Source organism: Vigna radiata, chromosome 9 (genome assembly GCF_000741045.1).
Source record: "Vigna radiata var. radiata cultivar VC1973A chromosome 9, Vradiata_ver6, whole genome shotgun sequence".
In the NCBI taxonomy this organism is placed as follows: Eukaryota; Viridiplantae; Streptophyta; class Magnoliopsida; order Fabales; family Fabaceae; genus Vigna; species Vigna radiata.
This window is the reverse complement of record NC_028359.1, coordinates 2477229-2549317: the sequence shown is the minus strand read 5'-3', so window position 1 is coordinate 2549317 and position 72089 is coordinate 2477229. Positions and strand designations below refer to the sequence as shown.

Below are 72089 nucleotides of genomic sequence, written 5' to 3'. Positions count from 1 at the left end.
ACACATCTTATTACATAAAAAAGAAAAATTGTACATTCACGTTAATGACATAAAAAATGGAAATTAATTACGATCATTTTTTTAATATATAAGTGATTTGATAGGAAAAGATAGAATACACTCAAAATCTTGATTAAGATAATCTCTTAATAACCATTGGCTTTGATATCATTAATAAAATTTAATTCTTTCAATTTTATAAAATGAACTCAATAAGAGAGAAATTATTACTTAATTTTTTCTATAATTGATATAACATTTTTCAAATTATTTTTCTTAAATATATAAATAACTCAATTAAACTGATTCATTTGATTTTAATCAAGTTTATAAATATAAATATATATATATATATATATATATATATATATATATATATATATATATAATATGATGAATTTTTTTACCGATAATATAAAATAATTTAAAAAATAAATACTATTACAACAACAATCATAATATTATTCATTAGAGTAATAATAAACACATACCTTTATTTTATATACACTTGTTGAAAATTGATCTTTTTATCATATCATATATTTATAAATCTTTCACTTTTATTCGATATATATTTATATCAAATAATGATTACTATTTTTTTCATACATGAATTATTTTTCTATTATATGCTCCATTTTAATACAGTATAGAAGTTGTCCTTCATCTGCTCAGGTCGCACAGATCCCGAAACTGGTATTTCTATCTCTTTCACTATGCTATCTTCTAACCATTGATTAAATAACTTGCATAGCAGCAAAGATTTTAAACAGTGCATTCATACACCTTTATATGCATTTTTTAACCATACTACTGTTCTTTTGATAGTAAAGAAACTCTATATTATTATGTTACAGAAAAACATTAATCATTAACCTATTTTTTTCCCTATATCTCACCTTTTTTTCTTTTTTATTATACCATGTGGTATTTATCATATGTGTCTTCTTTTTTTCACCTCAATCAATCTACCAAATCTGGACATATAGCGTTTGTTTATGACACTGAAACTGTTATGCCATGACTAGAATGATTGCATTTCCGACATTCTTAGGGTGTACCTTCTTCATCATAATGAAACACTCAGTGCATTCGAGCCTGAACCATAGTACCTTTAGTCAGAAAGAATCTTAAACAACTTAGAACAAAATTTTGAAATGCTGTAAGTTTTTGTTTTAAAAATAAGTTAATAATGATATAATATAATTGAACACAGGAATCATTATTTAATGAATTATATATTAAATATTTAAAAAGTTATTTTTAAGATTAGAATGAAGAGGCTGCTGGTGCTACAGTGAGCAAGAAAGAAAAAAGCGAAGTTACAGAAAACGAGAGACAGCCGAGATATGTGTCAGTGATCAGAGAACTTGGTGACGTGAAATTCTGCTCTTCCAATGGTTGTCAAAATGATTGCGAAGTGAAATAACTTTTTAGAAAGATCGTCTATGCTTTATGCGGGAGGCAAAGGCACAGTACTAGTTTGGGTTAATTTCATTAATCTAACTCAATTAATTAATTAATTAAGGGTGTTTTTGAGATTGAAGATGAATTAGGAGAGTAAATTTAAGTGGAATTTAACACCCTGTTCGTTTGGAGGTGATTTCCTATTTACAGGAATTAGCGCGGATGGAATTGCGAGATGGACCCTGTTCGTTTCAGGTGATTTGCGTTGATTTGTAAGGATAAAAATGCGCTGATTTGCCCTGATTCTACTATTCAACCCATCTCTCCGTTTTGAAGAGATTTGCGATGAATTAATATGCAATGACTTATATACCCGTATCATTATTAAAAATTACAAGACAATGTCCAGCACTCCATAATATAAAATAAAAAGGATAATATTAACAAAAGAAGACAAACCAAAAAGTAGAAGAGATGTTGGTGTATCCGGATCCAGCAAACACGTATCCGGATACACGTTTTGCATTTTTTTGGAAGGAAGCGTATCCAGATACAGCGTTCTTGTATCAGGATCCAGCAGAGATTTTTGCTTCTCGGTTCTTTGCATGGCAGCTGTGTCTTCTCTCCTGTTGCCATTGGACGCCTTGATTCCTTGGTCCGTCGCAGCAAGTGGGTTACCAGAACTTTCTTAACCTTCGTGCATGGGTGATGTGGTCATCTTCCTCCTCGTGTCACTGTGAAACGTAGATCCCCATGGAAACAATGGTGGATTCGGGTTGAGGAGAATGGCAGCATAGAGAGCAGACATCATTGTGCAGTGGAGGAAGGAAGGAGAGAGATGTATTCCATGGAGAAGAAGATAAAGGTTTGTGCGGTGGAGGAGAGGTTAATGGGGATGGAGGTGGAGAGGACGACACGGTTGTGTGGAGGTTTTAGGCCAACCTCTTCCAATGTTTTTCACCGTAATTAATTTTAATTATTATTAATTAATTTCCTCTCTTTATTAACATTTATACATTTAAATATAACATTAAAAAATCACATTTTATATTACTTTAATGTCTAGGGGCATTTTGGTAATCTTAAATTTCTACCAATTAAACTAATTTTTTTAATCTGTCACATCAATCAAATCCTACACTAATTTTGACAATCTTTACCCTCAAATCCATTCTCAATTACTCACAAATCCACTAAAAAAACAACAACAAAATTACCCTCAAATTCACTCAAATCCATTCAAATCATCTCCCCCAAATCATCTCCCTCAAATCCATCCAAAAGAACACACTCTAAAAGAGAGAGAGAATAATGTAAAGTTTAGGTTATTTGAATTAAAGGAAAGATAGTGTGATTTGATTTAAGATGAAAAATTTATGAAAGTTTTTGTATAATATAATTAGAATGATATATTAACAAAATATTATAATGAATGATATTAGATGTTTACTAAATTATTCTTGAGAGAAATTGTACTATACCTGATGGACTAAGAAGAAACCGGAGCCAAAACAGACAACTCACTCATGGTCAGATAAACACCAATCAGGAAAGGTAAAAATCATTAATGTTTAATGATCATATTAAATGTGAATATACGCTATTTATGAGTGATGGACGGGTCATATATTACACAAGAATATGATATTAATGGACAAATAACAGGTATTATTGAATTTAATTGTCTGATTTAATGATTAATGAATGTGTTTCGCTGACACAAGTCTTATGAAATATATTATTCACAGGTCAAAAAAACCTTGAGCTATCCTAAATAAAATATAGATCTCTTTATACAACATATCTAACTTGAGCGCCAAAGTGTCTTTTACAGGTCAATCACCCATGGGAGGATTGTGTTCTAAAAAAGGTTTAAAACAATTGAAAGAGAGCAGAGAAGGAAGGTCAATCGACCTTCAGACCAATTCTACCGAAACTGAAATAATGTTATGAATTTAAAAGTAATGAGTGGAAATTTTGTTTAATGAAATTTAAATTTTTATTTAAAATTGAAAAAATATATTATTGGAAGAATAAAATTAAAGTTATAATACTATTATTGTTATTAGCCATTGCATGGAGTTGGTCGTACAGAAAATTGAGTGATGTTTTCAAGAGATAGCAACTACACATGTTTTGTCGTTATAACATTATTTTGGACTTACATCAACTGAAACCTAAATCAATTATAAGTAAGAACAATCCTCAACTTATAAGTTGGTCTTATAAGAATGAACTAAACGTAAATTATTGTAAATAAAAGCGTATGAGAAAACATGCAACCTACTGATGCTATATTGGAGCATAAGTTTGATTGTGTTCGCACATGAAGATTGATGGCATGGTAGCTATAAAGGGTTTATTGCACGAGAAGATGAACTCGTGGTGGTGCTAATGGCGGCATGGTGGTTCTATGGTGGCGCTTTACACATACGTTGTTAAGTCAATTGACTCACTATGTCACACAATCAATAACTGAATAGTTCATTCAGTATTGACCATCTTTATTTAGATTTAATATTAAAAATTGAATTCATATCTTTTTAAAAATGAGTAATGACATATTTTAACAATAATTATATATTACTTAAAGGTTAAGATACAAAATAATTTAAATATATATTTCTTCCTTATTTTTTTTAAATACCTTTCAAGAAAAAATGATGAAATTATAAATTTCAAAATAAACAACAATTAATTATAAAAACATTAAATATCGAGACTACTTGAGGTCAAAACAGCTCTCAAAATTGTTCCAAATATAATTGTGTTTTTTTTTCATTCTTAGAAAAATATTATAATAATTTTAAACATTCTATCTAGGTACGTATTTTTCTATCCCATTTTGCTATAGCAACTAACGAGGAAAAAAAATCAACAAAAGTTGGTGTAATGAGTGGAATAAACTTATATGTCATTTACACTGCCAAAAGCTAGAGAAAAAAAAATCATATATATCAACTTAAAAAAGGAGAATTTGTTGACCATAAAAAAATAAAAAAATGTGTAAGATCCAAAAATGGAGGACAGAGATTCATATTCATGTAGAAACTGAGAAAATGTAACAATCTGACAATTCACCAGAAGCTGTTATAACATAGCATATTAGCATCTCTTATTTTCTAAATAGATTTTAAAAGTATACTATTTACGGGTAAAATTAATCAATAAGTTTTAAAAATTTTAACAAGGCAGTTTAGTTTAAAATTATAACTATTTTCTTAGCACTGCGTTTCTTAAAGTGTTGATGGTTCAAACAAATGTCTCTAATTAATGCTTCCTTAAAAAGATTAAAAGCAAAATAAAAAGGAAGATTAAAAATAAATCAAATGAAAGATTGTTTAATTGAAAAATTATCATACACTTCAAAAAGCACCGCTTAACACTGTTTGTCACCGATACCACATGCACCGCACTGTTTTTGTTTTTGTTTTTATTTTGTTTCCTTTTTTTTTCTTTTTTCTCTTTATATAATTTTCTCTGTATTATACAATAACATTTATTCAAATAATACAAAAAGAGTTTTACTGTTCTCTTTCTATATTTTCTTCCTATACGTTTTTCTATATTCATCCTCTTCTCTTTCCATAATGCATTTGCTGGTATGTAGTTGCGATTCCATGCACTTTCACAATACACAGAGACTTCCGATGTTGTTCTTCTATAATGGTATCAGAGCTCTTCTTTGAAGAGCTCTGTTGTGCCGACCCTAATCTCTTTTTCTTTACTTTCTTTTGCTTTCTTTCATGGTTTCTTGCACAATGTCAGAAGATTATAACAGTTCTTCTAGTTTTCTTTATCTTCATCCTGGTGAAAGCTCAACCATTTCTCTTATGTCACCACTTCTTGAATCAAATAATTACCATGTTTGGAACAAATTCATGTTTAATGCCTTAAGTGCCAAGAAAAGGTCCAGTTTGTTGATGGGACTGCTCATGAATCGCACAAGGAGAACGTTACTCACAATGCTTGGAAGAGCTGCAACAATATGGCGGTTTCCTAGCTTGTCCACTCTGTTTCACTCGAAATACGACACAACATTCTTTGCATGGACAACGCTCAAGCCATATGGGAGATCTTCTACGTATTTCTGCCTTGCAAAATGAAGCAACTTACTTGCATCAAGGAGATAATATTGTCATGGAATTCTTCACTAAGCTTCGTATCATATGGGATGAACTAGAAACTTTTCATCCTAAACTAACCTTCTCATGTGAAACTTTTCATCAAGGCTAACACATTGTTTCCCCAACTAAGCTTCATCATCAAGCTGCTTTCAGAATCATGCGTTATATCAAACAAACACCAAGTCAGGATATTTTTCTAAATGCTACTAACACTCTCACTTTGAAAGCTTATATTATTTCAGATTGGGCTGGTTGCCGTAACTCGCGCAAATCCACCACGAGGTACATTGTTTACCTGGGTGATTCTCCAACATAATGGAAATCCAAGAAGGAATCAACCTATTTCGCACAACTCTTCTGAGACCGAATATCGTGCCCTTGCTCAAACTACCTGTGAAGTTCAATGGCTCACCAATCTTCTTACTGTTCTTTGCCTTCCTTTCTCTCAACCTGCTACCATTTTCTACGACAACCTCTCTGCAATCAAAATTGCTACTAACAAGGTCTTCCACAAAAGAACCAAACATATCGAAATAGATTGTCACCTCATTCATGAAAAAGTCTAACAAGGCACTATCAAGTTTCTCCCCATACATACCACTTTGCAGCTTGTTGATATCTTAACAGAGGCCTTTCCTCCTTCCATCTTCCATGCCATCAATTCCAGGCTTTGCACTCTCAACATCTACGCCAAGCTTGAGGGGGCTGTCAAAACACTTCAAAAAGCACCGCTTAACGCTGCTTCTCACTAATACCATGTGCACCATACTGCTTCTGTTTCTATTCCGTTTTTCTTTTTCCTTTCTGTTTTCCTTTTTTTGTTTATTCTTTCTCCCTATATAATCATTCTCTATATTGTACAATAACACTCATTCAAATAATACAAAAAGGGTTTTATTATTCTTTTTCTATATTTCCTTCCTGTATGTTTTTTGGATGGATTTTCTTCTCTTTGTACAATGCATTTGTTGATATGCAGATATGATTCCACGCACTTTCACAATACACATAAGCTTCCGATGCTATTCTTCTATGAAAAATTTTCATTATTATTTACTAATATCAATATTAGTTTTAAATTACTATTATTAAACGAAAAATATATGGATATGATTTAATTGAATATGAATGTTAAGAAAACCGTTATTTCAATATCATTTAGAACACCATAATAAATTATGTGTACATCCTAATAAATTATATTGCATTTTACTTTACAAATTTATTTAGATAAATATCTGCTCTTTTTTCACATATTTATACCACACATCCTTCTTTTTTGTGACGTATTCATCCTCATGATTTTTTCATTTTTAATCCACGCGAAACCCTAGAAGTTGTGAGACTGCAAAATTTTCTCACATCCGTAGTACGGTTCACTGTATTGTGATTGCGTAGCAGAACCAAGGTAGTTGGGGCTCCCGATTATGAGAGAAAGCAAGCAATTCACAAAATAAACAATTTAAAAATTAATTGTAGAGTATAATTAATTTTTAAATTGTTTATTTTTATACAAGTTGGTATTGTTGTTGGTATTGTTGTTTTTACCAACTATCTTAACTTATATTTAACCTTATTTTGTTATATTACTGAAAATGATTAATGATTATGTTTATTCAATAGTTTTATATTGATTAAAAAATGAAATTAATAATAATTTATATATATATATATATATATATATATATATATATATTTCTTTTAAACAAATATTTTTTAAATATAAAATTATGATAGAGTTCTAAATTTTTAAGAAAATCATACTTTATATATGATTATTAACTAATGATGTCTTTTTATATATATTTATTAGAAAAAGTATAATGAAAGCTAAATCTTAAAATTTATAGTCTATATATTAGTTACAGTATTAAATCATTAATTATGTTACATATAAATAATTATATATTAAAGATACTAAGTCCTTAACTTTTGTAAAATCAAAAGTTATCAAAACAATATTAACGTAGTTTGACACGAATAATAATATATTAGTATATTTTTACACTCATTTAACACGTAATATAAAAATAAAATAGCTATAAAAAAATAAATTTTTATACTTTTAAAAGAAAAAAGAATAAAAGATAAAAAAGAATAATATTAAATAAATATAAAAAATTTATGTGTTAATGTATAATTTTTCTTTTGACACTGAAAGCTTATAAGACTTTTAATTTATAATAATTAAAAACTGATTATATTTCGTAATGAGTAAATAAAAATATTAAAAAATAATTGATATCACATTTTATTCTTCTTAACATTTCATTCTTAACAAAATTATCAATGAAAAAAATTAAAAGATGGTTAAAGAGTTACATGTGTTGACTGGGAAGACTTCTACTATTTGTTATTATTATAAATTCAAGAATATATTCAAATTTATATAAAGGATAACTGAGGTTTAAGTATAGTTGTGACACAATAGAGAATGAAAAGAAATAAAAATGTCATTTTCAATTGTTTTAGTTAAAACATTTAAAAGTGAAAGTGGTAAAAGAGCAGTGATGTAAACATACTAAGCTTAATTATTAAATTCCTATTTGTTTTATAGATGATTAGGAGATCGAACTTAAAAGAGATTCTCCTTGCTTCTTCTTTTTCTTGCAGCAACCTATATTTTATAGGTAAAGATTAATTTTTTTATTAATAATCATATGATCATAATGTGTACTAGGTTGGAAAACTACCATTATAATACATGATTAGTGAGGTGGAGGAGAAAGGACAAGGGAGACATTCATTTTGTGTGTTTCTCATATAAATATGAGAAAAGAAAAATCCTAGATTAGTGTAATATGTTTTTTATATTTATATTTATTACTTTATTTTTCTTCTCACTTTTTTTTTATATTTCTATATTGTTAATTTTAATTTATTATTTTTTTAGATTGGATTTTTCTACACCTTCAAATATTTCTATTTGTATCTCTAATTTTTAAAAATAACTCGAGATTATGATTTTTTTCAACAAATTTTAAAATCTATTAAAATTGTAGAAAAAAATTCAATAGCTTTTAAAATATGTTAAAAGAAAAAAAATATGAGTGTAAAGGTCTTTTAATTGTAGAAGATAATTTTAGAATTTTAAAAAATTTGGAGGTGCAAAAAGAAGTGGTTGGAGGTACAAAGAGAAATGCCGTTTTTTTTTTATCGTTACTAAATCTTAAAAGCCCATTTTATAGCTATTGGGCTCTTTTTTCTCTGACATTCTATAAACTTTTTGGACAGCTCTCATTTTTTTCAGAGTACTTTTAAGTGTAAAAAATGTACATTTTGAAAAGATGATTCCAAAATGAGTGAGGTGACCTAACAAGTTTTATTGGGTGAAGAAAGAAATAGTTCTTAAAGTCCAAACCAAATACTACTATTTAGAAATTTGAATCCATTGTAGGCCCATTTAGTAGCTGAGAATCAATGCTATGTTACTTAAAAAGTTAATTATCATAATAGTGTCCATTTATATTATATTGATCTACTTAAAAAATAGTAATGCCCTTTTACGGAGAGAAAGGAAATACAAAAATTACAAAAGAGAAACGGGTAAGAAAAAAAATAGAAATATAATTATTTATATTAGAAAAACTGAAAATAAAAAGGTAAAGTTATTTAATTTAAAAGAAAAGAAGATATACATACATACAAACATATATATATATATATATATATATATATATATATATATATATATATATATATATATATATATATTAAGATTTCTCTCAATCAGTACTAAGATCCATTCTAATTTTAAAGATACAGCAGAATCACTTTACTGCAAAGAATTTTAACTCATAAGCACATTTGATATATCAATGGATATTGAAGAATTCATTAAAGTTTAACAATATGAATGACATATATTCAAACTGTGTTATATTCATGAAGTTATTTTTTAATGTGTCCATTCTTTTCATTTTTTATGTTTATTAACTTTTTATATCACCTTGAAATAAGCAAAGATATAAATTAAAACAAATCAATTGGTCATCATATCAAAATACATATAATTATGAAAATTTAAAGTTACATTAACTAAATTGTTTTATTAAAAATGTTAATGATTAGATTTTGCTAGTGAAAAAAAGTTAAACTTGTAATCTCTCTCACATTTTATATAAACCTTTCAAACCAATTTTATATCTTCATAATGTTAATAAAGAAGTTGAACGTATAATTTCTCTCAGTTTTCCTTCTAACTTTTACAACTAGATCGATTATCCAAAATAAAAAAATTGTTACATTATTAACTAATAATAATTTATAATTTTATATAATTATTTAGAATAATAATATTTACAAATTAATCATGTGAAACACTTTTTTAATAAAAAAGCTTAACTTATAAATTTTGAATTGTAAATAACATTTGACTATTTAAACAATTTGACAAAAAAAACACTTTGAATTGTACAATTTTCACTAAAGGTGCATAATAGCTAAACCATGATATAATATTTGATTTGAAGTAGGTTTGAACAATGAATTTTTAAATTTTCACCATAGGTCATATTCATCAAAGAAATAATAGAGTTGAAGACATAATTAAAAAACTTTAAGACTTGTCGAGGAGACAAAAGATTGATAAAGACATGATTTACGTCTAAGACCATGTGTTTCATTTTATTATATTGTTGTTATTTATATTTTTAGGAACTTTTTTACTTGGGTGATTATAGTACACATAATTATTTTTTAAAGGCAGTTAAACTTTTTGCATGTAGATTAATTATATACTTTAGTGTTGTCAAAATGGGTTATAATCCGTGGACTAATCTGGCTCATCACGGATTTGAGTACGGTTGGGTTTGAAAAAAATGTAATGTTTTTTATACGATTAGTTTTCAACTCGGCTCATTTAAAACCCAGGTTGAATCTGTGGTGAGTCAGGTTGGCTCACCAACCCACCTAATTTAATTTAATTATTTATTATTTTATGTTTTAATATTATTAATTAACATTTTTGCCTTATATTTAGACGATGATAAAGAAGATGTTTCAAGAAAGAAAAATATTATAAATTTATCTATTCAAGACTCTAATATTATAAATGTACAAATGATACAAAAATTATCAATATTAAAAACTTATTTGTTGACATTTTATACATTTTTTGGATTAAATGATACTTTTTTTTTATTTTGAATTGTCTTTGGAGTTTAACATTATTTTAGTGTGACATATATTTATATTTGAATTAAAATAATTGTAATTTTTTTATTTAAAACTTATAATTAAATGAGACAGTGAGTCAACCCTCACAAATCCCGTAGTAGTGGGTCGAGTTAGGTTTGAATTTTTTCAGCTCACTAATAAGTGAGCTGGGTTGGGTTGACTTACTAAGTGACCAACCCGTAATGGATCGGGTTATCCGGGGTTGACTTACTAAGTGACAAACCCGTAATGGACCGGGTTACTCGTTTTGAAAGCTCTGATATACTTACATTTTGTTGTATATATATATATATATATATATATATATATATATATATATATATATATTAGTACGTGGATTTATATTTTTTTTTCTTTCTAATGATTTTTAAGCGATATGTAAACACTACCTATAGATGGTTGTTCTTTTTAACTATATAACTCTCGATTTCCATCTCCATCAACTCATAATGATTTGTAAAAGGTGACATTGAATTTATTTATAGATGAACTCTGTATTGAAATAATTATATTGGTTGGTGAAAGAGTAATTAGGAGAGAAAGAAACGTTTCCTTATTGTAAGAGATTTATATGCAAATGGAATTGAATTCGAGAGGCACGTAGAATAGATCTATGGGAAAGTGAACTGCTATGGCATTACAGAACAAAAGAACTACTTAATTGCATAGGCAGTGGTAGGGACATTTTTTATTAATGACCACCACACACTATTAAAACTATCTTCTCTTTTAGATAAATTTCCTTTCACATACATTCTTACTAAGCTCACCCATCACACCACAAAATTACTTTGCTAGCGACCTGGTGCTGAAATGGAGGCTAAAATTCTGAACTCAGACTCTCATATCACTAATGATCAATCTTTCAAAACAAAATTATTTACTGAAACATTAACTCAATTCAGACATAAGAAATTGATATTATATAGGTAATTAACAACTACTTGTTCATTGAAAAACCAGAAATAATGATGATACTCAACAGGAGTCTTTGTTGTCACACTTGTTCAACTTTTTCATTTTAGGTACTTATATTCAGTTAGATTTCCGAGAATAGTTGGATTTCCAACTGATATTTCTGACTGGAATGCCACAATTTCTAAGAATATGAAACCTGCTACCAAGAAATATGTACATTCAAACTGTGGGATTCTTCAAGAAGGTTGGGAGAGAAGTGTGGCAAAGTGGTGCATGACTATGAAAATTGCTGAATTATGTGTTGCAGATAGAACTGAAGAATTGTTGGTAACAGGTTTTGCTTAACTATGGCACCATATTCACGTTCAGAATAGAACTTACTTACATATGCTTATGAAGTTGTGGATGCATGAGTTGATTGTCAAAGGCTCTCCATCATTGTTTGTAAAAGCTGTGAAAGCTAGATAACATCACATGGGCATATAAATATTTTTCTTCTTATCTAAAGCAACTTTTGGCGTGGTGCGTGACAGTGACACATCAAAGTTAAGCAAAAGTAATTTGTAAAAGGAAATTGTAGCAAAGAATCCAACATATTCTAAACAATAGATTGTACTGTCTAGTTGGAATAATGTTATTGATTTTGGAGGAACACAAGGGTTCGTACGTGAGTTCACAATCCAAGTAAGTAGAGGGGGAAAAGGAAAAGGAAAAGGAAAAGGAAAAGGAAAAGGAAAAAGAGAAGAAACCCTGGATTCGTGTGAAGATCTAGCTAGAGCTAGATGCTTAGTTAGGCGTTCCATATATAGATGGCATATTTATCTATAACACTTGATCTCTAAGTACTTGACCTTTTTCATCTCAGTGCAATAAATAAAATCCCTTGATCAATCATTTTCAAGTCCAAGAAAGGAAGCCATTCTCTTGAGTTCAACATCCAAGAGGGTCTCCAGAGGGTCAAATTTCTCTGCCAAGAGATGGTGACAATGATCAGAAGGTGATGATGAGCTAGGACTGTTGGTTAAGCCTACCTGTTTGTTGATGTGCTCTTCCTCCATTTGTGGGACCTTTGAGTTTGAATCATCACCAATCAACAACTGGCTTTGATCAATATCGATCAGGAAATCACTGAAAGAAGCTTCATCACTACTACCCTCCACTTTATTTGAGGGACTCGGAGTAGTACTACACCTATTATTTTCCACAATTTTACTGTATTCAACTGCACTGATTCTCCTAGGGCGTGGAGCTTCCGGTGCTACATGAACTTGCTTGATCTTCTCTTCTTCATGACGTTTGTTTTGAGGTGAAGAAACAGATAATGATGGTGTACCATGTTTCTGTAACTTCTTTGACAGATTGGTGTTCCAGTAGTTCTTGATTTCATTGTCTGTTCGTCCAGGTAGCCTCTTTGCTATCAATGCCCATCTGCATAAAGATAACAAACAACCACTATGGTTTACAACCAAGTAATGTACCAGTTTTCTTTCTTTACTTACACTTTCTTACAGTTTTATACTCTTATATTTTAATACTCAAGAAGAGATCTTTTGAAATAAATAAATAAAAAGCACCTGTTACCAAGAAGACGATGAAGTCTGATAATCATATCTTCTTCATCCACTGATATGTCACCTCTTTTTATACCAGGCTTGAGATAGTTCAGCCACCTTTGTCTGCAGCTTTTTCCACATCGCTTTAAACCTGCAGACATCACTGTAATTTGTATATACAACAAAATGCCAATGTCTAGAATAAACAAAAGTACGATTCTTCTCTGAGGTATCATGCAAAATAAACAAAACCAGCTTCCAACTAGAGATTTTTACAATGAATGTGTATGAGAATGTGGATACCTGCATTTTGGGCAACCTTCTGCCATTTTCCTTCTCCATGGATGGCAACATATTTGGAGAGGGTTTCATCTTCTTCTCGAGACCAAGCACCTTTGTTGATCTCTTTGGGACAGCATGGTCTTCTTCCCATCTTCTTCAACAATTCAACAATGCTCCTTCTCACTACACACACAACCTATACTTTGATATTGCACTCAGATTAACACCTGGCACGCATAAAACATCAGTCTTATTATTACAAATATGATTAGGTTATCTTAGGAAACATGTTGTACTTTCAATATTCCGTAGCTACTGAAATGCTAGTCTTGTCTCTTTTCTTTCCACAACTATCTATCGATACAATTCTATAAATTTAAAGTACTGCTAGTACTCACTATTAATATTGTTTTTTCCAATATTTTTGTTTATTGCTGCAATAACAATTTGTCATAACTATATCATTTGCTACTTTTAAAATATTTATTTATTACTTTAAAGCATAAGTATAACTTGTTTTTCAAAAATCATATTTGAAATATAGTGTCATAGGTATATGTAGAGAGAGAGAGAGATGTAAATGTACAACAATAGTTAATCATTGAATAATGATACACATACAGCTTTGTTTTGTCTATGTCTATTATATATTTGTTTTTTCTTTTATCTCTTTTCTTCTCATCACATCATACAACAAATGCATTTATTATTTTTGTTGTCTCTCTATGTGTACATAAATAATTTTCTTAGTCATTTATAGGCTTGAATAGTTTGGTTAAACACGAACAAAATCAATTATTACATTTTAAAATATACATAATAAAGAATGAGTGATTAATATTGAAGGGTGAGAGCATTGGTGGAGTACTTCAAAGGGGACCATTCAACAACTGATGGACCATTACCAACCATGAATTTCATGTATGCAATTTGGAGAAACCTTTTGGAGGTTGTGACCTGTGACACAATCAACTCTTCCATATGAAGAAACCTCATTAATGGGTACTTTAAACTAAGGACCAAACACACCCTCTTTTAAAGATATGTGAGAAATAAACTAAACAATCAAATTATTCTTTCTACCATAATTTTTTAAAAATTGAATTTGTATATTGGCTTTAGTATATGGATCTTATTCATATCAACTTTTTCACATTTCACATTTGAATATAAAAGAGTGGTGCTTTCTTTCTTTGACACTCGATTGAAGGTGGCATCCCTTTTATCATCTTATTGTATATGAATCAACTTAGGTTATTATCCATCCATTCATATAATTGACATCCTTATATCAAGTAAAGACATATAATATAGTCAATCTAGATAAACTCTAAAAGTAATGTTATCACATATAGTCATAATGACTCTTTTACCTTACATCTCCCATTATTTTACTTTGTACTTCCAATTTTTTTTTTTTTAATTTCAAAATTCTCTTTGCAATTTAAAAAACTTTACATTTCATTTTCTGCTTAATTCAATGAAGGATTTTCTTTTTTTGTCAGATTTCGAAATTAGATAAAGGACTTCCAAAACTTCATCAAATTTTAAAATTCAGTGAACATTTTTTTTCCATTAAATTTCAAAATTTGATGAAGAATTTTTCATTTTCTTCATTGAATTTTGAAATCCGTTGAGGTCTTGGAAAAACCCTTCATTTAGTTTCGAAATCTAACAAAGACAAAATCTTTCATCGAGTTTCGAAATTCAATGAAGAAAAAATCCTTTGATGAAGAAAAAATCCTTCATTGAATTTTAAAATTCGATGAAGAAAAATTAAACTTCTAAGACTATTTTTTGAAATTGGAAATTTAGAATGAAATGGTTGAAGTTACAAAGTAAAACAATCTACCATAATTTAGAGTTGTAAAAAATATATAATATAAACTCTTATCCACATAAACCAACAAAGTCCTTACGGATTCAGAAATATCCATGGGTCTTTAAGATATTAAAAATTTGACCTACTCTTTTTAGTATTAATCTTGAAGTCATTTAAAAATTATGGCGGCGTTTAAGATAATAAGTCAATACTAAATTTAAGATAAGTTAATTGAACTCTAGTTAAAAGTATTCTAATAATTAGAAGTATTTTTTTACTTAAGTCAGTAGAAGATATGATTAAACTGTGAATCAATAGTAAGAATGTGACACATTAATATAGTAAAAAATGTGTTAATTGAGATTAGATTGAGGTCAATTGTGAAAGAGTTTTAATTAAGTCTAATAACAATATGTCAAAATTAATAAATAATACCAAAGATTAACTAAAATTGAAATAATTAATACGATTGTCATAGTATTTTAAATAAGACCAAACAAAAATTATCTTAAAGATGAAGATAAAGATGCCTAAATCCAAACCAACTAAAACATATACTTAATCCAAATTGACTAAAAATAAATAATAATGGTTAAGCTGGCAATAGTTAAAAAGAAACTTTGACCAAGAACAACGTAAAATATGTTTCGTTTAAAGCTAATTGATTCTTTAGTTGAGTCAAACAAATATGAATTAAAATTACTGCTTAAAATTAAGTTAAAAATTCTTTCGATGAAGTCAAACTAAAATTACTTTATCATATAAATATGAGCTAAAATTATTACTTAAAATTGAGTTAAAAGATTTCCACGAAATCAAAATAAATTACTTTACCTGAAACCAAGTTCAAATTATTTTCATTTCTTGTTTTAAGTACCTAGAAATGTTATCTTTTATTTGTATTGTCTATAAAAATGTCGTTTTTATTTAATATTTTTGCACATGTATATATTTATATTTATTTTGAATCCATTTTATTTTATTTTATAGAAGTCACTTTTGACATCATCATTTGCTAATTTAATAACTTTGGTGAAATGACACATAATATCTATCTTATAATCTCGTTAATTTAAGTGTAATGGAAAAATTGAATAAAAGTACGAAGAGAAATAAAAATGAACAGGAATGAAAAGTATTCTTTAACATACAACAAAATCAGAAACCCAGATCCCAAAGCAAATGCTATAATTAGCACATATACTAGCGTTTCGTTTCCGTTTTATATTTGACTACATTAAAATTCAAAGCCCCGATTTGATGGTTTGCTTTACACTCGATCCAAAATTGAAAAGCTTTACACCAGTTTTGCCTACTTAATCATAAACAACATGTATCCTAGTATTTAAACTACAAAATGAACTCGGAAACAGGCATCAATGGACATTAGAAAACCACAATTAAGATCAAACAGTAAAACAAAAGGACTATTGAGGGTTGGGGCAATATCAAGAGTTACTGGGATCCTTTAACAACTATTTTTCATGTCTAAATACTAAGTAATTACAGTTCCCTTGTATACTAATCAGTTTCAGCAAGCAATCTCTTCCCAGACCTGCCTGACACCAAAATAATGCATAACACAATTAGAAAACTTACTATCTGCTCAAATATTGGTAGTTTAAAGTAGCAAAGAGACAAATTAAAGAAAAATAAGGACATTCACAATTTTGATTATCTACAGCATTACTACATTGTCGAATATCGGTAGCTAAACAGAGTTTAAGAAAACATAGGAGTTTGACAGAAATCCATATCCTTGTATACAGTTTCCACTGAGAAGTTTTCATACTATGTAGTGATTTCCTTTTAGTAAAATTAGGCACGGCCGATTAAGCTTGCCTTTTCACCTCAAAAGTATACCCTTTATTGGGTTGGCAATTATGAGACATGGCCCTGATAGAGCTAATAAAAAGGGCAGGGTATTTTAGCGAGGTCCAAATATAAGGTCATTCTTGGTTGGATGAGTCATTTTACAATATCTTAATATACTTTTGTTGGGTTCCTCTATGCCACATCACTTTAAAAGACATTTTTGCAACTTTTTCTCCGGTGTAAAGGTCTTGTAAGATCTACACTCGAAGTAATGTTTAATTTGATTGTTAGCATAAAGATATATTTCCAAGATTAAAAAATAAATATATATCGTCTTATTCTCGTGACCAAGAGTCTCAATTAAAATTCAGGGTCTTAAATTTTAGGTCGTGCTTGCATACTCCACTGGGAAAGTCTTATAAAATCCTGGGTCTTAAACTTATGACTCTTGCAATAAAGGTGTGAGTGCTACTGAAAATCAAGAAAAGATTTCTGATCGTGATGATTATATATTTTGGAACCAGATTGACTTGTCCGGGTGGTAAGCAAAATAAACAGACCATGACTTCAAAACAAAAGGAACGTGTTAAACAAACAAACAAAAAAAGAATACGAACTTACCAGGCACAGGCAGTCAAACCTAGCAGCACGAAGTCCAAAATCAAAAGTTCATTAAAACCTTGTCATCTGCTGTAGCATTTGAGAACCAGCTGCCTGAGAAACCAACTGCTCTGAACTCATGGGTCTTACTAGATGGTGAGCTCCCATAGGGGTAGGATTTGAAATGCCCTGTCTACTCAACTCTTTAGAACTATTAATATTTGACTCAGAGGCCGAAGATTCCATCATTGTGCGAATCTGATCATTGAAAAAGAAAAGTTAGAAAAAAAACATCAATTATATATTGTCCAACGGAAGAAATACAGATCAACCATATGCAAGAATCCTCCAAACGTACCATATCTAGGCGCCTCTTGTGAAGGTCATTTAATTGCTGCAAGTTTGAAAAATAGAATGTAAGATGATGAGATTGATTTCTTATTTTTGGGAAAGGGGAAAAGGAGGAAGAGAGAAAAACACTTTATTGCATACAGGTTTGCTTTGATACTTCTTCTCTTCACTTGAATATCCAGGAATTGTTAAATCCCAATTTTTCTCTGCATAACACGGCAAATACATAAATCAGCAAAGCTTTGATGCCAATTCTTGCAAACCATGATCATAATGTGCTATCAATCCAAGCATTCAATGTAAACCACATTCAAGATATCAGGAATATCCACGGTCTTTTATAGATCATAGAAGCCTCAAATAAGTCCACAGGACTATATTGAAAGTAAAATTCTAATATAGGGCTTGGTAAAAGTCAACACAACATACAACTTATCTAGTCCGTCAGTAACCCAAAGAATAGGATTCAAAGTTCAAATACATATATCAGAAAAAAAAAATGCACAAGAAAGAGACAGCAGTAGAATTTAGACTCAAGGCCTAAGTCAACCCTTGCACATGCTTTACAAGTTCTATTTCATAGTCGATATGAGAAGTTACTATCCTTTGTGGCAATTATTAAAGTAGCCCCTAAAGAGGCCATAACAAAAGCAGGTTAGGGGTAAATGCAATTAAGGTGGGTTCTCAACATACAGTAACTAACTCTCCTATCTCTTTGCATGAGTAAACAATATTCATATTAAGAGAGCATATTTAATCACTTAGACAAAAGCTGCATGAAGCTAATAAAGTAGCCAATAGTACTCCAGTGGTCAAATTTGTTTAACAAAATTTTAAACTAAATCACTTTCAAACACCCAACAGTTTCTTCTTCTTTTGAACAGGTGAGCTGAAAATAAGGTACACAAACAACATACCTAGGTGTAGCAATAAATCCTTGGACTCCAAAGTTGATGATTTTCTATGTTTTGCCAAAATGCAACCGTGTGTAGTTGTCTGCGTGCAACAAAATGATAAGTACATTTCTGAAAAACATAACAATCTTGGCCAAACACAAAATTATCAACAGTACATTTTCACATCAAAGCAAAGAAATAGAATACAATCCAGTTTCAAAATATTTATTTCCTCGGGAGACAATCCTGCATGACCATGACATGCACGAGTGCTGAGTACTACACTATGCACAGCAGTAAAATTTTAGCAAATTAACAATAAAGCTGGAAAATTGTCAATAGATTATTGTGTCAAAAAATCACTCAACCTAAAAGTTAATGTTGTAAAGTGATGTGGGGATACATTTAACACACAACATTAATAATATCAAGAATCCAGAGTTAAGACATTATTAATCTTTCAAATTGTAATCAACATGCATGCTTTATAAGTCCAATTATAATATATTTTGTAGATAATTCAATTAGTGTTGTATGTTAGTTAGGTAGTGGCTGTCAACAAACTGCTTATAATATTTCTATAAATAGTAATGATGTATTGTTTGTGATACATGTGTTTGAAATATAAAATTTCAGATTCAGTGTCCATATCCCTTGTTCTCTTTCCCTATTCTTCTCTGTTCTTGAGAGTGTATCTAGTTTGTTCTAACAATAAAATCAATCCACTCAACAACTTCACCAATAATAAATTCCTGTGTGGCAGGCAAGTTTATTTCACATGGTGTTCGCCCTGGATATCTAAAGTCAGGGCCTGCTGCTGGGTAACCATGAACTGTTTCGCATGCACTATATACGCATTCATCATGAAGTTGAAAAACAAAAAAAAAGATAAAACATCTTAGCATCCTTACAGAGTCAATGAAGTCATCAGCAAGCTCTAAAAGAAGATCTATAACTTCGGGGTCCAGTGTACCTTGTGGATCCACCTGTACAATAAAGTTATGATTCAAAACATAACCAATAAAAAAAATTATGAAAAGGACAAAAGTTCAAGGAGAACCTGTGCAACTAAATCCTGTATCTTTCTCTTCCCAAGAACTTGGTTTGTTGCTTCTGTTCCTTGGCTAGAACTACCACCTGGTGTAGTTGCACCAGATGCAGTAGCGTCTGGCTGTGATCCTGTTAGACTGAATGACTTTTGGCCTGCAGTTCCTGGCATCCTTGGAGACTGTTGCTGTTGATGGACAGAAGCCTGTGGATGAGACTGTTGTTGTGACTGCTGATGTAAGAGCTGTTGTTGCAGCTGTTGTTGAGGCTGCTGCTGCTGTTGCTGCTGATGCAGCTGAGACTGCCCCATCGACTTCTGTTGCTGAATCAGCTGGGACAATTGTTGCTGGTTCAGGCTCATAGAGTTTTGTTGCAATTGAGTAGAAGAAGCCAGCGACTGCCTCTGCTGCTGTTGAAGACGCAATGGTGAGGCAGGGCCAGACATTGCTGGCATTTGCTTAAGCCACTGTTGCTGTGTTAAGGAGTTATGAACCATCCCTGGTTGCCCATTCTGCGACAACCCAGACAACTGAGAGTTCATAAAAGCAAGGGATGATGACCTTGGTAAACCTTGAACCTGCAGTCAACAGCATTATCAATGCTTTAATTCATCTCAATTCCATTTTGAAAAGTTTCTATACATATTTACAAAAGTCAATTGAAGTAATTCTTGACATCTTGAGCACGAAGATGAACACATAAGTCCATTCCAACAGAAAATAATTATATATTATAATCATCTCAAAAGCCATTCTCTGAAAATTTATAATTATATATTATACAGTAAGCCCATTTGTAACCAAAAATTTGGCCCATTCAAAATCTTGTATTTATGAACAAAAAAAGTCCCATTCACAAAAGGCAAAAATACATCAGATAAACCTTATAAGCAAAAACATCAGAGAAACCTGGGTGGTGAGGATGGTGGTGGCAGTGGCGGCACAATCACAGTTTGCAATAATTTAGTTCACAAAACCAAGTTTGAAACAAAGTCTCAAAAAAATGGGACTGTGGTCCAGGGTGACACAGATTGGGGATGGCAGTTCAAAACAGTAAAGGTGTCACAAATGGGTGAGGAGATAAGGTTGCACAGAAAGAAAATGTTTAGGGTTTGTTCCCCCCACCCCCAAAGATTGCCAGGGAATCACATGCTTTTAAACAATAATCATACACTTTTATAATATTGTGATTCTACTATAATTGAATTGTGCAACTTATGAGTAAAATATCAATTTTAACAACGGACCCCTAGCTCGTTCCATGAGATTCAGTGAACTATTTCAAAATTCCAAATCAACTTCGTCAACATTCCTAATCATGTATGGTAATAATCCACCCATTGAGTGGGTATAAACAATGGACGCTACTATGTGGGACAAACGAGACCGCCAATGGGGTTAGGGCTAGTTTGAAGCAATTCAAAGAATAAGACAGGATAACTATTTGAAATGAATCAGAGAGTGAGCACAAAACATTTTGAAGATATTAGAATAGAGTATGATGAGAATTAAAAGCAAATTCAATTAATAAAAGAAAGTATGGATTAGTAGAGCCAAAAACATTTTAGTTTAAACTTTTTTAGAAATTTTATAAAATAATATATTTCTTGTTCAGTTATGATTATAAAAAGTATTTATTATTCTGAAAGTTGTGTAAAATGACAGTTTTTTCAAGAAGCTAATTAAAACAGATTCTAAACACAATAAAAAAAAATATTTTTTTTTTATATTTTCTTATAAGGCTTAGACAAAATACTAGAAAAAATTATAAGTAATTTTTCTTCAAATAAAAGTGGTTATTGTAAAAGAAAGTTCAAACAACTGAACAAGATAGATAAAATGGAAGGTGGCAGAACAATTGGTGGAATATAATTTCAGTCTTATGGGTCATTTTAATAAAATAGCAAGTATCAGAAACTTTTATGGCATGTGTTCCAGTGACAATGAAAACAAATTGCAAATCCTGCCATAGAAGACCAAATTAACAGTCTATGACAACTAATAAGAATTTCTAGCCTCTGGAGCTCCAGCCAACCCCAACTTATGAGATTAAATGAACAACCGAGGTAGTGACACTAGGATAAACATTCTACTCAGATACCACCTCTTAAAACAATGGTCTGCATAAAACCAAAACACAATGCGTGCAAGAACAGTCCATAACTAAAAAATCAAATTGGGGTATATCATTGATGTTAAAAGTGAGAAGATATTTGGAAGTCCGAAAGCATGAACTTTAAAAACATGTACATCTTACAATATCAAAAACACAGCAAACCTTGACAACACGTACATTTAAAATATAAACCATATAAGAGTGTATTACTGGCAAACTGGTCATATGACGAAACACGAACATTGGTAAGCATTATTATTTCCTAGTTCACTAAAATTGTATCTATAAAAATAAAGCAAGAATATACCTGTCCAGTGTTAAGTGAACTTTGCTGAGACATCTGCTGCCTGATTTGACCGTGACCCATTCGCAGCTGCTGTGCATAAGCAAGGGCTCCATTAGCTCGCAGTTGAGAGGGGAGATTTGGCGTTCCAATCATACCCATCGCTTGCATTCCTTGCAGAGACTGTCCAGCAGAATTACCTGAGAACTGAGACTGCTGAACTAGCCCACCTTTTTGCCTTGGCTATACCAAATTGAAAATTATTTAAGAAAAATAGCTTTTTTGACACAGAAGGCATGACACTTCAATATCAATGCAGTAGCCAAATTAAAGGTTGTCAAACAAATTCATAACATGAATTGTTAAGCTAATTCTTCATGATTTATAGTTCAAAGCAAAATAGCTCTAAACGTAATAATTTTATAAAAAATTATGAGTCACAAAACAAAATCACCAGTATCAATATCAAACAAATTATTAAGAGTCTCATAAAAGCATAAGGGAACAACTAAATAGAAGAACTGAATACAATAGAGACAATGTGAGAGTTTGAAACTGCTACTACTTCAGAGGAATGAAAATAGAGCATTGGAACAAATAACATGGGTAAGTGTCGTAATGTACCTAAAAACCTTTTTATTTTGAAGGTTGTCTTATTGGATTTTCATTTTCTTCTATGAAAAATGGTAAAAGAAAAGTAAGACAAAAATCGTATCACAGTAGATGAAGTTGGCTACATGACTTGTTTAATATAATTGGGCTCACATACAGACCAAATTCTCAAGGATACTATTCACATGAAATCTCTTTTAACAATTTCCTCTAATGTTAAACTTGGTTTCCCTTTACCCCTTTTCACAAGCCTAAAAAATCACCCAATATACCCTACTCCTCAGTGCTTCCAGTGGAAAATGGTAAAAGAAAAGTAAAAATAAAGAACCACGGATTGTGTGAATGGTATGAGTGTATAAAATTGCAGTGATTGTCTCATTCATCCATGTATCACAAGATTCAAAGATTATGTGATTCATCAGAAGACATACAAATTCATGGATAACCTAATTGTATAGAATCAGGTAATCCAAATAAAGATTGTAATAACCATCCATTACAAAAACACCAACCGCAAATCACATTTATAACCAACATGGTTTGTGAAGTCATCCAGCAATAGCACTGCTCGGTATTACCAGACAGGAAAACTTGTTGTTATTAAAACACAGCCACACTATCGAGAAAGAATTTATACAAAACCTATCACAAATACCTAATAACAAACCATGGAACTAGACTTCAGCATGGTTGAAAAGGTAAACCGTAAGGCAACTCAGTTGCTCCGATGGATTCCCATCCTCTCCAGTTCATGAAATAATAAACAGATACAACTTATATAAAGTAACAACTCATCCTTATGCACAATTTGCGAAATTATATCAGTGACATGACTATGGCCCTCTTTGGATCAACATTCCCATAAAATTTCACGGGGGGAAAAAGCTACAGTAAACAGGCTTATGGAAACTTTTCAATTTTTTTTTTCATTAAACAGGCTTACTAGGAGTTTTTAGGAAAAGAAATCTATACCCAAATAACTACAGTACGATTTACCAATTTTACTCCATTCAGTATCAAACACGAAAGACGAAATGCAAAAACAATTAGCAGAGGAAGACGAAGTTGAATCATACCGAGGAGAGCAAGTTAAACTGCGAGCCAGCACCAGACAACATGGGGAAGTGTCCGCTCTGCCCTATCAGCGCGGACCGCGACAAATTGGAGCCGCCCAACTGCTGCTGCTGGCCCGCTCCGCCGCCCGCGGCAGCAAAGCTCATCTGTCCGCCGTACAATCCGGCCTGTTGGCGCATGACGCCGAACTGCTGCTGCTGCTGCGCCTGCTGCTGAGGCTGGATTTGATTGAGGCGCGACATGGAAGGCGATCGCTGCAAGGTCTGCTGGAGTTGGAAATTGGAGATAGGGTTGATGCCGTTGATGGTGTTCATGGCTTGCGACGACACGAGAGGCTGTTGTTGTTGAGGCGGACTCAACTGTTGATGAAGATTTTGCTGCTGCTGCTGCTGTTGCTGTTGCTGGTCTTGGGGAAGCGGAGGGAGCGAAGGTGAAGGCATGTTGTTGTGGGAAGGGGAAGGGATTGTAGGGTTGGAGGATGGTGCGGGGTTCTGAGGGTCCATTGGTGAGGGTTTGGACGACGGTGATGCGCTTTCCGCCATTGATTTTGATGTGATCGATTGATCAATCGGTGCTATGATGCGGCCATGGGCGCGCAGGGGAAGGCGCAGAGAGCTGAGTTGAATTGAAGGAAGGCGGAAGGCCGGAGAATCGATCTGCGTCAAGAACCTTGCTTTCGAACAACACAATCAAAACAATCTCTTCCTTTCTTCAAAATCGAAAAACCCTTTTATCCATTACCGAATACTGAAACAATTCTTCAATATCTTTCTTAATGGCTAATCCTTAATCTATATGAAAAACTTCCATGCCAGCTGGGATAAAAGTTTATTAACATTGTTTTAACAAAATATTAACACGATATATCATAATTGCTATTTAATTAAATAAGTGAGTATTATATATTTTTTTATTTGGCTAAAACAAACTTATCGTTATCAATATCTAAGTTTAATACCTATTTTGATCCCTCTTTTGGGAGGGTTTGTTTAAAGTGGTTCTTCTTTTTTTAAAAAGTTTACTTAAGTTTCAGCTTTTACAAAAAGTGTTTAAATAAGTCCTTTTTTCTAACTGCGTTGACTTTGTTAATGGTAGAGCTGATGTGGTATTGATATGTGTTTTAAAAAATTAATTAAATGTGACGTGGAATATGTAAAAGTTAGGGTTAAAATAAAATTAGGATTTGGGGTAAAATCAAGTCGTGATTNTNTGGGCAAAGGTAACTATGCTCTCTTCCATTACGGCGGAGGTGTGTTTCATATCTTCCCCAATCACTGAACGTGAGCTCATTACAAGAATTTGATGAAAAACAATGTCTCGATGGATCCCTAACAAACCAACTGTTGTCCTCCAACTGGTAGCAAGGTCCATCAATTATACTTTTTTCCTTGCTGTTAATAGAATCAGCATGAATACCAGTAGCAGACTCAGAACTAGAAATTCCATGCGAAGGATGTTCAACCTTGCAATGAGCACCTTTTGCCAGGAATGTGTGCAAAGCCAATTCAAACCTTTTTATAATGTTATAGAGAAGTGTTACACAATTTACAAAGTTCCCTATCGGAACCGGTGAGATGTTGTCCAAAAATCTTATGATGTCCAAAAAATCTTGTGGTTTTTCTTGCAGCAATAACTTGGCTGCAAATTTTGAAATCTTCTTCAGGTTCCAGGTTCAAGTTTGGCGTCATCATCATCATCTGCTATGAGCCCACTTTTTTCACTGTAAGCAATTGCAATGAATCAAAAAGGGGATCAGGGTTTGGGAAAGAACGTACGATTATGGATTTTATAGCGGAGAAGAAAGAATCAGATAAAACCAATCCCCATAACTCCGAAAACGCTCACCAAAAGTTTGATTGTTCTTCTCAATTGACACTGACACTTGATTCAAATACCATAAACAAACTGAAGAACAACAATCTTGTGAACTCTGGTCTTCACCCTCTAGGTTTTTCTTGAGTGGAAAGGGGATTGCCACGTGGCAGTCTCTTATTGGCTGAGTTTTCCACCTAACTGGACTAATTGGACATGTCATTTAATTTTGGCCATGCAAGCAACTCTGTCGTTAATTTTTTAACGTCGTTAGCAAAAAGGACTTATTTGTGCAGTTTTTGCAAAAGCTAGGACTTAAGTAAACTTTTTAAAAAAGAGAGGACCACTTTGAACAAACCCTCCTAAAAAGAGGGACCAAAATAGGTATTAAACCCAATATCTATTTTAATTTATTATCGTAATATATAATCTATTTATTGTACTTATTAACATTCCCGACCCTATATTTTATATGTAATTTTAAAAATCTATTATGAAGATATATCGTAATTTTAAAAATCTATTATGAAGATATATCGTTAGATTAAATTATTTTATCCTTAAATAAAAAATAATTTATTTATTTACTTTTAGATAAATATTTGGTTTAATATATATATATATATATATATATATATATATATATATATATATATTGTATTTAGTACAATGATGTCGTTGTTTAGCTTTTCCAGAGGATTTGCATTGATTAAAAAGAAAAACACAAACAAACATCGGCCAAGAAACTAAAGAATGTTGTTAATTGATCTGAATGCAAAATAAAATTAATTTAATTTGATATAAATTACTGGAATACATGTGTCACAAAATGAAGAAAAACATGTGAGAACAGACATGTTAAGGAATCAGAACCCTAATTTGTAGTACAACATGAGTACAATGAGCTATGTTCTTGGTCGAATCAGGTTTATCACAACAGAACTAATCTTGGATTCCAAAATTGGCGGAATTCAGCTTTCCAAACTCGTTTTTTTTTTCTTCTGAGGTAATTTTGCCTGCTATCCTTTTAAACACACCAAACAGAACAAAAACATTACAGAAATGTAGACTAGAACAATTTGAGATTCCCTAGCAAGAGAACAATGGCTTATGCTCACTGCTCTTCCTGCCTTTTGGAAAGAGGCAATCACGAATCCAGGGTCATCTCTTGCGTTCCATGACATTGCTGGAACACTAATCTCACGAGTTCTGTCCCCATGAACGTGATCAGAAAATGTATACCTGTGAGCACTGAAAATAATCCTGCAGCCAACGGGTAGAGAGGCAGGTCAAAGAACCATCATAGGACCAACATTTTTTTACCTCAAGGCTGGAAGAAGTATAACTTATGACTGAAACCATAACATATTTCCAGAAACACACGTAACATGCAAGAGAGAATCCAATCAAGTACTTATCATATGAACACACAATCAAATATGCACTTGATTACCTTGGTTTCAGAGCTTGTAAAATGTACTCAGAAGCATTCGGAGGCAGCATATGAAGCAACTTGTACTGGCCACCCCTAATTCAAAAAGAAATAATTAGGAACAGAAAGTTTAACAACATGAATAATGCAAGAAGGAACACTGACAATTGCCTACACAAACTAAACAGCATAAAACTATAAACACAGATAAATATACCAAAAAAAATTATTCAGGGAACTACAATTATACTCAGGCACACACTTTCAGAAAGACTATAAGAAATGTACATCCTTCGGCAGAATGGTCTATTTGGTCATGAAAGTGTGGTGTGATTCCAAGTTAGTCCCTAAGCTTAAATAAATTAAAATAAAGTCCTGAAAGCAGCTTTCATATTTCACATTCATCTTCTATTTCATATGATTCATTGCATGAATCATTGAAATGCAATTTAGTCTCATCTTTCACACTCATCTCTTGGTTCAAATGAGTTTGTCTGTGGTGTTATTAAAACAAAATTTAGTTTCTTTATGTTATCATCAAGATGCAACATGGATTGAACATCTTAAACGTAGAAACAATGAAGGGCCTATTTGCAACTGCATAATATGTCAAACAAACTTCACCAGTATAGACTATAATACTATCTAAGAAAGTGAACTTAAGCCTAGTTCATCCTTTGAGGTTTGCTCCTGCTTAACTTATATACTATCATTTAGTCATATCAATGGGGGATCTTCAACATTAGTCATATGTAGAGCAACTAAATTACATATTAATGATAATATGATCGTATTCAAAACCAAGGATGAATGTGAAAGGCTAAAGCTACCAACCACTAACCTGCTTTCTGGCACCACATTTAACCCCTCCATGGAAGAAGTCCAATATTTCTCAAAATCACCAACCGAACCAAAGTGTTCATTCCTTGTTTGATCCAACGGCAGGTGAAGCAAAACGACAGGCCCTGACCCAGATAAAACATCCGCATCTGCAAACTCCCCAAAACCATTGACTCTCTTCACCACCCTCTCCATTCCCATGTGAACCTCCACACTCTCCCTTTCTATCACCTTCTCCACATCAAAACGCAACCCACCACTCCCCCCGCAAAGCAGAGCCACCGCGTTCAGCGTGACAAAACTCACATTCCCAATCTCAAACGCAGCGCAGCCAGAAGAATCCAACCCAGGAAACTTGCTCGCAATCCAACTAACCCTATCAACATCAACGTCCCCACACTCTCCGACGTCTCTGTCGCCGAGAACAGCGTGGAACGGAAGCCCAACAAAAGGGCCCAACACTCTGTAAAACCTCCGCAGCACCGACACCCACTTGCTCCTCGTTAGCTCCGAGCCTCGCGCCGAAACGTCGCCCAACACCAGAAGCAAATCGGGCCGCAGCACCTCGAACGATTTCTGAGCAATCGGTGACGCGTGGATAAATTAAAAAAAATTGAAATTGAGAAAACGGGGTTGTAGAAGTGGGTACCTTGAGTCCTCAACGTTAGTACCCGAAAGAATTTGGACATGTAGTAGTCTCGGAAAAAGCGGTTGACGAAACCGGAATCGGAGAGAAGGAGGTCAGCGACCATCATGACTTTAAGGTTGTCGTCGATGATGTTGTCGGTGTTGTTGCAAGAAGGCGTTGACACCCAGTCCTCGAAAAGGAGAAGAGAGAGGATTGCGAGTAGCATGAGAAAGAGGGTTCTGAAAGTAAGCGCCATGGTTACGCTTCTCACTCCAACCTTACATTCTTCGCGTATCTCACTTTCTGCGGCGCTGTTTGGTTTCTTTTCGATCACTTCCATTGTTACGTCACGTGTTAGTCACCGAAGGATACACAGTGCAAATTCAAAGCTCTCTCTCACTCATTTCACTTCCATATTTTTTTACTACTGCTCCATTTAACTTCTTACCAAGATAATTTCCTCAATTATATTTTTTATTTTATTTACTATTTAGCATTCATTATAAATATAGAATTTAAAAAGTATTAAATTTTTTATATCGATTATATAATTGATATAAAAAGTTTTCCTTTGATATCAATTATTTCTAGAATTAATATGAAAAAACTCATTTTTCTACTGATTATTTTTATAACAATTATAAAAATCTCATTTTCTATATCAATCTAAACAAGTATAAAAAGTTTTTTTTTATATATTTATGATTATTGAAATAAGTATAAAAAGTTTCTTTTTATACGTATTATTACCATAATAAATATAAAAAGTCTCTTTTTTATAACATGTGTCACTTATGATGCAGTATGTGAAACTTTATGATATTTTTCAAAGAGAAGACAAATTTGGAGAGAATGGAATTAGTGTGAAAAAAATTCACATTCGAAGGTACTAAAATTAAAATGAAAACTATTTTATACGTTTCCACACGTACATGTAAAGTGAAATAATTAGAAAAATAGTACATATAAAAGGAGATTTCGGAACTAATATTCATAGACGAAGGCATAAAACGTTAGGCTTACAAAAGTGACGTGCCCTTTTGTTAGGCCAAACTTTCCACGGCCCTGTTTTTTTCACGTTTTCTTTTTTAATTTGAGAACAAATTTTGACAACTTTTTTTATAACGGGACACGTGTCATTATTTTATTGGTCTATGCATTATCAAAAAGTTATTAAAAAAGTATTGTTAAAAGAAGTTTTTCCTTTTTTTTTCTCTATTCTTTTATGTTTCATCACTTTTGTTTTATATTATAGCTTTTTTTTTTACAAAATGACTACCTAATATAATTATTTTATTTCTTAGTAATGGTATCCTTAATTATTTTCGAGTAAAGACCTCTATTATTCTTTTATCACTATATAGAAATTATTAAGCATTCCGTTTTCTTTTCTTTTTGTTTAATTTTGAAAAGTTGAAAGTAAAATAGTAGTGCAACCTTGATGGTAATGGTGGTTTTACATTGATTGGTGTGGTTAGGTGTAGATGGTGGTTTAGAATGGGTAATGTAAGGACAGAGAAGTAGCGGAAGAACTCACATGCTGTGTTTAGTCATTGACTAATCAACATGCATGATTTCAACGTACGCAATTCTTACTCGATCACATTACTATAAAGTTCTAGCACCTTCTTTGTTACTAAGTTATTAGTTATATAAAATCTTATAGTATGTGAGTCCGATCAATCATAAATTTAACGGTTAAATAAATTTTTTTAGTCGATTCTTCAAATTATAGACAGCGTCAAGAATAATTATATCAATCATAAGTGAAATTATTATCATTTTAATCATAATTTAAGACAATACATCTTAAAATCTATAAATATAAGTTTAATTGTTATATATTTATTGCTAGAGGATTTGCATAAATACTATATTAACCTAAACTTGAAATTTGAAAACTCTTTTGATAAAGAAGACTTAACCTCCAAATCTAAAATAAGTAATAATTTTTCATGATAGTGAATATATATTAAATTTTATTTATAAATTAGGTAATTTTATGTTATATTGATTGATTATATTTTATTTACGTTTATAAAATTCCTTCCTCTCTTGATACCTCATGACATAAGATTTTACGCTGATTCACAATAAATTAATGTAAAATAATTTATTTAAATTATAATACTTGTATGTATGTACACAAAAAATTAATTTCTATGTACATATGAATAATCTGTAGGAAAAATAATTATATTTAAATATATAAACAATCTTATAATTAAAATTCGTAATAAGCAATATACGTTTTAGGTTTTTAGTAAGTAATGTAATTTTAAAAACTAAATAGAGGGAGTAATATATAATAATGAAAGTGTATATATAAAACAATAATACATGAAATGCACCTTATTGATTGATCTTCACATTTTACTATACTATTTTTCTTTTCTTTTTTTCATTTTAGCAGCAAAAAAAATCAATTTTTCTTTTTCACCATTTTTAAACCAGTCACTATTTTCATTCATATACTCTTATATAAAATTAGTCACACTTAACTCTTAAACTATTGTTGATTAATTTCAAACAATGTACCCTCCAACTATATAAAAAGACACAATGATCCTTCCATCTTCATAAAAAGTCATAAATGAAAACTGATACAATGGATTCTTGAGCCTCTTCAAAATTACCACCATTAATGAAGTAACTATAGTACTTTAAATTATTGATTTTCTGTAAATTCCACACAATCACTATATAGAAGAAAGGGTTTCAAACATCCAAATTACTCTCACTCACCAATTAACAAGGTTATCTATTTTCTAATATATGGTAAATGATTAATACATTTTTTACAAACACATTACATCCAATTATTAGTACTAATGTCACGTTATACTTAAAAATAGGATAATGATACTTAGACAATATTTTTTTTTGACAATATTTGAACATCATCTACATGTTATTGTGTTTGGTTCAAAATTAGTTCACAATTAATAATAATAATCACAAACATCACCATTGACCAATGACAGAATGACACGTAGATAATGTCTAAATATTGTCAAAAAAATATTATCTAAGTATCATTATTCTTAAATATAATAATATAATTTAAGTAAAATAATGCATTCTGGTGGTCAAATACTCAAACATTTGCACAAATGTGGCCAACTTGAATTAATTGCTCGTAAGATTCATATTTATTTATATATTATAATTTTTTTTTATTTCTAATTAAGATAAAATTTTAAATATTTCATTGAAATAATGATAAGATTAGTTTTTATAAGATATATTGTTTTGATATCATAGCATATCAATTTAAATATATATTAATCTTAGCATTGTATATCGAAATAAATTTTACAGTTCAAAAATATATAACTAATAAAATCTATATTAAGATAAATAGTATTATTGTAAATATAATATGCTATTATTGGAGAAATCGTTGAGAAATTTTAAAATAACACAGAACATCATATTGATGTAATTAGAATTTATCTGTAATTAGTAAACTAGAAAAAGTTATAATCATTTTAATAGGTATATTATTAAAATGTCTAGAAGCATTATGTTAAAATTTTCTAATTGGGAGGAGTAACAATCAATAAAATATGAAGTTAAAATTTTCTAATTGCGGAGAGTGATTAACAATCAATTAAAGCTCATCAACCACAACATGTTTTATCCTTTCAAAGAAATTATTTCGCTAATCAAATCACATATTGCTTCACCATCTATAATATTTCCTAAAATAATATATCTAATTTGTTAACTATAATTTTTTCCAATAAATATGTCCCACCACACCTACTTTATATAAGGAAAAAATTATGCATATTGAACTCCATTTAAGATACAAATCAAACCCACCAAATAAATAAGTAAATATGACATGTCAATTGAAGATTAAAGATAAGATTTGAAAAAAAAAAGAAAAAGAAAAAAAAACACTATCAAAATGAGTTTTGTTCCAATTTCAAAATTCTAATTTCTCCATGTTCATAGCTAATTTATAACTTATTTTTCATTGTTAAAAAAAAAAAGCTACAATTTTATAAGATTTGATGGACCACGACATTATAATTACATAGTTATTTATGATTTATTGAATTTAAAACATATTTTCCTTTTTTTATGTTAACAAAAATCATCTTGAAAGTTATCTTCAAAGTTATATAGTAAAATAGGTTGAAAATCCCCTAAAAGTATTGTCCTTGTCCAACTATGCATGAGAAATAAAAGTTAAATAAAAGATACATGATTTCATTTAAATTTTCTGTCACATACTCAACATCAGTAATTATGATCATTAATGTTTCTTTTGTTTGAATAGTGTAAAAATGTATCCAACAAAAAAATGATCACACATTAACTTTTAAATACGGGTGATTGAATGCTAAAAAAAGTGTTATGCATTTCCTTACCAACTTATTTTGATGTGTATATAGTATTCATTGCCAATGGTCATTTATAATCATTTAATTGTCATATTGTATTTCACTTTTTAAAAATTTTGTTTAAGTTTTAAGTTAATCCTCACGTACTTGTTCTAAATAAACTTTTATAATCATGTATTATTTTTCTACACCCTTATTTGTGTCATATGTATTATTTCACGTTTGACAATGTGAAACAATTTATACAACTTATACGAAAGGAATATTTCTCCATTCCACAATACGCAATTTAAATTTAGAACCTAACTTGATTTTCTTGCTTACTTTACTATGAAATCAATTAATTATATTATGCCCTTTAACTATTTCTCTAAATTTTTTCACCACAACATTTTCTCTTTATGTTGCTCTTTCTCCATTCATTTGCTAAGAATGTCATATTTTGTATTAAATAGTCTTACATAATACTTGACCTTAAATAATAATTTACATCTATACTTGTCACATCCAAAACTTAATTTTTTTTAGTTAAACATGTTTTTAGTCCCTAAACTATTAAATGATTTTGTTTTATGTCCTTCTTTAAGTTTTGGTACACTTTGACCCTTGTCCGTAAGGAAATTGTAATATTTCATCCTCCAAAACTAACACCATTAAAAATAGGCTGAGCTGGCTAGTGGTATGCATGTGATTTTCTTTTTTTCTGAAACTGAGTCAACTCTTTTTGTACCTCGCCATCTTCACCAACACAAACCTCCTCCACCATGCCAACATCTGACAGTTCTACTTCCACTAGCATCGTCACTGCCACTATTTCCAAAGATTCATTGTTGCTTTCCATGTTTGTTCCTCCAGCATTTACTGTTGTGTTGCCCCGATTTTGGCCATTGCTTCCATTGTTGCTTCCTAAAACACTTTTATTGATACAGATAAGGTTGTTTTTTATAGGCTGGAAAGTGAATGTTTGGTACAATGTCGACCAACGCAATCCCATGGCTGCTTCTCTTGCGTAACCACCAACAATCACCAAGAACCAGAAGCCATTGCTAGCTCACTTATAATTGCAGATTTAGCATACCGTCAGCATGAAGCTGCCAACGTCAGCCAACGCAACCCCATGGCTGCTCCTCTTGCGTAACCACCAACAATAACCAAGAATTGGAATCGCAAGAATTAAAAACCCTAATAGAAGATTTCTAAAGCAGAAATCTCAAAATGTTGCAATCGCAAAAAGAAGAAATCAAAAACTCAATTTTGAATCCCTAAACCCTAGTTGCAAGAACAAAAATTAAGCACATAAATAAACCCCAAATTTTCAAATTTCAAAACCCTAAAATGCCAAAACGGAAGATTCACTCTGCTACCGCGTCAGTCTCCCTCTTAGCGCCACCATTGTAAGACGCCCCTGTCTTGCCTCGTTGTGCTCGCCGCCAACGTTGAGTCTGTCGTGATGAAGAAAAAGAGTAGCAGGTTCTTCCAATGAGTGAAAGTGTTTCTCTTTCGCGCACGAGGAGAAGACGAAAAGGAGCGTTTTCGCGGTCGCCGGCGATGAGTCTGTTGACGAGCGAAGGGGGGTGCTGGCTCAGTGGGTGCTGGCTCAGTGGGTGCTGCTATTCTCACGGATAAAGAAGAGGGGACGACCCCTGTTTTGCCTAAGGAAGAAGAGAAGCAAGTTGCGGCAGCTGCGGATCGAAGAAAGAGTCGCTGACCATTGAAAAAAATACAATGTGGCAAATATTAAAAAGGAATGATGTCATCACACGTGGCCAAATGTTAGCCACCTCAGCCGATTTTTAACGCCGTTAGTTTTGGGGGACGAAATATTATAGTTTCCTTAGGGAGAAGGATCAAAGTGTACCAAAGTTTGAAAGAGAGACGAAAAACAAAATCGCTTAATAATTGAGGGACTAAAAACATATTTAACCCAAATTTTTTATATGTTTAATTCCTAAATCAACTTTATCCTTTGACATACAACAAATTTTATCATACACACACTAACTTCATTCATTTTTCTTTATTTATCCACAATATTTTTCTCTATAACATTGTAATTTTGTAAGTCATTTTTTAAAATTTTTGTACAAGGATAAAAAAAACAATTTTTATTAGAAAATCTTGTAACACTCCTCATACTTTTAATAAATAAAGACTTTTGTTTGCAAAAAGCTCAATCTCCTCTTGAATTTTTTAAAATAAATGTTTTAGACATTTCTTAGTAACAATAAACATTATCAAAACAATAAAAGAATTGAAGCATTGAGTTGGTTCACACGATTACTCACATACTTCATTGATCGTTTTTACATGTTGATAACAAACGTTGGTACATAATTTTGTCACAAGGCAACCTCGTCACCTAACTTTTATCAAACTAGTGAGCATATGATATAAAAAAAGGAATCATCGTAAGTGTTCATGAAATAGTTTGACAAGGTGGCTTTGAATAAGGAACTTGAACCTAAAGGTGGTACGCACTACATGGTTATTACTTTTAAACTTGAGCTTTTGATCAATATTTTATGAAAAACAAAATGTTTGACTTAAAAAGGAGCTAGTAAAAAAATCCTCAATGAATTATTCGTAGATCCCATGTAACCCCACAAAATTTTCTATCTCATATATTGTCTTAGACATGTACATATAAATATAAAAAGTACCTTAACTTGATATGACATATTCTAAGAATTTCACTTTAGACAACCTAACTAATAGTTTAACACATAATTGTTTCTCCCTCAAAACTTTTAACATTGCATTTAAGTGTGATTCATGTTCTCTGTGACTCTTGGAATAAATAAGTATGTAATATATGAAAACAATGAAAAATTATTTTAAGAAATGTTGAAAGATTTTATTCATAGAGTTCATGAATATTCTTGAAACATTTGTCACTCCAAAAGGTATAACAACATACTCAAATTATTTGTATCTATATTAAAAGTTTGTCTTTTATACATGTTCATCTTTCACCATAAATGATAACCCAATCTTAAATCTATATTCGAAAACATAATTAAGTCATGAAATCAATCCATAAAATTGTTAATACCAGGAAAGAAATAACTATTTAATTGTCCTGTACATAATATGAAGTAATATCCTTTTTTTACGAGCAACAAAAGGTCCTTGTAGAGATATACTTAGATGAATGAACATTTTTAACAAATATTGTTGGAACCATTTTATAAGGAGTAATATTTATGAGACTTTTACCAATAATCAAATCTATAGAAAACTTTACTTCTATTTTCTTTATTAATCTTATATTAAGAGATTATTACAACACAATTGGCTCATAGCAAATAAGGTAACATATGTTGTGCATATACCAACTTAATCTCATATAGATGAAGAAAAATCACCTTCTTTTGCCCAAGATCATAGGAATGTGATTGGTAGACGATGAATCCATTCCTAAGATAATATATAGGTCTTTCAACAACAAGCAAATCAAATGTGCCTTAAATTTATGTTCATCTTGAACAACTAACAAAAAATGTATAAGTTAACACTACCTTGACCGAAGATGCATAAATTAAAAACTTCAGAATTATCTCATATGACGCTTTAAAATATCAACACAACTAACAAATCGAAAAGAATGTGCATCTCTTAATTCATATAAAAGCTAACTATAAAACACACACCTTGCACCAAAATATTAAACTAAGAGGCCATTGCTTCGATGATAGCAAAAACTCTTCCAAAGGCCTCATATTTTCAAGTTTATTATATTTGCAAGCTTTAGAAGTAGTTAAGTGTATACTTGACTAGATGTTTGAACCTAGTTGTATACTCCTAAATAAATGTGTTCCCTTGTTCCACTTGCACAAATTTCATCTCCTTAGTACATTGGATGCTGTATGAAAAATATTCTTCCAAAATATCATCTTTGAAACAAGTTTAGGAAATACTTCTCCTTTAGCCTTTTATTAGTTGTTTTATTGTCATTCACCAAAATTCATCTTTTTTCAGATACCAAGTGTATAACATGAGGTAACTTCTTATCTTCAAGGCTTATAGTTGATTTAAATATTATTTTCACATCTTTGACTTACTAATCAATTTGATTTGGACATATCTTCCCAGTGACTTAGAAGGTATATGTCTTATAAATTCATTTAAGCTCATGGATGTAAGAGGTTGCATGAGATGTCTCTAATGCTACTATGACATTTTTCAACTAATGAATAGCAAATTAATGCCATTATGCTATGATGACACTTTAGTGGCATAAAGTTTCAACCATCAATGAACTTAACTACTTAAACATATCATTGGTATGAACTTAACTACCTAAACATATCATTGGTTAGAGGTGGAATTAGAGGTTTAAGCACCACATCTTAACATATACAAGCTTAAATTAACATATATATGTGTGTGTGTGTGTATATATATATATATATATATATATATATATATATATATATATATATATATATATATATATATATATATATATATATANTATATATATATATATATATATATAAAAGACCTTTACTAGCTTTTTCTTACACTCTTGCTTGCAAATACGGTTATTCCTATATCAAAAAATGTGAGTTAATATTTTTATCAAACATATTATACAAGTTTCTATGAATAATCATAATAATTAAAAGTCTCAAATAACATCAAACATTTTCATCAATTAAATAATGACGGGCTACTTCTTAAAAACTAACATTAAATTGAGACAAGGAGACTAACATATGCCAAGAACTTTGTGAGTCAAACAATTTACATTACTCTAATATAGATCCTACTCACGACCTTAAATGATAAGGTGATTTTTAACTTCTCATTGAATATTAAAGACTTTCATCGTGAACTTAGTGTATAAAATCTTCACCAATTCTTCACCACATGATACTTTTATTTATTTAACCAAGTGTAACATTAGAACTTCAATATCTCAATAGATCATTTGACTTAATACTTACACTACATTTCAATAATACTTGGTATTTATTACATATTACTGATAGATACAAATCATTAGTAATAACAAAAATCTGTCGATAATTCGAGTTTAACTACAGAATGTTCATAACAAAAAATTCATTGATAAATTTTACTAACAGATTGTGAAATCTGCTAGTAATTGTTATCAATCTCAACTTGTCAATAAGTATACGTTGGTAATTAATGATGATTTTGGTCATTAGTATATGATACTCTTCTTCCTCCTTCCCTTCCTATTCTTTTTTTTCCTCTTTTTTTCTTGTTTTTCTTCCTCTCGTCCCCCCTTCATTGTCACCGTCACCATGGGTGAGTTGTTGTCACACAATCACGTCACTACCAAAATTATGCTTCCTCCTCCTCTTTGTCCTCGTTCTCTTCCTCTTCCTTCTCCTTCTATTTTTATTGTTTCTTCTCACTTATCTCCTTTTAATATACAAAAAGAATCCATCAAACTTGGCAAAAAAGTTGTCACTCATCGATGAAAATATTCATTAGTAATAAAAATTACAAATTATCGACATAATTGACCTATGAATGCATTATTGATGAAATTGTCCATTTGTGATACAAGTTTTAATTTATTGATACATCTTATCATCAAATTTTATCAATTTTGTTACTAAAAAATTAAGTTTATTAACAAATTTATTTGTATCGATAAACTTATTTCTGTTGATAAAAAGTAAATATCACAATTTTTGTAATAATAACAAATCATGCATACATTTAATGATTCACCACTTATCGTCACTAAATCAGATTATATCAAATAACATTTTTGAAAATTTCATTTATTATTTACAGAAATATACATAACTTTTTTAATTTTAAAAAATGTTTATTATATATATATATATATATATATATATATATATATATATATATATTTAGTTTACCAACCCAACATTTTTTGGAGAAAATCCACAGCATAATTTTTATTTTTATAATTCTAATTTTGAGCGGCATATTGTTACTTGAGAAAAATCACAATGCAACATAAAATATACATTATCACTTTAAATGAAAATCTTATTTTAGCTTGAGTGACGAAACAACTATTAGTTTTACTTGAATTTTTACTTATTAAAAATACTAAAAACCTAGTCATTTAATAACAAACTTTGGAATCAAAACATGTACATTAGATTTAAACTTACTTTCAACCATTTCATTAGTGTTCAAGCAATAGGCTACAGTTGTTTTTGAAGTTATAACCTTAATATAACATCCTTAACTCTATTCATTATCTTTTAACTCTGCATGTCTAGAAGATAAAAACAAAAGCAATGCTCCATAATCTTTTCAACACAATAAAACCAACCCAACAATATAATTTATCTTCAATTTACTAACCATCAACACTATAATCATAATTACTTATTTTCTTCTCAACCAAGATATATATCCAAATCTCAACCTCTTTAAAATATAAACATTATTCACAAATATAAAATATAATTTATATATTCAAAATATTTATTTTCAGTGTGAGATATCATTAATAACTTTAACATATAAATTATGTTAAAAATACTTTTTATTATTGAAAAAGACTATTTGATAAAGGTAGATATGATTAATTTCAAAGAATATAAGTTTGAATAATGTAAGTGCAGTTCTTGATAAGCCGAAGATAGTAAATTCATCTAAACTTCATATAAAAATATATATTTTTTATTTTGAATTTGATTATAATATGATTAATATAGTTAAAAGTGAATTGTATCTATTTTAACATAGAGTAAGTGATCTCTAAGCGTGTCTAACTAAACTGATATTTTAACACAGAGTAAATATCTTAACAATATTTTCTATTTTGAGTGTTGAACTAATTATAATTAATAATAATAACTAAAAAAAGTATAGTTAGAAAATGTCATAGTTTAAAACAATAAATATTCTTGAGTCACGAAATCATATTTTCATAAAAACATAATTGAATATGTATTTTATAAAATACGTAGACTAAAATACGCTCAGGAATAAAAAAGTTAAACTTTTTAAATGTTGAAGAAATAACAATTCATAAATATTTGTATCTATTCTGTTTATTTTCTTAAAAAATTTAATTATCAGTAAACATTGAAAACTTTATCCTTTTTTTCACTGTAATTAAATGCTATGGACAGGTATAAATTAATAAAAAGTTGAATTCCATGCACAGGTGTAAAAACTTTTACTTAGTTTTTCTGCAATTATGCAATCGATGTCAACTTTGTTTATAATTAATCTTCATAAAGAATTTTGACAAACCATATTTAATAATTTTTCTTAGTTTTAAAGACTTTTGCCTTATTAACTAGTTAAAATAAATTTAAATATGAATTTAATTGTAATACATCTTACGAAATTTTTATTGTATTTATATTTTTTTCCTGATATTTTTTATACAGTTAGAGCATGAAAATGAATTGAAAACATAAATGGTGCTTTTGAGAAAAAAAAAATACAATTTTTTATTTTATTTTATGCATTTGAAAACAAGCCGATTACTCACTTTAATAAGAATCATTAGTGAAAGATATCAATATTTTGAAAAATAAAAAAAAGTAGTTATTCTCAATATTACTTTCGCCGATGCATAAGTTTTCTTAATCTTATCCTATTAACTATAAAAAAGGGAAATATATTAAAAGTACAAATTAATAAAACATTTATTTACTTTTTCTAAATATAATTTTTTTAGAGTGGATTGACCGTTTAAAGTGAGAATATGAAATTATAGAAATGAAAATGTTTTAATGAATTTCCCTTTCTATATTTTCCATTAAAAAAAAAGATGACAAAAAAGATACGAAGGATCAGTGTTACGCGAAGAGACACACGAAGGTGTCACCGGAAAAGTACAGCGAGAAATTAGGATTTTAATTGTTCTTAATAAATTAATTAGAAAAACTAACGGACCATAATTTCCCACGCGTTCCGTTTCGCGTGGGTTCCACTCGCCGCCGTCCAGAACCGTGGGTGAGGATTTTGAATCCTTTACGTTTGGTCACGCTTAGGTATATCTATGCTTTATACTCGCTATAATAGCGGAAAATACCGAGTTGCCCCTGGCGGCAGCGATTTTCCGATTTTACCCCTTTGTGAAAGAATTAAATGGCGAAAATATCCTGGACGGAAATTACTTAACGGTGACCGGTGGAAACTCCGGCGGCAACTTAGGATCTATGTTTTCCTATAAAAACCCGTCACCACACCCTCTCTTTCCCTCATCAAATTGCATTCTCTTTGTCTCTCTCTTTCTACTTTCTCTCTCTAAATTGCACCTATAGAGCGACCCTCTTCTATCTCTCTCTACATCGGTCTCTCTCTTAAATCGCCCCCTTCTGTGCGGAGTGAGAAGAGGTAAATTCTCTCTCTCCAGGACTAATTAATTTAATTTTCTATTTTTTAATATTAAAAAGAAATTGGGGTGGTGTGGGTTGTTGATAATTTCAGTGGTGAAAATCTTGATGGGAAGACAATCAGTAAATGATTATGATAGTGAATGAGGAAATCAGGGTTGACTGTTTCTTTTGATTTGTGGATTGTTTGGTTTGATGGTTTGTGATTGGGAGAATGGAGGGCAACTGGTTTGATCTCTGAACGTGGGGTGTCTGTGTGTCTGTGAGGATAAGATCTTGGTGAACGGGTGTGTGGGAATCTGGAATCTTGGTGGATGAGGCGTTGGTGAAGGTACTGACTTGGTTTTGGTTATTGAAACCCTAGATATGATGATTAGGTCACTCGTGGATGGAGTTTTTGTGGTTCCACGTTCAGTGTTCTGATTTAGGTTTTGGGATGACAAGTTAGTGGTCGTTTGATCTGGGGTGGTGTGAGTTCAGGACTGTTTTTTGTGCTTGTATTTTGCTGGCTGCGTCTGATTTGACCCTTGTCATCTTATTCTTGAAATGAGTTCTGTTGATAGGTGGATTGGTGTTGATGAGCATTGGATGGTTTATTGAAGATTGGCTTTTGGGGGTGTTCTTAGTGTTAGGTTTTCTTTTGAAGTTGTTTCTGGTGATGAGTTTTGATTTGTTATTGGGGATATCTGACTCTGTTGTGTTCTATTTGGATCATTTGTTTGTTTTAGTTTCATCCTCAATTATAGACATTGTGATCAATCTATGCATTTACACAAGTCGTTACTACCTGTAAAGATTGGTAAATTGTGGATTTCATTCTGTGTTCGTATAATTGTTTTTTTTTTTTGGTTTGGGTTAGTTGAAAGATGTAGATTCTTGTGATCGTCTTTGGCCATACTGCATCTAGGTTGTATGTGCTTTTACTTGTTATGTAAATTCATATATTGCTGCTTGTTACCTTACACTTTGAGGCAGTAGAATTTGTACCTCGAGCCTTACGGCCCTTTGTACCTTTCCATTTGCAGGTGCACTGTCTGTCCTCATTGTGGGCATGTCATGGATATTGTCTCTTAAAAAAAATAAAAGCAACCTTTCTGTTCAACAATATATTCTGAGTTTAGTTTGTATACTTATGCATATGAGATGGGTTCTCGAGGAAGGCCATTATTTGATCTCAATGAACCGCCTGCAGAGGATAATGATGATAGAGATGGTATTGTCTGCATCCAGCCCCAAAAGACACACCCATCGACAAATCCCCATGCTTCTGATTTATTTGCAACATCAACTGCATCCCAAGGAATAATAAATAATCATGCTTTTTCACATGCCTCATCTGTCTCTGGATTTCAACCTTTTGTTCGGCCCAAATCCTCTGGTGTGCCTGAATCAGATGCTGAATTGAAGAGAGCAGGAGATCAGGACACAAAGGTTTCCTCAAAGTCAAGTAAAGATGAAGATGTGAAGGTTACAGATTCACGGATTCAAAGTTCAACAAATGCCCAACCTACTGAGAGGGAAGAAGGGGAATGGTCTGATGAGGACGTGTTTGCTAATGCAAATGGAGGTAATAATGCTAATGCAAATGGAGGTAATAATGCTAATGCAAATGGAGGTAATAATGCTAATGCAAATGTAGGGAATAATTTGCCACAGCGAAGTCAAGCTTCAGAAGAGGTAGCAGAATCTGGAATGGTGGATGGGGGTGTTGTGGTTGCTTTTGACGATAAGCCTAGAAATCTTAAGAGTTCTGATAGTATAAATGATGAAAAGGGTAGTCATGCTTCTATAGGTCTAGAATCAAATTCGAGTGAGCAGAAAAGCAATAGTATTCCAAATTCAGAAAGCAATATAAAAAGCGAAACCTCTAATGATGCACTGGAGGAACCTGCTTTAGTTCCCAAGCAAAAAGAAGTGAAAGGTATTGAAGCAAGTCATGCGCTTAGGTGTGCAAATAATCCAGGGAAGAGGAAGATTGACCAACGTAAAGAGGAAATGTTGGGAAAGAAACGTAATAGACAGACAGTGTTTCTTAACTTAGAGGATGTTAAGCAAGCAGGTCCTATTAAAACCTCAACCCCTAGAAGGCAGAATTTCTCGTCATCTGTTGTAAGTCGTACAATAAAGGAAGTCCGCACTATTCCTGCACAAGTTGAGCGTGTTGGAATAGCTAAGGATCAGAAGCTCACTGAGACTACTTCTGGTGAAGGTGGCAACCATGCTGAAGCACACGAACCTAAATCTGATTGTAATGGCGATACTACTGGACCACTTGTTAGATCCAGGAGGTTAAACAGTGAGACAGAGCCTCCTGCAGAGGCCAATTTACCACCCATTCCAAGACAGGGCTCATGGAAACAATTGACAGATTCAAGGCAGCAGAAAAACACTCTCCATTCTAATAGGAAGTTGGGATTGAGTGGTCAAAGTTCCAATGATGTTAAGTTAGGAAACAAGAAACATCTTTCTATCAAGAAGCAGACTCCTATCAGCAACCAGTCCCAGGACACATCTGTTGAACGTCTTATACGGGAGGTGACCAGTGAAAAGTTTTGGCATCACCCAGGTATCAAGTAAAATTGTGTTATTACCATAGTGCAGATATATACTATTATTGTTAAGCTTTATGGTCTCTTTGGATTTGTTTCATTTTATTCTTTGCACTCGTGTGGTTTCTGATTTCTCATCTTGTTGCTCCCTTCCTCCAGTTATCACACTGTGAGATTCATAACACTGGAGAGATATGCAAAGGTGATGACAGTTGTTTTTGGAATGAAATTTGATATTGATTTGATAGCTTCCTCTGGTTTACATGAATTCTTTATGTAATCCAGTTGCCATCATATGCCTCTTTTGTGTTATGGTTCTCAAGTTGTCTTGTTTCTTGAGAGAGAATGAAAGATAACCGGTGGAAGGGAAACTTGGAGCTTTACTTCAATTTAGTATTTTGACTATTATCTGCCCTGTTGTTCTATTTTCTCTTCGCTACTTGCTGATTTTATCCAATGTGGTGGATCGTTTGTTTTGTTTTCTGTGATTTGGATTGTATGAATGGTTTTAAATGCAAAATATTCATGTTGTCTCAATTTTGTCACCCATGGTTTTTAGTTTCTTTAAAAGGGTCAGTAACAGTTATTTGACCATTTTCTGAACAAAGTTCATGAACTGTTAAAATGTTAGTGTTATCTACAAAATATCCATACTGTAGATAAGAACTTCTCAAATGTTCTTAATCAGAAATTATCTTTCCATTCAAATACAGGTTTATTTATTAGAATGTTATTTCATGGATATTAGGGTCTATGACTATTGTGGGTGGAAATATGGCAAACCTGCTGAACAATTTGACTGTAGTTTAAATAATCTGACATTTTCTTTTCATGTTCTGCTATTCTTTATGTAATAGAACTTCTGGAAGAGTTTTCAAGTACGTTAAATATTATGATCACATGAGCAAACAAATGCAAAAACATGTATCAATCCTAGTTTCATATGGCTGGTTCCTATTATTTGTAGGTTAAGGCTTTATGGCTTGTAGTAAATGAGTTGACTTTCATTTGTCATTTTTCTGTGTTAGTGCAGATATATCCTTTGGTTCCTTTTGATTTTTTTGTTGCTTTTTATTTATTCTTGGTAACTAATTGAAGATCCTGTCATTCAGAGGATACTGAGCTTCAGTGTGTTCCTGGACGGTTTGAATCAGTGGAAGAGTATGTTAGAGTATTTGAGCCTTTGCTTTTTGAGGAATGCCGTGCTCAACTTTACAGTACTTGGGAAGAGTCAACAGAAACAGTGTCAAGGGATACTCATATTATGGTGCGAGTGAAGGCGAATGAGTCGAGGGAAAGAGGTACATCTTACCTTTCAGTGTTTTTTTGTGATACATATATATTTTATTTCTTTTACTAAGCAGTTTCATTGCTGTGTATTGATACTAACACTCCATCTGTATAATAGAAACTGTCTCCTTAGTTCATGGAATTTAATTTTCTCTTTTCCTGCTTGTAATTTTGTTTGGATCCTTACTAACTGTGCTTCATGCTTCATCCTTGCAACTTCAACAAACAAATATGTAGTAGTCCCTTACTTTTCTGCATTTTATTGCTTTTGTTTTTTTTAATCTGTGGGTTTAATTTATTTGAATCTCTTTTTAGGATGGTATGATGTTAAAGTTCTTCCAGTACATGAGTTCAAATGGTCATTTAAGGAGGGTGATGTTGCAATTCTTTCATCCCCCAGGCCTGGATCAGGTTTGTTGCCAAATATCTAGTACAGGATAATCAGTTCTAAATTTTTTTGTAGTTCAATTGTGTTAATAGTTTTATTATGCAAGCAGTTAGATCCAAGCAGAACAATTCATCTGTAGCTCAGGATGACGGTGAATCAGAAGTCACTGGACGAGTGGTTGGTACGGTTAGGCGTCACATACCTATTGATACCCGTGATCCTCCTGGTGCTATTCTTCATTATTATGTTGGAGACTCTTATGATCCAAGCAGGCAAGTGTTCGTTAGAATTTTCCCCTTGAGGTTCCTTTATAATGATTGTGTTGCTGTGCACTTATTCGGTTCCAATATTGATCTCAAATGTTATTGTTATTTCCTGTAGGGTTGACGATGACCATATCATAAGAAAGCTTCTAAGTGGAAGCATCTGGTACCTCACCGTTCTTGGTTCTCTTGCCACCACGCAAAGGGAGTATGTTGCCCTACATGCATTTCGTCGACTAAATTTGCAGGTAAATGCTGAAACTTATGATATGAAGTAGTGTTGTGGGGTTTCAATCCTAACTACTTTTACTTTTCAGATGCAAAGTGCAATCCTTCAACCTAGTCCCGAACACTTCCCTAAATACGAGCAACAGACCCCAGCCATGCCCGAATGCTTCACACAGAATTTTGTTGAGTATCTACGTAGGACCTTCAATGAACCCCAGTTGGCTGCAATCCAATGGGCTGCCACCCACACAGCTGCTGGCACAAGTAGTGGATCAACAAAAAGGCAAGAACCTTGGCCATTTACCCTCGTTCAAGGACCTCCAGGAACAGGAAAAACACATACAGTGTGGGGAATGTTGAATGTCATTCACCTTGTTCAGTATCAGCACTACTACACCTCTTTACTAAAACATGTGGCCCCTGAGAGCTACAAGCAAGTCAATGAGATTAATTCAGATAATGTCCCCACTGGATCTATTGATGAAGTTCTTCAAAACATGGACCAGAATCTCTTGCGAACCTTACCTAAACTGGTCCCAAAACCTAGAATGTTAGTCTGTGCTCCATCTAATGCTGCCACTGATGAGCTTCTTGCTCGTGTTCTGGATCGTGGATTTATTGATGGGGAGATGAAAGTTTATCGACCAGATGTGGCTCGAGTAGGGGTTGATTCTCAGACACGTGCTGCCCAAGCAGTTTCTGTTGAACGTAGAACTGAACAGCTTTTAATCAAGAGTCGGGAAGAAATTATGGGATGGATGCACCAGTTAAAGAATCGTGAGGCACAGCTGACTCAGCAGTTGCATTGTCTCCACAGAGATCTTAATGCTGCTGCTGCTGCTGTTCGTTCCCAAGGATCTGTTGGTGTTGATCCTGACCTTCTCATGGCCCGAGATCAGAATCGAGATGCTTTGCTACAGAGCCTTGCTGCTGTGGTTGAAAACCGGGACAAGGTTTTGGTTGAGATGTCTCGCCTAGCCCTTCTTGAAAGTAGGTTTCGACCTGGTAGTGGATTTAATTTGGAAGAAGCCCGTGCTAGTTTGGAGGCCAGTTTTGCAAACGAAGCAGAGATTGTTTTCACTACAGTTTCTAGCAGTGGCCGGAAGTTGTTTTCTCGCCTTTCCCATGGTTTTGATATGGTGGTCATTGATGAGGCAGCCCAAGCCAGCGAAGTGGCAATTCTGCCTCCCCTCTCTCTCGGTGCAGCTCGATGTGTTCTTGTTGGAGATCCTCAGCAGCTTCCTGCTACAGTTATAAGCAAGGCTGCTGGAACATTGATGTACAGTAGGAGTCTTTTTGAAAGGTTCCAGCAAGCAGGTTGCCCGACAATGTTGCTGTCTGTTCAGTATAGAATGCACCCTCATATTCGGGATTTCCCTTCTAGGTACTTCTATCAGGGGCGCCTTACCGATAGTGAAAGTGTGGCTAAACTGCCTGACGAGCCATACTACAAGGACCCTTTACTTAAACCTTACTTATTCTATGATATCAGACACGGGCGCGAGTCTCACAGAGGTGGATCAGTCTCTTATCAAAATATACATGAAGCACAATTTTGTCTCAGATTGTACGAGCATGTTCAGAAAACAGTCAAGTCTCTGGGTCTAGGAAAAATTACTGTTGGCATAATTACTCCATATAAGCTGCAATTGAAATGCCTCCAGCGTGAGTTTGACGAAGTCTTAAATTCAGAAGAAGGGAAGGATCTATATATCAATACAGTAGATGCTTTCCAAGGTCAAGAACGAGATGTCATTATAATGTCCTGTGTGCGTGCATCTAGTCACGGTGTTGGTTTTGTTGCAGATATTCGTCGGATGAATGTTGCCCTTACACGTGCAAGAAGGGCCCTTTGGGTATGGATATCATTCTAATGCATTCAGTAGTTTTATTTATTTATTAAATAGAAAATAAACTTGTTTTAGTTGATAATATTATTGATAGTTTGTTACCATCACAGGTCATGGGAAATGCGAATGCTCTGGTGCAATCAGAAGATTGGGCTGCATTGATTAATGATGCTAAATCTCGAAATTGCTATATGGACATGGACTCTCTTCCTAAAGACTTCCTGGTGTCCAAGGGACCTGTTTACACATCATTACCCGGTAAGCCTTCATCAAATATGAGGGGCATGAGATCAGGTGGACCAAGATATAGATCAATGGATATGCATATGATGGAGTCCAGGTCGGGAGCACCATCTGAAGATGACGAGAATATGGGTGCTCCAATTGGCTCGAGAAATGGGAACCATCGCCAATCACGGTTTTCAATGGAGAACAACGTAGATGATTTTGATCACGGGGGTGACAAATCCAGAGATGCTTGGCAGTATGGTATACAGAAGAAGCAGAACTCATCTGGACCCATGGGAAAGAGAGACGTATAACCATTCCTTGTCTGCAGATTCTTCTTCTGCATCACGTGGAGATTTGTGGACTGTTTGATTTCCTCATACTGTGATCTCCCACAGACAAAAAGCTTGTCTCGGCCGTGATATTGGGGCTTTCGGCAAAGCTGTATGAGCCACAAGATTCTCGGCCTCGGAAGAGGGAGGTGCATGCAATGGATGGATGAGTTGGACAGATGCTTGTGTTGGTTCCGACAAATTTGGGCACATAACTGGGATGGGATTTGTGGGGGGAAGACTGCAGAGATTTGCTGCCAGCCCTTATTTATGGAGTGAATGGATTGGAGACAACCTGCTGGAAAGCGGGGGAATACTCAATTTTGTATCAGAATGACAGGAAAAAAACATGATTTTAGGGATCTAAGGACGCAGTTTGCTGTCAACTACTGACTTTGTACATAGATGGGTTCACAACATTTTTTTTAGCAAATTGTTTGTGTTTCATCAATTTCATGACAAGCTCAAGTGTTTCACATCCAAAGAAGAAAGGAAATATAGGGGTTACCCATGTTCTTATGTTACTTTCCTATACACTGAAATCTGCTTGTATGAAAACTTCTATCATTTATTTATTAATTAATTTATTTTGTTGAAATCTTCTGTGTTGAGATAATAGTAATTGAGATACATCGTACCAACGTCAGCATTTGTTACTGTATTTAGGCTGATGGGGGTACTCTTCACATACTCTGATAATGCCTTACTTCTCAAAACAACTATAACAAAATCAAAGGAGCACTTGATGAATTTTCTTTAAGGAAGAAAGGATCTTAATCCATGAAAGAAAAAAAATTTGCAAATAGATAAAGAATTAGATAACTAGCAAAGACATCTAATTCAAAGAGGCCATTTTGAGGCAATTTATTGTAGAGAATTCCGCATAAATTATTAATCATCTCTATCACGGGTTCCCTATTTGCTGGACATGACATTGCGCAGATCCAAGTTGACTTGACTGGATTTCGCATTAAAGAAGCATCCTAAATACACATTGGTTAGTTGTTTCTGCATAGAAACATTAACACACATTTTATGCCAAAATTGTATTATTATTATTATTATTATTACACCTTATATTTGTAATTAAGATAAAAATGAAGGTAGCAATGGTAATAGTATTTAATTTTTTTTTCTCATTTCTACATATACAATAAATTAAGTAGAGTAACAGATAGAAAATATAATGAAATACAGAAATATTGGTGGTACAATATAGACAAGAGCACGTGTTTGGAGTGACCTTATCTGGCGGCTACCTTATTATTTGTTAACGAGGTGACGGCACATGGCACGGCGCGTGCACTATCTGAATTTTAACGTTAGATTTTTAGGCATGCTATGTTCTCAAATATAATATTAATGCTTCTCTATCTATCTCATTAGGTTGGCTACACTACTTTTGTTGTTTGCGTTGTTTTCCAAATAATAAAACATATTTTCATACGTATTTTTAAAATAGACCAACCAACTTTTGATCAGCGAAATTCACAAAACAATGTATCACGTGCAGAATCTAAACTTCAAACCCAGATAGAATGATGAGCAACACTGAGAAAATCATGGCATGAAGCTATTTCCAACTCTCATGGCATGGCAGTCTAAGATCTTGAATCAATCAGAATCTGAACTCAAAAACATTCAACATGTTGTGTGTTTGGTAAAGGTATATGTCATTCTAATTTAGTGAGAACAAATATTATACTACTTAAAATAGACAATTTGACTTCTATAAAAGAACATGAATGATATTGATTCAACGAAAAGATATATACTGAAAAGTGTGTACACCTTTTCTATATATATCACATTGAAGTTAAAATAACTATTTCTAAAATCACAAGAAGATTAAGAAGAAAATAATATAAATCCTGTGTAACAATGAGAGTGAGAGATGCTTAAATATGGTAAAAAAATAACTTCTTGAAGTAGGACCTTCAACAACTTTCATCTCTTTCTCATCTTCTTTTACAATCATATCATTACTTTTTCATGAAAAATCTCTCCTACCATATAAAAAATAAGTATGTGTAACCTCAACTTGATGAAGCAAACATCATAAAAAAAAGGGGATAAGTTGGCTCCCCTAAAATATACATTGTTATTGGTTGAATGGAAAAGATATAATTTGTGTGTGTGTGCGTTTTTTTTTCTTCATGTTTTATTTAGAGCTTAAAGGAGTTGACAATCATTTCAAGCAAACTAAAGCCAATTGAGTAATATCTATAAAAGAAAAAACCTACTAGTAACAGCATGAAGTATCTTAAGAAATCAAAGTTTGAATGAAGGGAGGAGTAAAAAGAAATATATGTTACTATTCTTTATTTTTTTTTAAATGAAATAAGTAAAATGATGAAATATATGATAGTTTAATGTTATTTAGAATATTATTTTTAAATTCTAAAATACACAATTAAAGAAATACTAAATTTGCATATTCTCTTAAGGATAATCTAGAAGACTTACGGATTGGTCAATTTAGAAGACTTTGAGATCTTACAATTAAAAAAAAAAAAAAAACTGCAAATCAAAGACCCATACAAACAACAAAGGATTAAATGAGAAATTTCAAAAAGAAGGAGGTGTGGAAAGAAATTCAAGGGTGCAGAAAATAGTTTCCAAATTTTCCTATCCTAAATTGTATAGGAAGCCGAGAGCCAAATATTTTTAATGCAATTTGTGATACTTTTACATTATTTTCTAAGAAATATTTTTTTTGTCAATTTAGTTTTAATTAAAAGAAAAGAATTTTACTTTCATAAAAAAATATTTTAATAATTATTACCACTAATACCATATTATTAAAGTCAAAACTATTATATTATTATTATTATGACTATTATTTTTCTTGTCATCATTATTCGTACAAGTCTTTACCTCCATAATTGCTAAAATCGTTGCTACTACTATCTTATTATTATTATTATTTACATTGTTATCATATCTAGTACATTTCCATTATTGTTATTATTGGCGTCCATATCTAAAATTACTATTACCTACCTCTATTAACATTATCACTGTTACATCATCCTTTCTAGGTTGAAAAAAATTCCATATAGCATAAATTATATTTTAGATTATAATAATTTGATTAAAATAATTTAAAAAATATTTAATTATAAAAAAAAAGTTGATTTAACATCAAGAGAATCCACTAAATTTTGAAAAAAATAATAAATAAATCATTAACTGTACTAGTGTAATGTATGATTAGACGGGTCAGACGACACACAAAAAGATGTGCTTGGTGTACTGAACAACCAGAGAGAAAGGACAATACACGAAAAGATGACTCCTCAGTCTATGCTTTAAATGTCTCAATTACATGGCACACGGAAGAAAGACGTCTATCTCAACCGAGCGACATGGAACCTGATTTCACGAAGGTTAAGATAAATCTTAATTAATGATGATGGAAATGATGGGTCAGGATTAAGGTATCAATGACCACGAGCCCACGTCAAAAACTATAAGTATAGATAAAAGATAAGAGGTAGGTGGTTGATTTTTAATACTCATTTATAATTGAATTGTTATTACTGAGTGGATCATATATTAACCTAAGTATCTGAGTACCTTTGACAAGCTAAGTATCTGAGTACCTTTAATAAGTAAGCGCACAAGAGACCAAATAATGTATAGTGGAAACAAATTGTGAAAATATTAAGAATAACTCGACTCCATGACGAAATATTAATCATCATAAATTTAAAATGATAATTTAATCAAATCCAATCTTAGATTTGTAAAATGATTTCTTTTCTTACTTGGAATACTTTTATTCACTTCTGTATGATATTTCATAAAAATGAATAGCTGTAAAAGAAATCCGTGAAGGGAAAGGCAATACAGCAGTTAATAGACAAGAAGCATGAGGCATGTAAATGTCATGTTATATGTTACATGTGACACATTACATGTGTGGTGTTGGCATAAGGCTTCGGTGTGGGGCAACTTGCAAGAGCAAACTTGTCTGTCTGAGTGCTGCGCTGTTCAGTTTGTGCCCACAACACACACTCACTGCGGTTGTTGTTGATGTAAACGAGGTTTTTATTTTAACGCTATCATATCATCGATCATCTCTTCTCCTTGTTTTTTTCTCCATCATTTCAGGGCCTTTCTTCGCTCCTCATATTCCATTCTTTCTTTTTCCCCTCAAAATATCTCTTTTCCTCTCAACCACAACAAAATTCCAAACATTCCCCTCTCCTTTTCACGTCACTTACCACAACTGGGATGCTCCTCTTTCTCAAGGTGAGATCGCATTTCTGGGTTCTTCAAAAGTTTCCATCTTTTCGCTTCTGGGTCTGATGGGTCTGTTCGATTCAGCCTTCAACTCTGTTTAATTTAAATTGTACAACTCAACCTATTATATATACATATTTATTTATACTGGGTCGTGTTATTTTATTGGAAGGCGAAGAAGACTTATTGATATTGACTTGGCTCTTGGGATTCCCACTACTAGGGTGGTTAGGTGCTTGTTTGTGTTCTGTTGTGTCGTGTGTGTCACTGTGTCCTCCTCTGTACCCTCTTGATTTCATTGGTAACAGTAAAAGCAAAAGGTTCTTTCTTGTGGAAAAGGGTCCCTTGCTTTAGGGCTGTGAGAGAGAAAAAAGTATTTCTTCTTGATGATGTCTTTTGATGGGTCTCTGGAATCTTATGCAAACCCTTCCTTCCATTTTGGTTGCTTGCTTAGGAGATAGAGGAATGAATAGAGAAAAGTATGCTTGTTGTTGATCATTGTGTTTCCCAAAATTCCTGTTCCAACTGGATCAACTTTTTAAATTCCTTTTCTCCTCTGCAGTCAGGTAGATTAAGCATCCTATTCCTATCTGATTGTCTCTTGTATTTTAATTTTGTAAGAATTCTCACACCCTTTTGTCTCTTTTTCTTCTTCATGTATTGATCAGGGTTTTAAGTTTTGGCTTTTCATTCACTTGTTATAGTTTGTTGTTATGGTTATTTTTTGCAGGGTTATTTGTTAACTGAATCCTTGGTGTAATTGAGATGGACGGTGATATATTTGGAGAGCTAGGCAATTCAACACAAGTAGATAGCAGGCTTTTACAGGTATTTCAGAAGAGCTTATTGCAAGCTCAAGATATTTTGAATCAGAACCGGTTGCTGATCAATGAGATAAACCAAAATCACGAGTCCAAGATGCCTGATAATCTAAGTAGAAATGTGGGTTTGATCAGAGAACTCAATAGCAATATCAGAAGGGTAGTCGATCTCTATGCTGATCTTTCTAACTCCTTTGCCAAGTCCAGAGAAGCTTCTTCTGAAGGGGACTCCAGTGGGACTTTGAAGTCTGATGGAAAAGTCAACCAGAAGAGAATTAGATCCAGCTAATTGATTGAATTGATCTTTCTTGTAATCAACAAGTTTATTCTGATTCTGGAAGGAATTTGTTCGGTAGAACTGAGTAACATCCTCTAAAGTTATTTTTGTGCCAAGTCTTCCATATTGGGTTTATGTTTAGAGGGCCAGAGATTTAGTTAATCATTTGATCTATGAAAGTAGCATCAATTTGAGGACCATACAATTGTGATTTTGTGTAACTCTGTTAACTTGGTGAAATGAAGCATGTTCATGGACTATTTAGTCAAGTTTCCCAGCTTGAACTTTTTAGATCTCACTGATATTGATATTTAGTGGTAATTTTGTAGTATTATTCATTTGTTCTGCATGTTAATCATTTGATGAGTTGCTGCTAGTTGATTTCCTCGTGGATATTTGATACCTGAGATCCAATTACTAATTTACTGCTTGATTAATGTCATCATATGTTAATGATTGTGGTATTTAACCAACACACTGCAAGGATTAAAATCCAGAAATTTTATGTGATGGTCTTTTATCACTTCATAATGATTTGCTCATTTGTTCTCCTCAGATTCATCATGTCTGTGGAAGCAAGAGCATGTTCAATAGTATTAATGAATAACAACTTTTTGAGATGTTGTTTCCGTTATCTGTTCTGAGATGTTTGATGGTGTGGAAAGAAAGCCACCATAGATGATTTACTCGATTCTGTTCACCAAACAAGACTAAGACTAAGACTAATACTAGCCTTTGTTCCTAATCACATGAAATATTATTGGAATTCTTCTATAGGAACACTTTTGGGTTTTGGGTGGACTTATAATGTTATTGACATAATGGTCGCAGTAAGAATACTAAAATAAGCAAATGTGGCATTCTACCAAACATGAAAAAGTAGCAATAATTAACTTGAAAGTCTTCCTTTGGAGGCTCATCTGATGCTGAGAGCTTAGGATCCATCCACACACGAACCTTTTTTAGATAAAGAGCTTTTTGACAGAGAGTTAAAGAAAGAACTTTAATGTAATTCAAATAAGATTTTAATTCTCTTTAGTCTTAGTCTTTATCATCCCTCTGATTCAAGTATATCAGATTTTCTTTTATTTCATTATTATCTTTAGTCTCTAAAATACAAGGAATAGTTAAAGCATCCTTGGTTAATGGAATCAAACATTCTTACTTTTTTGTTTTAAAAACTATCATCTAGACAAATGCACTGTATTCAACAATCAACTTTTCATCAAAAATTTAACATGTTTTGAAAGATTATTATTTTTTCATTCTCTTATTTTGCTTGTCTGTTTCTATTCAAATATTCAGATAAAAGTGCAGAAAATGGAACAGTATTTTAAAATGATAACTAATAATAAACATGTGACAGTAGGATGTAAACTTTCTCAGACCAGACATTCAAACTTAGGAGTACCAGATTGATCTCTCATGTCACATGACAGGTCTTACAATCAATGGCAGAGCATTTTTTTTTTCCCTTTTGTTTCTCTACTTCAAAAGAAACCAGATTTTGTATTGAAATTAGTTTTAACTTTCTAAATAACCTTCATTATTTTCATTTTTCTTATTGATAATAATTACGTAATACATTTAAAGATTATAGACATAATTAAAAAGAAAAAAAAAATCTAGTATTATACTTTTTAAGCAGATATTAGAACAGAAGCCAAACCTCAATTGTTGTTATTATCATCCTTTTATTACAAATAAATGATTACCTCAAACATTGACCTTTGTTATACAGATTGTGAAGATAAATTTATAATTTTAATTATTTTTTTAAAATAATTGTGTAGCTAGGGTCTTATAACTTAAAGTTGTAGTGTGGTCCAAAAGAATACTCATATAATATTAGTATTTGTTAAAAAAGAAAACTAAAACTCATTCTATTTTCAGACTACCAACAACTTCAGAGTTTTGTGCTTGTTGTTGCCTGCAATTTTTTTCTATTTTAATTAACTTTTTTTGGACATAAGGTCTAAAACATTATTCGAATAATTTAATTATTGATTCAAGTTTTTTTATTACAACTTTTTCTGCACCACCTAAATCTTTAAAAGGTTGTTCCTACTACTAAATATTTCACAAATACTTTTTCTTAAAGGATTATGTATTTTTTTATTATTTTATAGATCAATGTTTTCTGAAGTGTTAATTTTTTCCCTATAAACCATGACACTTCTGTAATTTTATTGTTCAGAGTTTTCCAAAATGCTAATTTTTTTTTTCTAAAGAGATTATTCTTTTCTATTATTAATAGGTGGATTAAATTATTTCTAGTTCATGTTAGGCTTCTTATCTTTATAAGTCTTAAGTTAAGAAAAACTAATTATAATGTCCATTTTACTAAGCTAGAAAGTTCATTTTACTAGTCTCTTCAAGGGTTTCATTTTTCTCTTTTTAGGCACTTGAACTCTATATTTTCTATTTACTTCGTTTATTTTTAGGTAACATAAAAGTGTAATTAATCTTTTATACGTAATAGTAAATTAATGTATACAATTTGAAATTTGAAAAAGTCCAATTCTTTCATCTAAAGTTTCATCAAAATATTTTATAATTAATTTTATCTTCAATGTTATCACGTATTAATTATTAAAATGAAACTTCAGATCTCATCGGAAAATAACACCAACAGTACCTATAGTCCTACATCTAATTGTTATCCATAATCAAAATAATGCAAAATTCCTTTACTTTCTGCTTCTCTTCAAGTCATAGACGCACACTTCATAACAGATAAAAACTATTATTTCAGTGGAGAGGTGGTGTTACAACACTTGGGTGGCAAAAAAACATAGGAACATTCAACCCTATGTTGCAAGAGCTATCATGATAAGAACCTTTGCTTTGGATGTATCATCAACTCTGGTTATCTTTCCCATCCACCAGGCAAATCAATGAAATCACAGGTTGTCTCTTATAACACACATTATGTCTTCAGTGGTGCCTTCTTCTCTCTGTCAGATATCCGAGCAGGTGCATTGGAATGTGACTTAAATCTTCCCCTTCCTCCCTCCTCCTTTTCCTGAACAATACATAGATACATATATATTATGTACATACACTTACAGGCACACATATAATATACATATTATAATGTCACATTTAATCTCTCAACAACACAGATACACAGGTGTTTAGCGAGTAGCAATAACACAGAATTTGAACAATGTTGAAGCATCAGTCAGACAGCAGAAAACAAGATGAAGGATGGCTTTTCTTACCTTTTTCTTAACAATTTGAACCACATCTTCGTCACGAAGATTATGACTAAGACCGCAATGTTGAGGGTAGTGTCTTGCACTAGAACCCCAGACCAGAACATATTTGACATCCTTCACCAAACTTCTGTGAATATGGTTGCAAAAGTCTTCTACAGTGCAGCCTCCTCTATCCTAAAACATATTTTGCCAGAGAAAGTGATATCTCTATGATAGATTGCAGGATTAAAAAACATAGGAGCCAAAGGTTTTCAAGCTAGTTTAAATAGAGTAAGGGACAGATAAAGATAATGCTACGTACAGCAGAAAGAACCACAGGGTCAGAGAAATCTGGTTGCTGGCCTTGTGGTTTTGTGTAAACTCTAACCAGACCCATTTCGTCCCACATCCTTGCAAGTAGTCTGTCTAAGTTCAGCTGAGAAAAAATAAATTGTGTTAGAAACATTAAAAGGGTGAAAAAGAAAATAAAAACGGAATTGCTAAATCCTTATGGTATCTCATTCTTCTTCAGAGTGTGAAGATGTTAACCCACCTTCAAATTGCAGCTAATGACAACAGAATTGGGTTGTCGAGCTAATCTGTCCACATCATCAATACCAATGACGTCTATCTTGTTGTACACATATACACACTTCATGTATTTTCGGTTTCCTTCAATGACATCTATGAGATCATCCACTGTAGCATCCTCACGGAAAAGAATCTGAAAGTCAAATTGTCAGTTAACTCCCTTGACATACGTTGGTAATAGAAAACCAATATCAATGACATTATAGTAAATGTGGTAATTCACCAAAAAAAAAAAAATAGTAATGGAAATTACAAAATTATCAACATAGTGAGATTCCGTCAGTGATAAAAGCCAGTTAATCAAGACTAGCCTACACAATCTGATAGTTAGAACAGCATGATCATATTGTTCCATGATTACAGGTGCAGAAGGAATTGCATACTTTAAAGTTTGAGGTATACCTCTGCATTGTGAATCTTGTACTCATGCAGGATCTGATAACACAGCTTCTCATCGACATGAGTCAAAGGCAAAGTGCTGTTGAATGAAATGCCTCCCGTCTTTTTCTTTTTAAAATATATCTTTCGAGAAACATAAAACTCCAAATTAATGAGAAAATGATGACAAAAACATAAAATCCAACTTGGTCCTATATATAATACATGTTTCATGACACATCCCAACATATTGGCACACAATCTTACCTGAGGTGGTCTCTTGTTTAATCGCAAGCCTACCGCTTCCAGCTCTCTGGTCAATATTTGCCTATGACCCTCACTCTGACACATTCGAAACACAAAAATAAACTGTCATGGCTTGAAAATTGAAAGTTTTGAATTTCAAATTTAAACATAATTAATCTACTAAACGTGACCGAATCAATTTTGCATGCAACATTAATTCATAGTGGGCAGACACACGAGCATTGTGGTATGCTGCTGTACCCTTTGCATGGTAGGAGGCCTTTTACAGGAATGAGAAGAAAAGAAAAAAATTGAAAATATGTAGAACTCGCATTTATTATTCACTCCGTGGAAAACAAGGTAGGAAACGCTATGCATTATCATCTGATGTAATAGGATGGCAGAGATGTGCTAGTGAACATATATGTACAAAGAAAAATTTAAAGTGGCAGTGCCAGTGAGCAAAATTGTATGATGAAAAAAGCAACTAGCTTAGTTCTCCGAGAACCTGTTGGGTATTTTAAATGATAATGTTTGAGCTAACACATTTCTAGTTACTTATTATCTGTAGCTGAAATAATAATTTACTGCATTGACCAACATATCATTTTATCAACTAGAAATACTAACGACATAAAGAGAGAAAGACTGCACTAGAAAATGTAAAACGACACTTACTTTGGAAGCATCAAGAACCATCAACACTATGTCTGAAGATTTAGCAACAGCAATAACCTGAGAGCACATTCAGAAAACAAAAATCCTACAATGTTAATAACAAGCCAAACAATACGTGAAAAGAACGTAGTGCCGTTATATAAATTTGAAGTGTAACTCAATTCAATAAAAACATTTTGTGAGATGAGAACTGCCCGAGTATTACAAACACTACTTTAGTCATATCTCTGGTTAATGTATGTTGGGATTTTCAGAATTTTTGGAAATAAGAGAGATATAAGAAACATTGTATTAAGTATAGTATGATTCACAATCCAAATAATACGATTTGATTCAGCTACTCTGCAATACGAATTGTGGAATGAATCGTTTTTGCTTGCAAATCGTGCTTGAATCACGATACACAATATGTTGTGTGATTCAACCACTCTATTTGACAATGAGGTTGTTTGGTCATTAATTGTCTCTTTGCATATTTATATATCTTATATATTTAAGTATATGTTATATGGAGGAACTTGTTATTCATGTACTATATAACCACCAGTCACCATCTCAGAAGTTGGTACCATAAAATGCTTCACCCAGCCTTTTGATCAACCCTCCACAGGTAGCATTTTTTGAGACACTGACAGCCAACTTTAATGGGCCACAATTAAGGAAGGTTAGGGGTGACTGCAATCAAGGCAACTTTCCAACATACACCCAAGGCTGTAGACCTAAAGTGTGACATTAGATCTAAAGACAAGCTTTAATATCATCTTTAGATTAAGGACTATGTGTGTAACTCAACCCCGCACAATTGACTAGTAAGTTGAGGATAACCCAAGCCTTATAAACACTATAATAGCCATATCTCTTAATGTGGGATCTCAACCCCCTAGAGCTAACGTTTTGATGTTGCAATTTCCTATGCTTCATTAAACCTTTCTTGACAGACCCTTTGTAGGTAATCCTTCCCTATACGCTGGCAACCCATTCTAATAGGCTGCAAAAAAGTATACTCGGGGTAATAGCAATTAAGACAACTCTCCAACGCATCACATTCTGCTAAATAGACACTAGATACATCTGTTTGCTGCCTTGGGAAATCTAACGGCAACACTATATGCATGTTGATTACCAATGAAAGGAAAAAAGAAAAAAAAAAACAAAACACTACCCTATCCCTGAAATGATAGAAAACAGCAATATTAGTTTTACCTGTCTCCCTCGTCCCTTGCCTTCAGAAGCACCTTCAATAATTCCAGGAAGATCGAGTAACTGAATTTTAGTATCATTATAGTGTATAATCCCAGGAATACAGGTCAGAGTTGTGAACTCATAAGATGCAGCTTCAGAGTGTGTGCCCGTTAACATTGTCAAAAGAGTAGACTTCCCCACACTGGAGTATGGAAAGGAAAAAAATGGAAAGGGTTAGCACTAAGCAGTTTAACTAACTCAAAGAAAGTGTAAGCAGATGCCTAAAACACGTATACACCATCCAAATTACAATCAACTAGATAATTGTAGTAAATAAAATAAAATACATCAATTAGTAAAACTAAAGGCAAAGGGATATTTTAGAAGGAAAACCTTGGAAATCCAATTAGCGCAACACGTCCATGGCCAAATTTTGTAACTTCAAATCCTTCTCCGCCTCCACTAGAACCCTATCACAGAATTTGATAATAAGATAGTATACCACAACTTACAAAAATATTTACTAAGGAATAGCAAACTGTGGCAAACACAACCATAAACCTAGGTATTTCGAAATACATAAATAAGAGATTCACTAACCAGATCCCAAGTAAACGATTCACTAACCAGGTTCTAAGTGCAGTAGTTATCATAGATGACAGTTGGTTAACATTGGAAGGAAGGGTACGTTTGAGTAAACTTTTTCATAAACACTTCTAGGAGAAGAAACTAAAAAGGAAAAACGAAATAAATATCTTCATAGGCTAAAACTAACTTATGCAAAACTTAATCTGTATAAACTCTCATATTAGCTTCTCCAAAAGTCTGATTATTAACTTACACATGGGCAAATTTTAACTTATGGAGAAGTTTATTTCATTTATTTTCATATTTCCTCCTACTACAAGCACTAAGGAAATAATATATACAGACAGACCTAAAGAGGGTTACAAAACAAGATTTCCTAAAGAAAGAAAAAGGAAAAAAAAAAAAAAAAAAAACAAACTGAAGCAAAAAATTGAAAAGGACGAACTGCTTGGTAAATTGATAAGAAAAATTCAACTAAGAATTGATGTGCTAAGCTACCACGCAGATAGAAGTCAACAAAAAACTAGTACCACTCAAAAGTTATGGGGGAGCTTCAGATAAAAGAATCCAGTATCACCTCTTCATCCATAAATACTATTTTCACACAAAAACAGAACATTACTATAAAATCTTATTCTTGTTCTTCCTACTGATGACTTCAAAATGAATAGATAGGAAGAATTCTGGAATCCAGAAAAATTCATTGCTTGTTAAGAAAAATGCAAGACTGGTGAAAACAAGACCAGAAAGTAAAGGCACCAATGGCCTCTCGCTAGGCATTTGTTACTGTTCTCTATTCTAAACATGTATGCTAATGAATTGATGACAGCAGCATAAATTCTTCAGTAGCTCAAACAGTAATACTAAAATAATAAAAGTATAGGCTATGTGCATTAATCTAGCAAAGGCTGAAATACTGTCATAACATAAAATTGGACTACGAACTTTCCCCCCTTTTCTAATCTACAAATGATAAAATAGACCTCACAATCCAAAAATAAGTTAAATACCTAATATCTAAAGCTAAAATGTATAAAATCAATATCATATTGTTTTGGATTGTGAACCATATCAGGTGCAGCACCATAATTCGATATAAACAGTAATTATAAAAACGTACTTTCGGAGGCTCCAATAATTGTGTCCTTAGTTTTGCTATCTTCGCCTTGAGCTGCCCAAGATGATACTCTGCACGATACAAAAATCAAAGTACATTCATAATCACGAAAATACTAAACACACAAAGACGTAGAAAATAATCCGAACCCAAATTAGACCACAAGGCCAAAGAATTATTTAAAAAGGTAAGAGAAAAAACAAAACACCCAGCAAAAAACAACAACACTTTTTTCGGGAATTCCACTAATCGAATGAAATCAGAGGATACTAACTGAGTACCTGTGGCTTTGTTTTTCTGGGTTCGAGCCATTTCGGCTTCAATTTCTTTGATCTTTTCAATAATACCCATTTTTATTTTCCGCTATAACCAACAAAAGAGTAATCAGCAAAGATAAAGCAGACGAATCAAACAAGAGATAGAAACAAGGTACGATCTTAGTTCACCGGAAAACACAGTCACAAGACGTCGTCGAAAACCCCCAGAGAGAGAAGAGTAGGTCTGAGAAAAGAAGATTGAATAATTATTTCAGGCCCAGTTTTAACACCTTCTGATTGGGCCAATCTTTTTCTTCAATACTCTTATTGGACCATTGGTAATTTCTTTCTGCAGCCCAAGTATTTCTTGTGCACCTCATTGGAGAGGTTAAAAGATCAAGTTGCCCCTTATGTGTATATGTGCGGTATTATGAATAAATTTAAGAATAAAAAGATATTAGATACTATATATACTTTGAAAGTAAAAAGAGCCGGATTTTTAAATTACGTGATACAAAACTTAAAATAACATGATTTGAATTTTTTTTATAAATTATTTTTTTTATATTAGATAATTCAAGAATTGTTTTTTATATTAAGAAAATTCATTTTACACTGTTTAAAAACGGCACCAAAGTATTTATTCTAGCATAACTTTTTTAAAATTTAAATATCACACACAATATAGAGGAAGAGAAATCATTAAATTAAATCAATGTAAAATGATAGTTTTATTATATTCTCCTAAATCATAAAAATTTATTAAAAACTAAATTGAAAGTTTCCAACTTTATATATAGTTACAAAAGAATATTCAATCATGATTCAAGGAAAATTATAACTAAGAAAATATTAACTATCTTCTAAAAATAACAACACAAAACAACAAACGTAAAAGTTATCAAATAATAAAACTAATATATTTTTTTGCGAGCAAATCATGTTAAACTAATTCAGTTGAAATTTAAGATAAATAAAAATATTGATTAAAGCCATTAAAAAATCATCAAAAATAACCCATTTTATATATAAAAAAGGTGTTTTTGATACTTGCACTTACTTTTGATAATCTTTCAACTTCATAAGCTATTACTTATAAGAACCTACAATCTTATCGTAGAAGACAATCTATGACTAGATGTTGACAATATATTCTAATTAATTATTATGAAAACCTGCCTTATAACATTTCACAGTTTATTAAATTTAATAAAACAAACCTTTATTCAATGGACAACAAATTTTCCATATTATACGTGGAGATTCATTAACATCATTAGAACAGAAAACAACCTTAATCTAATTAAAATTAAGGTATATAAAGACCAAACAAAATTTACAACCATGAAAACATCGAGAACCAAAAACTGACATCATTCTATTCATCGTTTCAAGGCATAAAACATCTAATCAATCTCCTCTCAACTGTCTACAAGATTGTATCTACTCTCTCTAACCTTTCCAAGAAAGGATTGGTCTAACAAAGTGCAGAAATCAGTTTTTAAAAAAAAAAAAAATTGCTTCCTGATAAGGAGTTTGGTATTTATTTACAAGTAGCCTGATCTATCTTCATGCACACTCCCTGCACCAGCTGCTACCTTGTTTGAGCTGATGTTTGGAGGAACCTGAGAATTCATCTCAGCAAGCTCTCTTACACGTAGTAAAATTTTCTCAGGAATTGGAGCCGTACCATGCTTCCGCGAATTGATCTATAACATCAAAATATAAGTCTTCATTATAATAGTAACTGAACTAAATCTTGAAAACTTTCTCATTTCAGAACTGTAATAATTCCCACTTTGAAGTGAGAATTGAAGACAGTAAACGGGAACTTCATGAATTTGCAGCCCCCAAAAGCATGCAGCTGAAGAGCATTACAAGAACATTAATGGCATGATGGCCTCACAAATGTCAAGCATGCATGCTAATAGAAGAATTTGGATTCTATACTGTTTTTTTCTGTAGATGTTCCTATGTTGTGTCTTCAAAATACACTGATGAACAATGATTTTGATGTTCTAAAATATATTAAAAAGAATTTTAATATAACAACATCAATGTATTTTTAATGCTCAGCATAGGATAACACCAAAAAATCCAATAGAAAGTCTAGACTGATAATAAAGTTCTATGCATGAATAGGCATAAGATATGAGGTTGAAGAAGAAACCAAACTTAACCCACCTCTACAAGATCAAATTAAAATTACTTTCATAAAGTCTTACCCCCTCATCAGCAGGTGCAGGTGTCATTGCAAAGCTAGCTTTGAGCAAATTCCTCCACTTGTCCTGCAAGGTAAAATGTGTTCAATGTGTGCATGCAGACACAAAACATCATGATCAGAAGTGCACATGAGATTACCTTAAGATCAACAGATGTTCGGTATGAGTATGATGCAAAGGAGAGGCGTTTGATTTCAGACCACCTCCCTGCTCCACACCTTGACACACCTTCAACCAACTTTATCACCTCAACGAGTGTCCATGCCCGGTGATGCTTCCTCCGCATCCCTCCTTTTGCAGTGGGAACAGTAACTATGTTGTCATCTGAAGTATGGCCAGGTGGATCTGCCCTTTTTGGCCTCAATTCCTGTCGTGGCTCAATTGCTCCTATTACTGGACACTGCTTCTCTTTCTCAGGTTCAGAAGAAGACTATCAAACACATCCACCCACAACAGAGAAACAAAAGTCATGATGTTATACAGAGAATAAAATACCCAAACAATGTCATACAAAAGAAGTCAATCATCTCTTTTTCAAGGTCAAACTTGTGAAAACTTGAATAATTAATTAAACAAATGCTTCAATTGCATGTCATGTAAAAATCCCACATCGAGGAAGTACTAGACTGAAAAAATGAAAACCAGAAGAAAAATGTAGAGACATTATGCTAATCATAATCGCCACCATCTTGGGTTCAAGCATTCAAGAAATGAAATTTACATAAGCAAAATAAGCAACAAATATGAGAAGCCATAAACATTTTAAAAATATAAAATTAGAAGTTGACAAAATCAACACATTAGCAATTTCTCCAGGTGCTATAATTCCCCAACTCCCATGAGTTAGCTAATTGCTGACCCTTTTATGGCGTTATAGTTCTACTTCATCTCCTTACTATAAAACTCATCATTCTTGTCCTAATGAATTTATCGTGTTCCAACAAATAAACTATACTTTCAACAATTAGCAGAGGCTGAGTTGCTCTTACTGGTTGATGAAACGTAGCAGGCATTCTAGACTTGAAAACTTTATCTGGAATCTCACCAACAGCATCAGAACTGTGCTCAATGAGCTTATTACTCAATTTTGCAGTCTCATTCATGGCACTTGGATGGAATTTCTGAAAAAAAAAAAAAAGCGTAATATTTTTCTAATTGTCAGAAAATAAAAGCACTTTTGAAAACAATCATAACAAGATAATTTCCAGAACTACCGACAAACTTGCACTGGAAAAATGCAGCAGGAGTAAAATGGCAACATTGGAAAATCATGTAGCAAAGAGACATTTCCTAGGCATGCTATCATACACATCAAGGCCCTACTATTACATTGATCAGAAGCATTTTCTTCGACATAAAAAAAGGAAGAAAAGGCCAAAAATTATGCATTATGATCTAACTGTAACAAAAATATACGTCTAATTTGCTGAATTACTTTCTTTATCTTAAGTAGAACAGGAATGTTTGGTGTTAAAATATTTCAATAATATAGTTGAATCTTATAGAATAATTTAGAACATCTCCAATGATCCCATAGAAAAGGTTTCAGCATTACATAATTTGTTTCCTATTTTGATTAACAAGGTGTCTAGATCCAGTGTAATGGCTCAGCTTTTTTTAACTTCTTAAAAGCAGAAGTTCCTCCAATAAGCTACAATACAAGCTCCATTTTTTTAGTTTTTTTTTTTCACTAAAATAAAGACACTCAATTTTACCAGTTTCTAAAACTAGAAAATGGGAAGATATAGAATCATGCTTTACTGAGAGGGGTAAGATTAACATACAAGCAGGAAACAGTATCACATACCATAAGAGATGCCATATCTTTCCTTGGACGACTTCTCCGAATCCAAGACACACAAGGAATTTCGACATCAGATCCTCCAAGAGATGCAAACCTCGTGCCACATGTTCTCACCTCTGAAAAAGTATTTCTAGCAGGCCTGACATGTGATGTTGAAGAAACATGTCCAAGTTCCATGCTTTTATTATATACTGGCAACCTAGGACTGTGTTCTTTAGATTCATTTTCAGAGAGCTCTTCAATATATCTCTTTGTAGGTCTCCGAATTCTTTTTGCAGCTCTCTGTTCTGTTTGATTAGTCATATCTTCCAATTCATATTCTGTATTTTGATTTCTCAATCTTATTTCAGAAACAACTTGTTTATCATCAATTCCACAAGCATTTACAGCAGAAGAATCCTTAAAGTTGATATCCTCTTCTTCAGTCATATTTTCTGAAGAAATTAAGGACGCAACATTCATATTTCCAGAACTTTCTTCAACAAATTTTCTAACTATTTTGTTATCTTTAATAACGAAAGTTGTTGCTGAAACATCACATGAGTTGGTTAAACTCATGGCAATCCTCCTTTTCAGCCACTGTTTATCTTTCACAGTAGTTTCTCGACCAAAAGTTACCTTAAACAGTTCATGAAGTTCTCTGATTGATAGCTTGTCCAAGCATATTTCTCCGTCTGACATTGAAAGGTCAGGCTTCAAATTGGAATGGACAGCAGAAGCAGATGACCCACTTTCTATTACTCCTTCTGAAGGTCTAGAACACTGATCCATACTCCCAGATTGATTGCTATGAGTATAATTTAAACTCGACGCTATAGAAGGAATTTCCTGGTAGGGAGTTTCAGATTGAACATTCCCATCCGTGACAAGACATTTATCAGCTGAACACTGGCTGTCTACGTTTACATGAGAATGAACAGGTGATCCACATGATATGCGTTGTTTCTCCTCTTCTTTGACCTTTTGCAAAATCTGCTCAATGTACTACAAGAAATTTTAGAGGTCAAGAAGGACCCCTTGGAAACAAAATATTGAAAATACCACAACTTGAAGCAATGATCCAGGGAAGGGGGGACCATAAATTATTAAGAAAATATGGGGCAATTAATCACTTCCTAGACGAAAACCACATACAATATTGTAAAGGATAAAAAAATCAAAGGTAAAAGACTCGTGTGCAAAGTTAAATAAACATATCCAAACATAAATGTTTGTCATAGTTCTACCAATCTAAAGTGTCATCAATTATTCAATGCAACAATTCTTAATTGGACAGACCTCTAAGCCAGTTGTTGGCATATGTAGAAACACATTATTTAAGTTACATCTTACTGCATTACACATACAAGGTAAACTTGTGAATTTCTTTACTTTTCTGATAAAAGAAGAAATTTTATCACTTAATAATGAAGACAATTACAACAGGAAAAAAATAAACAGATTGGCACTGCATGATTAACATGGGTGAAGGAGAATCTAGGAACTAATATCTTCAGAATCAGAATATGCATGCCTTAACTACAGATATATATAAAAGGATTACAATATCTGAGAATACATCTCAGACCCACCACATCTACTCTAAAGAAAGCGCAAACGTATTTATACCAGGAAAAAGCTCGCCATGATGACTACACAAATGTTTAAAGCTCATTTAAGTAATTAATATGCCATCACCTGATTTCATAATTAACAACGGATATAAAACATAAAACATCTTTATTAAGCATGCTGTAACAAGAAGAAAATACCATGTTGGACAGACCAACTTTTTCATCCATTCAAGCAGAATCACAATAGATCAAATCATAGTTCGAGAATTTAGTTTTTGTTTTCCCTAATGTTGAAATCCTTAGGAAAGGAATGAGAGAAAACAAAAGAGATCCAATTACCTGTAATTTTGCATTTAGTTTCCCCAAATCAGCCTCTGTGGAGCCTAATTGTTAAACACCACGGCATTAGTGGAATGAAAATGAGAGAAAAAATAACCTTGAAAGGGGAAGGAATAGGTTAACAATCATGGCATTTGCCTAAACTTTAAAAAAAGTATGACCATATAACTATCGAAAACATCAAGAGTTCATCAACATTTAAAATTAGATAATAAGCATTATACCCTTTAAAGTTACAAGCAAGCTAATAATTTCAGGGAACAAAAAAAAAAACTTAGAGCAATGTCATAGTGAAACAAAGTCTCAAGCCTTCAACAGCTTTACTCCCAGAAATCATTGACCCTAAATTATGCATTTTAAAAACAGAGACTGTTTATAAAATTAAAAAGACTGAAGACATCAACAAAAATTTTGGTCTAGAGAACAACTAAAAAATAAATAAATACATAACACTCAAATCCACTTAGCAGAGATAAAGCTACAGTAAAACAGCCAAGAAATCCCATGATATAGTCTAATGTAACCACTACTACAGATGCTATTGCTTTGACGTGGCATTTAACATGTTGAGAAGCAATTGTAACAATGAAAGATTGAGTATGCACCTTCCGAGCACTCCAATCGAAGCTTCCCAGAAGATGATCTTTCAATCGATATGCATTCTAAACTCTGTCCAGTGTCAGCAACAACATGCATTTCACTGTTTTCATACTCAAGAAAATCCCCCACCTCCATTACTTCATCATCTGTTGCAGGCACTAACCTTCCATCACCTTCAACCTAAAGATTAAATCAGATTGACAACTGGTTGAATTATGAATATAGCCTGAATAAAAGTATAACTCAGAAAAGAAAATGTAGCACAAATAATAAAAAGTTCTTATGAATAAATTTGCTCTTTACTTTGATCTAATCAAACTAAATGTTAAGACAAAGTGGCATTCCATTTTCAACTTTCTAAATTTTCATTTCAGCCATTACAGAAGATTAGGGAAAGTGAAGTAATTTCCTTATATAAAAAAAAGTCATCAAAGGAAATTAATTTATGAAACAACTACGTTACAAAAGATAGATGGGAAACCGTCAGAAATTTTGTTAATTTGTAGGGGAGATCACTGACCATTTCTGGAAAAGACAAAAAGGTATCGAGGTATTATAAATCCTATAGCAAATAATGAGAAATAAAAAAGTGAGGCAGGTAGAACAACAATCATTCATGCTGATTAAAAGGTGTACATATCGGGTTGGCACAAAAATTCCACCTTTGAATAAATCGAAGACAGATCAAATATTAGAACTCTTTCGGGACAATGTTTAGGTTTTTAGTCTAATAAACAGGATAATTATAAGGCTAAAAAATAGCCTTACAACTCTTAAAAGCGGTCCAGTAAGCTGAAAAAACACTAAGGTTCCATGGCAACTCATTCCATCTTGATTTGCTGTCATCAAAGCATCAAACAAAAAGACCTTAAACACTTCCATATCCCAATGAGAAACTAAAAAATCAGTGAAAAATTAACATCTACCCGAACAAGCTTGTATACAATTGGGTTAGAAATTTGCTTTGGTGAAGACAGAGCAGAACTGCTTCTGTCAAGTCCACTGTCTTCAAACTTCCCATCATCATTATCCTCAATTCCAACCACAGTTTCCATGAAGTATCAAGCACATGCACATCAAGTACACAAACTGCAAAACCCAAAAAAAAAGAAAGAAAACGAGTTACAGATAAATTCACTATTTGAACAAATCAACTCAAACCCAGATAACATAAACTGAAAATTGTCCCAATAAACACCTTAAACCTTCAAAAATCAAAACTTTACAAAAACAAACCGTGCCCCAGAAGACAAAACGACCAATTAAACACACACAACCGCACACACAACAAAAATGAAACCCCAAATAATTAACACCACAAAATATTTCTCAAGCAAAGAAATGCACAATTGGGGTCAGTGAAAAACTAAATTAAAAGCAAAACACGTGATAAAAATTGGAAATTGGACTCACCATAGGGTAGAAAACGATTCTGACTCAGTAACCGAAGCAGCAAAAACCCCACTGAGTGAACGAGTTGAAAAATGGATTGAATCCTCTTCGGGGATGAGGAATCCTCTATCAGAAACTTCTTGGATAAGTAAAAGAGAAATGAAATTGAACACAGTGGATTGGTTATTTTCTTTTTTTAATTGGAATATTATTTAATTTAATTTCGCATTTAATTGTGTGCGTTGAGAGAGAGTGGAGAGTGGTGGTCTGTGTGTGGGTTTAGGTTTGCTTTTCGATCACGCTGTGGTAAGTGAGTGAGTTGAGTTTCGGATTCCAAAATTGTTTTGTGAAGTGAATTGAATTGGGAATGTAGAATCCGGATTTTTATTTTGCTTTGGACTCTCTCTGTCTCTCCCACTGTCTCTACACAGCTCTCAAAAAACATATCTTGCTAAAGTTCATTTCGTTTTTGGATCAAAAGATGGTTTCTTTTATTGTTTATCAACCCATAGTTTTCCACTTTTTTTATTCATTCTTATAGCCTTCAGTTTCAAATAATTTCATTTTCCTTCACATTGAAACTGAGACTAAAACATGTTTTATAGATCTTGAATATGTTTTCTGTCATATATACAACTTAGTAAATTTATTACCTTAATTAATGACAGTTTTAAGAAAATATGCATGAAGATTTTAAAGAACAAAATTAAATTATATTTTGTAATACCTATATAAACTAAAAACTGTGTAATTATTTTCAATGTATATTAACTTTGAATTTTTTTTTATATGGACTGTTCTGGTACTTTTTGTTTCTTTTCACTATATCAACTATGTCAATTAAATTATATTCAAGTGGTTCAATAAACTGTGTTTTGTACTGTTATTTAAATTTAATATATCCATATTTTTATTATTATTATATTACTGTTATTGTTATATTATTATTTCATATTACTTATATTTTTTTCACGAAAAAAAAAGTTAAATTATTGTGACAATTCTCATTTTATCTGACTATTAATATTTTTGAAAAGATGTGAATTGACTTATACAAATACTTTTTAGTAAAATGTAAGGATGAAGTAATGTGCATTCATTAGAATAAGTAAAGAAATAACATAAATCGCGAAAAAAAAACGGAATATTCTCTAAGGTACTCCTATGATTAAAATAAACGCGTGAATACAATTTACAAGCATGAACATAATGTTTACTACTATTCTGAAATATAATATATAATTAATTTAAAATATAATAATGACTACAAAAATTTATGGAATATATATTAAGATTGGAAATCGTATATATATATATATATATTAACTGATTTGTTAAGTTCATTCCTTTGTTTTAAATTTATTATTTTCAATCGTTTTAAATTTAATAATATAGTTAAAATTGAATTTTTATTTTCTATTAGTCAAAATATATTTTAAACTGACCCTTTTTACCACTTTTAAAAAGTAAAATATATAATTGAATCGAAGTATTCATGTAATAACACTAATATGTGAAAAAACTGACTTCTTTCTCATTGTTCCAATCATTATATTATGTTATATAACAATTAGGAAAAGTCAACAAATGATAAAATAGCCTATAAGAACTAATGACTATTTACAAGTATATATAATAATCTTAGTTTGTATTTAAGTTTCAGATAATTATTATTATTAATTTTTAAATTTAATGTTATATTTAAAAATTTTCTTTTTCATAATTGAACTTAAATCTCTTTTATCCTATATTTTTATCATTGTGCAATTTTAAAGTAGAAAAATAAGTTACACATTAATCTCCACTTTCATTAGGTTTGCTGTCTATTTAACATAAATTAACATAAATTACTGGCCTAAATCTTGATAATGACACAGAGAGGGGGAAATACATTAAGTGGGGTAAATTTTGGAAGAACTTTAAATATGATATTTGCTGAAAAAACAAATATAATTATTAGAAAATAACTTTTTACAATGAAAAAGAATATGAAAAAAAAAATG

The 72089-nt window shown here is 32.1% G+C and overlaps 6 protein-coding genes across 15 annotated transcripts; 2 read left to right on the top strand and 4 right to left on the bottom strand.

Moving 5' to 3' along the window:
* Positions 1–12112: 12112 nt before the first annotated feature.
* LOC106773092 (transcription factor WER-like) lies at positions 12113–13807 on the bottom strand. 2 transcript variants are annotated; one of them, XM_022786210.1, is made up of 3 exons: positions 13487–13807; positions 13205–13346; positions 12113–13058 (listed from the first exon to the last, which is right to left on the bottom strand). In XM_022786210.1, exons 1-3 carry the CDS (start codon positions 13614–13616, stop codon positions 12518–12520), a joined length of 813 nt encoding a protein of 270 aa, XP_022641931.1. In that variant the 5' UTR covers positions 13617–13807; the 3' UTR covers positions 12113–12517. The 2 variants fall into 2 exon arrangements, with proteins under 2 accessions (XP_022641931.1, XP_014515266.1); XM_014659780.2 differs by having other exon boundaries at positions 13205–13334.
* Positions 13808–16667: 2860 nt separating this feature from the next.
* LOC106774141 (transcription initiation factor TFIID subunit 12b) lies at positions 16668–29150 on the bottom strand. The gene is made up of 14 exons (XM_014661010.2): positions 28836–29150; positions 28166–28740; positions 27346–27420; positions 26913–27155; positions 25422–25513; positions 24083–24771; positions 22419–22637; positions 20010–20573; positions 19861–19935; positions 18971–19049; positions 18195–18259; positions 18061–18096; positions 17724–17960; positions 16668–16846 (listed from the first exon to the last, which is right to left on the bottom strand). Exons 1-13 carry the CDS (start codon positions 29130–29132, stop codon positions 17775–17777), a joined length of 3195 nt encoding a protein of 1064 aa, XP_014516496.2. The 5' UTR covers positions 29133–29150; the 3' UTR covers positions 16668–16846; positions 17724–17774.
* Positions 29151–41328: 12178 nt separating this feature from the next.
* On the top strand, positions 41329–49191 carry LOC106774037. The gene is made up of 8 exons (XM_014660846.2): positions 41329–41466; positions 42491–44031; positions 45127–45315; positions 45620–45715; positions 45802–45964; positions 46074–46203; positions 46273–48039; positions 48144–49191. The coding sequence occupies exons 2-8, from the start codon at positions 42609–42611 to the stop codon at positions 48573–48575; spliced, it is 4200 nt and encodes a 1399-aa protein (XP_014516332.1). The 5' UTR covers positions 41329–41466; positions 42491–42608; the 3' UTR covers positions 48576–49191.
* Positions 49192–52476: 3285 nt separating this feature from the next.
* LOC106773576 (protein ELF4-LIKE 4) lies at positions 52477–54260 on the top strand. 6 transcript variants are annotated; one of them, XM_022786351.1, is made up of 3 exons: positions 52477–52850; positions 53404–53457; positions 53546–54260. In XM_022786351.1, the coding sequence occupies exon 3, from the start codon at positions 53607–53609 to the stop codon at positions 53949–53951; it is 345 nt and encodes a 114-aa protein (XP_022642072.1). In that variant the 5' UTR covers positions 52477–52850; positions 53404–53457; positions 53546–53606; the 3' UTR covers positions 53952–54260. The 6 variants fall into 6 exon arrangements, with proteins under 6 accessions (XP_022642072.1, XP_022642074.1, XP_014515761.1 ...); XM_014660275.2 differs by having other exon boundaries at positions 52478–52850; positions 53572–54260; XM_014660277.2 differs by lacking the exon at positions 52477–52850 and adding an exon at positions 52857–53320 and having other exon boundaries at positions 53572–54260.
* A 2341-nt stretch (positions 54261–56601) lies between these two features.
* On the bottom strand, positions 56602–62479 carry LOC106774365 (developmentally-regulated G-protein 2). The gene is made up of 12 exons (XM_014661341.2): positions 62366–62479; positions 62201–62282; positions 61923–61990; positions 60608–60684; positions 60236–60416; positions 59033–59089; positions 58376–58450; positions 58133–58252; positions 57693–57863; positions 57462–57575; positions 57164–57334; positions 56602–56964 (listed from the first exon to the last, which is right to left on the bottom strand). The coding sequence occupies exons 2-12, from the start codon at positions 62268–62270 to the stop codon at positions 56869–56871; spliced, it is 1200 nt and encodes a 399-aa protein (XP_014516827.1). The 5' UTR covers positions 62271–62282; positions 62366–62479; the 3' UTR covers positions 56602–56868.
* Positions 62480–63476: 997 nt separating this feature from the next.
* On the bottom strand, positions 63477–70489 carry LOC106774054. 4 transcript variants are annotated; one of them, XM_014660867.2, is made up of 9 exons: positions 70108–70489; positions 69621–69783; positions 68700–68874; positions 68095–68138; positions 66206–67174; positions 65388–65519; positions 64538–64828; positions 64402–64464; positions 63477–63885 (listed from the first exon to the last, which is right to left on the bottom strand). In XM_014660867.2, exons 2-9 carry the CDS (start codon positions 69747–69749, stop codon positions 63724–63726), a joined length of 1965 nt encoding a protein of 654 aa, XP_014516353.1. In that variant the 5' UTR covers positions 69750–69783; positions 70108–70489; the 3' UTR covers positions 63477–63723. The 4 variants fall into 4 exon arrangements, with proteins under 4 accessions (XP_014516353.1, XP_014516352.1, XP_014516354.1 ...); XM_014660866.2 differs by having other exon boundaries at positions 66206–67186; positions 70108–70488; XM_014660868.2 differs by lacking the exon at positions 70108–70489 and adding an exon at positions 69463–69533 and having other exon boundaries at positions 66206–67186; positions 69621–69737.
* Positions 70490–72089: the final 1600 nt, after the last annotated feature.

Excerpts from the sequence above, each read along its gene's own strand:
- LOC106773092 (XM_022786210.1), bottom strand. The coding sequence starts at position 13,616 with ATGGGAAGAAGACCATGCTGTCCCAAAGAGATCAACAAAGGTGCTTGG. Across the intron at positions 13,347-13,486 it reads GAAGGTTGCCCAAAATGCAG|TGATGTCTGCAGGTTTAAAG; the intron begins GTATCCACATTC and ends TACAAATTACAG. Across the intron at positions 13,059-13,204 it reads CATCGTCTTCTTGGTAACAG|ATGGGCATTGATAGCAAAGA; the intron begins GTGCTTTTTATT and ends ATCTTTATGCAG.
- LOC106774141 (XM_014661010.2), bottom strand. The coding sequence starts at position 29,132 with ATGGAAGTGATCGAAAAGAAACCAAACAGCGCCGCAGAAAGTGAGATA. Across the intron at positions 22,638-24,082 it reads AGTTTAACTTGCTCTCCTCG|CCAAGGCAAAAAGGTGGGCT; the intron begins GTATGATTCAAC and ends AATTTGGTATAG. Across the intron at positions 18,097-18,194 it reads AGAAGTATCAAAGCAAACCT|CAATTAAATGACCTTCACAA; the intron begins GTATGCAATAAA and ends TCAAACTTGCAG.
- LOC106774037 (XM_014660846.2), top strand. The coding sequence starts at position 42,609 with ATGGGTTCTCGAGGAAGGCCATTATTTGATCTCAATGAACCGCCTGCA. Across the intron at positions 44,032-45,126 it reads AAAGTTTTGGCATCACCCAG|AGGATACTGAGCTTCAGTGT; the intron begins GTATCAAGTAAA and ends CCTGTCATTCAG. Across the intron at positions 45,316-45,619 it reads GAATGAGTCGAGGGAAAGAG|GATGGTATGATGTTAAAGTT; the intron begins GTACATCTTACC and ends ATCTCTTTTTAG.
- LOC106773576 (XM_022786353.1), top strand. The coding sequence starts at position 53,607 with ATGGACGGTGATATATTTGGAGAGCTAGGCAATTCAACACAAGTAGAT.
- LOC106774365 (XM_014661341.2), bottom strand. The coding sequence starts at position 62,270 with ATGGGTATTATTGAAAAGATCAAAGAAATTGAAGCCGAAATGGCTCGA. Across the intron at positions 58,253-58,375 it reads TAAACAAGAGACCACCTCAG|ATATATTTTAAAAAGAAAAA; the intron begins GTAAGATTGTGT and ends GTTTCTCGAAAG. Across the intron at positions 56,965-57,163 it reads TTCAAATTGTTAAGAAAAAG|GAAAAGGAGGAGGGAGGAAG; the intron begins GTAAGAAAAGCC and ends TGTATTGTTCAG.
- LOC106774054 (XM_014660866.2), bottom strand. The coding sequence starts at position 69,749 with ATGGAAACTGTGGTTGGAATTGAGGATAATGATGATGGGAAGTTTGAA. Across the intron at positions 65,520-66,205 it reads AAGATATGGCATCTCTTATG|AAATTCCATCCAAGTGCCAT; the intron begins GTATGTGATACT and ends TTTTTTTTTCAG. Across the intron at positions 63,886-64,401 it reads CTGCACCTGCTGATGAGGGG|ATCAATTCGCGGAAGCATGG; the intron begins GTAAGACTTTAT and ends TTGATGTTATAG.